This window comes from Asparagus officinalis, chromosome 2 (genome assembly GCF_001876935.1).
Source record: "Asparagus officinalis chromosome 2, Aspof.V1, whole genome shotgun sequence".
Taxonomy (NCBI): Eukaryota; Viridiplantae; Streptophyta; class Magnoliopsida; order Asparagales; family Asparagaceae; genus Asparagus; species Asparagus officinalis.
The window spans coordinates 18172769-18240146 of NC_033795.1; the positions used below are offsets into that span (position 1 = coordinate 18172769).

Genomic DNA, 67378 nt, shown 5'->3' on the forward strand with positions numbered 1-67378 from the left:
ATAAATATCAAATAAAGACATATAAATTATTGTGTCACTCAACCAATATTTCTTGCATAAATATCACTTTTCTATGACTTTATTTTCTTTATAATATAATTACAATCCAAATTTATCCATGTGTAATTGTATCTTGTATCTTGAAAGGTTCCTTCACATGGATTAAGTTGCTAAGTGTATACAAACCCCTTGAGCTTAATCTATAAACATTGAATTAATATAACCTGACTTAAAGAATGTTGCATGGATTAAAAAAACTTGCAAGGAATGGAAAATTGTTTGTAGTTACGTAATTTACTTACAAGTTCTCTCTCACCTACACACCCTGAGACATATCTCCCTTGTTGTGCATGTTGTTCGTGTTCATCGATTAGAGCTGTGGTAATTTATTCTCTATCTTTTGGTAACCCGCCAATACCATATGATTTAATTTGATTCCTACAGAGGAGGATTAGTCTGCTCCACAATACTGAAACGCTGATCAGCCCATCTAGCAATGTAATGATGATGTGCACCTTGAATCATATACTGTTTAGATCTATACATTTTTTAGTTCTAGGCCCTCATTTTTTAGTTTATCTGATGCCCACCTTTGTTGGCCTTTCTCTCTATTCTTTTAACTTATTGTGGAACGTGCTGTGCCAAACCAAACTTTCTAAGCACGCGATCTAACACATGCATCTCCACAATGTCAAAGCATATGAGAAGAACTCTTGCTTTCCATATACTGTTGAGATATATATGAGGTGAATTTAAATTTTGGATATAAGTCGGAATAGAAGCATGCATGTTTGGGCTCTCTGTAAAACCCACGGGACTAGTGGTCCAGTGAGTTTTTTGCTACTGTACAGAAAACCCATAGGACTAGTACTGATACTGCACAGAATTCTCATGGGACTACTAGTCCCCCAAGAATTCTGGGGTGTATTTAACTACTGATTAGCCAACCTTAAACACATGGAGCTATTGGTCTCGTGTATTTTGAAGCCCACATTAAGCAAAATCGACCTCTTTTTTGGCTAACCTTGGTGAGCTAACCAAAAAAGGTCGATTTTGCTAAATATTTAGCAAAAAGATCGTTTTTGCTAAAAAAATTTCAAAATCGGTCTCTTCAAAAAATTCTCCTGAATTGAAGGGTGGTAAGTGCTACATAAAGTATAGCTAAAAGGGGTTATCTGCAAGTTGTCAATTTATTCTTTTCAAGCTGAACAGTGAGTACCTATCTCCTGTGTTTTTATTAATAAACGAAATAACCCAAAAGTATACAAGTACAAACCGTATATAAAAGTAGCAGTAGCTACAACGAGGCAATGTATAAGAAATAAAATAGTAATATAAGTTATTATTCCACTCTTAAATAATAAATGTTATGATAATAACTTGAACCGGGTATGATCTTCATTTAAGTCCTTGTTGTAAGACCGTAGAGAATGAATTGTATTAAATTGGCCTCCTCTTGCTAATTTTCTGTTATTTTACCCAAAATTAACAGGGTGAACTATTTTTTCTGGAATAGCTTTTGTTTGATTGAAATAAGCCTCACAATACTGGCTGTTTAATGTTGTTTTATGAACCCCCAGAGTCATGGAGCATGTTTTGGTGGGACCCCCCCCCCGTCCAAAACATTGAGCATGTTTCAGGAGGACCATCACCGAAACATGGAGCATATTTCGGGGGAGCATGTCTCTAGTTTCTCTATAAATAGAGAGAAGAAGAAAGAGAGATTTAGAAGAAGAAGTATGAGAGATTTGAAGGAGAGAAGAAAGAGAGAGCTTGTGGTTATACAAGTTGGTATTCTCTCATAGTAAAATCCCCTTCCCCTACCGTGATGTAGACAAGTTTGCCGAACCACGTACAATCACGTATCTTTACTGTTAGTGTTGGCTTGCTTGTAGCATTCCCTCGCATTCGATTCCAAAGGAATGCTTGAGAGAAAGTGTAATCTCACTTTATTGAGATATTTCACTTTTGTTCTTGTTTCCTTAGTGAAACGCGAATATAGAGGTTGACTTGAGCTTTCGTGACAACAAAAGCCAGAGCTCTCTCTTAGGTGATATCGCTTCCGCATCGGGGTGGGCATGTCGACCTCTCCCAATAATTGGTATCAGAGCCCTTTTATTCAGATTGGAGGGGGGGAATTTCTGATCTGAGATGGTGCTTGATTATTGTGTGGTGAATACAAGGTATTCGTTAGAATTTCTGAGAAAAACAGATTTATTAATACAAGCGGAGAATGACGTCTACAAGTAAAACAAATAAAGTTGGAAAGTACGAGTTTGAAAAATTCAATGGGACTAATAATTTTTCCTATTGGAGGATGCAGATGAAAAATTTGTTGATTTCGCAAAAATTGCATAAGGCTTTGGTTGGAAAAAAAAGAAGCACAAAGATATGTCAGATGAGGATTGGGAAGAGTTAGAACTTGAAGCACGAGCATCGATTATCCTATGACTTGAGAGAGACGTTGCTTTCTTGGTTGATGGAGAGGAAACGGCTACGGACGTGTGGTCAAAGTTAGAGAGTACCTTCATAACAAAGAGTCTAACAAATCGGATCTACTTAAAATCCAAATTGTATACATACAAGATGGAGGAAGGCTCATCAATCTGGGAGTACATCAACAAGTTTGATAGGATCATATTAGACTTAAAGGATATTGATGTGACAATAGAAGATGAGGATCAAGCGCGTCTACTACTTCTTTCTTTACTGAAGTCCTATAAGAACCTAGTGCAAATACTGATGCTTGTAGTAGCCAATTTGACGATGTATGAGACTAGAATGACAGTTCTAGCAGATGATCTTCAGAAGATTGCAACTAGTGACATGGCTACTGGTCGTAACAAAGAACAGGCACAAGGACTGTCTGCTAGAGGAAGGGGCAATGAGCGAGAAAAGGGCAAGGGAGGAAAGTCTAGATCAAAATCAAGACCTCTTGCGGAACGATCGTGTTTTAAATGCATTGAGCTAGGGCACTTCAAAGTCAACTGTCCAAATAAGAGAGAAAGTGGGAAGAAAAATAACAACAAGACTGAGAGGAGAGAAGGCAAGGAAGAGGCGAGCTACATTTCAGAGCAAGGGAGAAAGAAGGAATGTTATGTCATCACAGGTGGTGATGATATCTTCGGAAAGTGGATTCTTGATTCGGGTTGCTCTTACCATATGTATCCAAATAGAAAGTGGTTTACTACCTACAGAAGTATTGATGTATGTTAGACCCTAGAGAGGGGGTTGAATATGGTCAATGCTAATCTAATTTCGATTTTATACCAATTAAAACAAACTTTCTTGATTAATTAATTCTTGCAAAAGATATATGAATGAGTTATGAGCAAGAATATAAATTACAAGCATAAAATAAATATACACAAAGCAAACTCAAATGCAAGATATGATCACGGAGTTCGATCAACCCTTGACCTACGCCTCCGCTCCTCGCCTTGAGGAGATCTCCACTATATCGACACACTTGGTTTAGAAGCTGAAACTTCTCTACACACTTGGTTTTCTAGTTCACTGAAAACTCTACAAGTCACTCATAATATACATACACAAACTACAATCTCAAATATTGGTCATCACGTATCTCCTCCCTCAAGTGCTCGGCTTTACTACCTCTCACTAGGTTTTACTACCGACGTCACTCCTCTTGGAATCGACTACGTCCTCACCACACACTCCTCTCGGTGTAAATACGTATTACAAAGTGATACTAACAAATGAAGCTCAAATATAATAATTTGTTCTCTAATAATGAATGAGAACACAATGAAGCTCACTCTCACAATATCACTCACCACAACCCACAATATAGTGTATGTAATCCTAGAAGCTCAATAGGGATGTGTGTATGATAAATGAGTATAAATAAAATCTAACTCAAAAAGAACTAGCAATAAAATAAATATGAAATTCAAGAATAAAATGCTAGATAATTGAGTTAGGTAAACTTCTCTATAAACACAAAGAGTAGATGATAAAAGATTAATGATGAATTCCTCAACCAAGGATGTAAGCTCCTCTTTGTGAAAACCAAACACCAAACTTGAAACAAACTTAATCAAACTTTAAAACTCTTTTAAAACTTGTTTACAACCTTTTTAGGTTATTAGAAATAGTTAATGTAAAGGAGTATTTATAGGCTTGAAGAAACCAGCCCAAGAATCAAAGAAAATAACAAAAAACCCAACCAAAAACAGAATCTTGAAATAGCCATTACTGTGCAATGGTCGTATTTATAAGTCGACTTAACAGTGTCATAAGTCGACTTGGTATAAGTCAACTTTACAGTACACATGAGTCGACTTGTAGAAGAAAAACAACAAGCTGAAAAACAAGCCATAAGTCGACTTGCGAAATGACATAAGTCAACTTGCTATTGTAGGCATCGATATTGCCTATAGGTCTCCACGAACGGGTCGGCGCTAAGAAAATACGATGAACGTCACTATCCAATTCACAGAAGCTTGATTGACGTCGACGAACGCCTAAAGTGGATCGACGAACTATGTGGAGTAACGGAATTTCGGAATGATGGAGACACGAACCGATCGGGAGTCTCATGTCGCTTACAAAAGGTGAAACGCCCTTCATGTCTCATCCACTCCATAGATGATTCAATCATGGGATCTTGTAGATCTCCTCGCTAGCTTTCCAACGCACTTTGAATCATTCAAATCCGAGTTCGGAAGAAGAAGTTACGGAAGCAACGGACAAACGTGCGAGCAAAAGAAGCGTCTCAGCTGAGTTGAGACATCACGGGGTGTCTCGGCCTCGCTGAGACACCCAAGGGTGTCTCCAGGCCTAAAAGTGGGCTTTTATGCGGTTTTGTCTCGGCCTCGCTGAGACACCCAAGGGTGTCTCCAGGCCTAAAAGTGGGCTTTTATGCGGTTTTAACCACCCGAACTTCCTCGAGCCTATAAATACAAGCCTCGGGCCCTTATTTTTGGAGATCTGGAATTATCGAGCGTTGGCGAAGCCCTGCCGGATTGAAGATCAAAAGTGCATGAATTTCAGAGAGGAGGAGGAGTAGAGATCTGATCGAGTTCGTCGGCATAAAGAAGAGGAGCTCGTCAGATCTACAGTTTCCCAGGTCCGTTCCTTAAGATTATCCTGTTGCGATAATCTTAAGAAGAGCAATTATCTCGCCGTTGCCGAGATAAGCACTACGGTTTCTTAATTCCTTCGCGAATCAACGAAGCTCTGCCTAATTTTTTAGCAATCAGATCTGATCGGCGGTGGTCCATGGATATCAACATCCCTGTCATAGGCCAAGATCCCACGCAAGCAGCGGGCGATAAACACCCGTTGCATTTGTTTGAAAAGAGTTGTATTTTTTTTATTTTTTTCATTGTGTAAGAAAGTCTTATAAAAAGACTAATTTTACTTTGAATCTGTAATCGATAAACGTGTAATAGATTCAGCAATGAAGAAATCAACTTTCACCGTCAATCCCGCGAAGTGTTGATGATTAGCACAGAAGAGGTCGCTAAAATGGTTGAGGATGCCTTGGCCAAACAAAAAGAGAACTTCAAGTTCGAAATGGAAATGGTCATGATGCGAATGAGGAAAGAGCATGATTAACAAATTCGGGTTCTGTCTAATCAAGTCAGAGTTGAATCCAGCCGTCGCACCCAAAACGCCGCAATTGACAGCGATCCAGAAGTGGACGAAATCATCATGGCCGACGCACCTTCCAAAAATACTGGGTGTAGTTCAAATGCACCCCCTACAGATAACAACGCTGGGGGTGGTTCCACCAAAGATAATAACACTGGAGGTGACCGCATTATTCCTCTCGAAAATTATCCAAAACAGGATATAGATGAGGATGAAAAGATGAAGGATCTCGAGAGCAAAATTGACGCCCTGATGTCTGCTCGAGAGGTGAAGAAGACCGGGATTCCGTGTTCTTACCCAAGAGAATGGGAATCGATCCCGTATCCAGCGAAGTTCAACTTGGTCAACTTCACGTTGTTCGACGGGAAGGGCTCGCCCTCTCAGTACCTGATCTACTTCAAGTTCCATTTGGGTATGATCTCCGGTAATGAAGCCTTGATGGTTCGGTCATTCGTTGGCACCCTTCGCGGGCCTGCTTTCGATTGGTACCATTGTCTTAAGCCCGGAAGCATCAATAGCTGGAAGGACCTGGAGAGCATGTTCCTCGCTCATTTCTTCGATGATGACGCCGAAGTGTCGATCAGGACACTCTTTGATGAGAAACAAAAAGGCGGAGAGTCGGTGGATACCTTCATCAAACGCTTCCACAATCAGGCAATGAACTGCAAGGATCCCGTCACGGAGGAATTTGTCTTGCAGACTTATCATAACAATTTGTCCATTAACATCTTGGACATTATGGGAGTAGAGCCGCTCAATACCTGGAAAGAGTTGAAGGTGCGCGGAGAACAGGCCGAACGCTTCCTCAGAAGGAGGAAGGTCGAAAGAAACCAACCGATGGTTAACCCTCTGAATTCGAGTCTCGTGTCCCATGATGAAGGGATGGTACCTACAAAAGTTGTTGACGTTAATCAGACATCGCAATAGCAGCCCCGAAGACAGCAGAAGACTTCGGATCTGAGGCTCCAAAAAGAGTACTCATTCAAGGACGAAGACGGTCTAACCATCTTCGAGACCCTTCTTGAAAACAACAAGATCAAGCTGTCACCCATCACGAATCAGGAGGAAGCTAACAATACTGCGGACCCGAGGTACTGCGCGTACCACAGGAGAATCCTTCATCCCACCAATGCTTGCTTTACTTTAAATAATAGTATCCAGACCTTGGTCGAAGCCGACGTCATAATGCTAGGATAAGCCAAACGAGAACGGCAACACTCCGAAGAGTATACGAGTATAAACTGCTTCTCAATCCTCCAACCGGTATATGAGGTTAAACTGCTCCCTGATACTCCAATAGGTATATGAGTCTAAACTGTTTCCTACCATTGATGGGAAGTTCCTGGAGAATTTTTATATGTAATATTCTTAAGGATAACCCGATCATGTAACCGAATGCAATGATGAACCCAGTTTCACGAAGAAGCTGGAAGTGGATGATTCATGTAACGGGAAGTTCCCGGAAAAATACTATATGTAATTTTCTTAGGGATAACCTGATTATTACAAACAAAGTGATAAACACTAAACCCTCACTGTGATTTTTGAACACTCTTTTGCTGAGATGAGATTCGATCGCTTCGTTGGATCAATCTTCCCTCACAAAACTCCTATTAGTGTTTGACGACAGATCAACCTTTCCTCACAAAATCCCCCACTGATCAAATCAATAGGCGGTGGGTCCACTAAATTTTCTATCCATCAATTCATGGCAAGTTTCAAAGCTTGACGTGTTAAGTCCTAATCACTTAGCATTGAAGTCCTCCATTGAGTGATAGTACGAGTCGGCATTCTCATTGCTTCTGGTATACCACTCTCTTTGCTTTCAGGTCAAACCTATAAAAGTTAGGGCCAAAGCCAAATTCTTCTCTCGATTCCTTCCATGAACGAGATGTCCACTTTCAACTCGAACAATCAAACCTATAAAAGTTAGGATTGTTCCCAATCTCACTTAGTCAAACCTACAGACAGTTAGGACTAAGACCGAGTCATCCCTTTTGATAAACGAAAGACTGCCTTTGTTCCTTTTTCAACCAAACCTATAAAAGTTAGGGTCGAAATTGGACTTTCCCCTCAATAAATGAGGAAAACCAAACCTATAAAAGTTAGGGTCGAAATTGGACTTTCCCCTCAATAAATGAGGAATTCTTTTTGGATCAAACAACCAATCCTATAAAAGTTAGGGTTTTGGACTTTCCCCTCAATAAATGAGGAATTCTTTTTGGATCAAACAACCAATCCTATAAAAGTTAGGGTTGTTTGAATCTTTCTGATTCTCGGGGTGGAGATCCCACTCCTAGTTTCATCTTTCCGGATTCTGGGGGTGGAGATCCAACCTCGAGTTTCCTTTCCAACTGGAGATAGAATATAAAATTCTTCCCCTTCAGTGTTGGAAGATAGAATATAAAATTCTTCCTCTTCCATTTTCTAGTCCGTCTTTACCCTGGGAAAAGACACAATTCCCAACTCCTAAAATCCGTACCTCATAGGCACAGGGAATTTTATCCCGAATCCTGAGCAGGGATAGGTCAACTCCTAACACGCGTTGCCGGTTTAGTCTTTCACCGATTAAAAAAAGACACCAAAATCCAGTCTGGGTTATTTTATCCCGAAGCCTAAGTAGGGATAAGTCAGCGCTTAACCAGCGTTGCTGGGTGGTTCGTTCCCGTAAAAACGACCGAGTCTACGTATTCAACATTGTAGCAACAAAAATTCATTCCTTTTATACATGGGGAATTTTATCCTGAATCCTAAGTAGGGATAGGTCAACGCCTAACACGTGTTGCCGGTTAGTCTTTGACCGTAAAAAAGACGAAAGACCACATATTCAACATTGTGGCAGGTTGTTATTAATAACACCATAATCCGTGCCTCACACGCATGGGGAATTTTATCCCGAATCCTAAGAAGGGATAAGTCAGTGCCTAACACGCGTTGCCGGTTAGTCCTTAACCGTAAAAAAAAGGGACAAAAGCCCACATATTCGACATTGTGGCAAGTTGTTATTCATAACACCAAAATCCGTGCTTCACACGCACGGGGAATTTTATCCTGAATCCTAAGTAGGGATAAGCCAATGCCTAACACGCGTTGCCGGTTTAGTCTTTTACCGATTGAAGAAGACACCAGAATCCGAGTCTGGGGACTTTTATCCTGAATCCTAAGTAAGGGTAAGTCAGCACCTAACACTCGTTGTCGGGTAGCCTATTCCCGTAACAATGGCGAAGTCTACGTATTCGAAGTCGTAGCATCAAGTCTAAGGAAGTTCATTCCTTTAGCACAACGTCACATTCGGAACGGATTTCAACAATCCGCTTGCTAGCCCGACTCAAACGGTAGTCGGTAAAGGCATATCAAATCCGTTGATGGCTGAGGATTTGCCAAAAATCCTAAGTCTACGTCTGATACACGTCGCTGTTTAGTCTTTTCATAGAAGAAAGGCAAAGTCTACGTATTCAATATCATAGCACTAAAAGGGTTAACTCTTTTAGCTTAATGTTACATGCGGAATGGACTTAAAACAATCTGCATGCTAGCTCGACTCAAACGGTAGTCGGTAAAGGCTAATCAAACCCATTAATGGCTGAGAATTTGCCAAAAATTCTATAAATACGAGTCATTGACGCACCAGCTCCACTAGTTGGTCTCGTGACTTGAGCATCCAACAACTTCAGGATATGATCTATACATGCAGATGAACCAGCTTTAACAGTTGGTCCTGTAACCCGATATTTAGGATCGCCATGCTCCAAGACCTTAAGAGCTTAAACTGTGTAGACTCCAGCAAACGTACGAGTATAAACTGTGTTAACACCAGTCAACGCGTTGCGACCAAAAGTCAACGTTGGGTGATCCAAAACCCTAGGTCAATGCCGGTCAACACGTAACCCTAGGTAACGCCGGTTAACGCGTTGTGACAAAAAATCAGCATATAGCGATCTGAAACCCTAAGTTAGCACCATACTATGGAGGTAGTTAGTTCTAAGTCAACTTAATGACACGAGCCAAACTCAACCCATCAGTTCTAGATTCGAGACTCCGACGATGGCCAGACAATAAACACAGCGCCGAAAGAACTTCAGCTATTCGTCAAAGTATCGAATGGATTGAAAATCGAAGGAGTCAAGAATTAAAGCTAACTACAGGTCCTTTACGCTGACCGAAGCCTGGACCAATCACATCCAAAGTATTCCAGCCTCTTCTATAAAAGAAACGAGTCTGGAATACTTTGGAGGGGGTATCTGTACGCATCGAAAATTACCTATAGGTCTCCACGAACGGCTCGGTGCTAAGAAAAGATGATGAACGTTACTATCCAATTCACAGAAGCTTGATTAACATCGATGAATGCCTAAAGTGGATCAACGAACTATGTGGAGTAACGGAATTTTAGAATGACGGAGACACGAACCGATCGGGAGCCTCATGTCGCTTACAAAAGGAGAAACGCCCTTCGTGTCTCATCCACTCCATAGATGATTCAATCATGGGATCTTGTAGATCTCCTTGCTAGCTTTCTAACGTACTTTGAATCATTCAAATCCGAGTTCGTACGAAGAAGTTACGGAAGCAACGGACAAACATGCGGGCAAAAGAAGCGTCTCAGCTGAGTTGAGACACCACAGGGTGTCTCGGCCCAACCGAGACACCCTAAGGTGTCTCGGCCAAGGTCGAGACACCCAAGGGTGTCTCGGCCTTGCTGAGACACCCAAGGGTGTCTCCAGGCCTAAAAGTGGGCTTTTATGCGAATTTAATCGCCCGAACTTCCTCGAGCCTATAAATACAAGCCTCAGGCCCTCATTTTTGGAGATCTGGAATTATCGAGCGTTGGTGAAGCCCTGTCGGATTGAAGATCAAAAGTGCATGAATTTTAAAGAGGAGGAGGAGCAGAGATCTAATCGAGTTCGTCGGCATAAAGAAGAGGAGCTCGTCAGATCTGCAGTTTTCCGGGTCCGTTCCTTAAGATTATCCCGTTGCGATAATCTTAAGAAGAGCAATTATCTCGCCGTTGCCGAGATAAGCGCTATGGTTTCTTGATTCCTTCGCGAATCAACGAAGCTCTGACTGATTTTTTTAGCAATCAGATCTGATCGGCGGTGGTCCACGGATATCAACGTCCCCGTCACAGGCTAAGATCCCACGCAAGCAGCGGGCGATAAACACCCGTTGTGTTTGTTTGAAGAGAGTTGTATTTTTTTTTCATTGTGTAAGAAAGTCTTATAAAAAAGACTAATTTTACTTTGAATCTGTAATCGATAAACGTGTAATAGATTCAGTAATAAAGAAATCAACTTTCACCGCAAACAGCTATGATATATAAGTTGACTTGGCAGAGGCTAAATGCACTTTCAAGAGTAAATCATAAGTCGACTTATTCAACCTGATAAGTCGACTTATGAACATGCATAGGGACTGTGCATGTCCAAAAATTAACTTTTAAAGTGCATTTAAAAATAGCAAATAAATTCAGAAAAATATAAAACTTTAGGAAATATTTATAAGTATGATAATAAACATATTATAAAAATAATTTTTTAATTTGTACTTCCCATTTGTAAAATCACTCTATTTTGCAAAACCACTAAAACCTAGAAAATAGTAAAGACATGAGATTTACGTGGTTCGGCAAACTTGCCTACGTCCACGGGAGGGGTGAGGGGAGATTCCACTATGAGAAGAACATCGATGACTTGTACAACCCACAAGCTCGTCCCAAAAAAAGAAGATTTGATTTTTTACTTGTTTGTGGAAAAATTTGCAGTAAAAGAAATGAAGGAAAATTGATTTTTATTCCTTTAATCTCAGTTACAATTGAATTTTCTGATTACAAAAGAGAGGAGAATAAATTTGACTCTCCCCTTTGTTTAAAACTGGGTTCTTTACGGTGGCGATGGAGTGCCTCCCTCGAATGCTCGCGTCGAGTTTGCTCTCCGTTAACGATCCGAACGTCTTGATTCACTGGAACGTGGTCTTCTCCTCACGATTTGACATTGTGGAGGACTTGCGTGGCAAGTTTGAAAATAACTCTTAACGAGTTAATAACTCAGAGCGAGTTTAGAAAAACTTTGTGAAAGAGTTGATTTAACCGAGTTGATTTAACCGAAATCGGTTAGTAAGCCAAGGATGAAGAAGATCCTGTTGCTAGTCTCCAAAGCTCCAACAATTCCCCTCAAAAGCTAGCCGAAGATCTCTTCTTTGCTGCCCAAAAAAAAAGGAAGGATCTGAACTCAATTGAGTTTCGAGGTATTTATAGGGGATTAAGGGGGTGTAACCGCCCCCTTAATTTGCTCCTCAATGGGCTGAGTGGGGTGTAACCCCCCCCCCCTAAACAGCTCCCCAAATCGTGGGGAAAACGGTTTTGAAACCGTTCTGTTAGTGCTTTGAATGAGTCAAAACGCTAATCTGGGCGGTCTGGGCCGAACTCTGCGTTTTAGACTAAAAACGCAGAGTTGGGCCTATTTTGGGTAGCTGAAAGCACGGGTCACGATGCGTTGTGAACTCTGAAACGCAGAGTTGGGACGTTATAGGCTGAAAATGCACAGGTCGCGCAGCGTTGTGAACTCTGAAACGCAGAGTTGGGACGCAGAGTTGAGCTCTGCATGAACTGTGCGTTTTTGGACCTGGGACGCAGAGTTGAGCTCTGCGTTTTAAGTCCACAAACTCTGCGTTTCGAGTTTGGAATGCATCCACGACCTCTGCGTTTTGAGTTTGGAACGCAGCCACGACCTCTGCGTTTTGAGTTTAGAACGCGGCGACGACCTCTGTGTTTTGAATCTGGAACGCGGCCATGACCTCTGCGTTTTGAGTTTGGAACGCAGCTACGACCTCTGCGTTTTGAGTTTAGAACGCGGGGATGACCTCTGCGTTTTGAATCTTGGATGCAGAGGTGAGTCTCAGGTGGGCTCGGCGAGCTTCAGGCTAAGTCCAATGTTCAGACGAAGTCCAGTCTTGCAGACGGACTTTAGAACATGACTTGCTGCGAAGAACATGTCATAACTTTCAAACCGTAAGTCAGAATTGGACGAATTATATATGAAAATTGGCTATCTCGACGAGACAGAGCCGACCAAACCAACCTTATAGGGTTTGGTTTGCTCCGTCAGTTTTGCCAAATTCCTTACGGTTTGAGAGATATTTGTGTTTTAATATGAAGAGACCGTCAATTTGTAGTCTCTAGAGCGTTGCAAAGATCGTCACCTTGTAACCTTTGTCTTGGCTCCTTGAAAATATAAGAGTCATCAAATTGTAACTCCAGATGTTGATTGTGAAGGCTATTGAATTAGAGCTTTCATCAGTTGTCATGAAGATCTTCAGATTGTAACCTTTAGCGATCTACGTGAAAGTCCTCAAATTGTAGTCTTATGGATATCGTCAGATTATAACTTCCGTCATCGGTGTTTGATGGGGATCAGCTATCTGTTGTGATTTTTAGACAGCCTACAGAACCCCCTCCAAAGTTTTCGAAAGTTCGCGGTTGACTAGGACGAATTTTCGGAATACTTTGGATCTCAACTCTGATCTTGGAGCTGTAGAGTCTTTGCCGTAAAGGAGTTGTTCTTTGCACTCGCTTCGAAGGCACCTTGGTTGAAAGGATTTGACACGCAGGATCCCTTGCATTTTGAATTTGGAATACGGTTGTGACCTCGGCGTTTTCTTGTTTGCAACGCGGGTCTGACCTTGACGTTTCGACTTGAGATGCGGAGGTGGCTCTCATGCATTTTTGACTAAGTCTTTGAGACTTGTCTTTAGCTCATCTGATTCAAGTCTCAGTTTATATCCATTAAGTTGATGGGCCTGCAAACATGCATAGGATTTTTGGCAAACCCTCAGCCATCAACGGATTTGATAAGCCTTTACCGACTACCGTTTGAGTCGGGCTAGCATGTGGATTGTCTAAGTCCGTTACACATGTAACGTTGTGCTAAAAGAATGAACTCTCTTAGACTTAGCGCTATGATTTTGAATACATAGACTTTGTTATTTTTTACGGGAAAAGACTAACCGGCAACGCGTGTTAGGCGTAGACTTATCTCTGATTAGGGATCGAGATAAAGTCCCCCATGCGTGTAAAGCATGGATTTTGGCGTTATTAATAACAACCTGCTACGATATTGAATACGTAGGGGCTACCCGGCAGCATGTGTTAGATACAGACTTATCTCTAATTAGGGATCGAGATAAAGTCCCCCATACGTGAAAGGTATGGATTTTGGTGCTACGATGTTGAATACGTAGACTTGATCATTTTCACGGGAACGACCCACCCGGCAGCATGTGTTAGATGCAGGCTTATCTCTGTTTAGGGGTCGAGATAGATTCTCCTAGGCATGAATCCTGGTGTCTTTTTCACGGCGAAAGATTAACCGGCAACGCGTATTAGGCGTAGACTTATCTCTAATTAGGGATCGAGATAAAGTCCCCCTTACATAAAGGCATGGATTTTTTGTGCCGTTTCTTCCTGTGTGGCTTGAAACACCGAAAGAAAGTTGGAAGTGCCAGAGGTATAGTATTAACTTGGCATAAATTTTCACCTAAAGTGAAATTCAAAAATTTTCTTTATTATCACTAGGATAATTCCAGAAAATCTTTAATCCGCTGGGGATTTTATAATAAAAACTTGCTATTCTTATTAAAAAAAAGGATTAACAAGTTCATTAGGGGGTTGACTGTTAGAGGTGTTATGTTAACCTAACAGTATTTTATGGACCTATCGCTCTATTGAAGAGAGTCGATAAGTTGATTTGGTCATCAGAGGTGTGGTGTTAACTTGACGGGTTTGTGGATCTATCGCTCTATTGAGGAGAGTTGATAAGTTAATTTTTGTCAGAGGTGTAATATTAACATGACAAGAAGAATTTGCGATCGGGGCAATTTTGAGGACTTATCGCTCTATTGACGAGAGTCGATAAGTTGATTTTGTCAGAGGTGTAGTGTTAACGTGACAGGATTTGTGTTGCGATTGGAGCAACTTTGGAGACTTATCATCCTATTGACGAGGATTAATAAGTGGGTTGACGAGGATTGATAAGTGGGTTGTCAGAGGTGTATTGTTAACGTGACAAGAAAAATATTGCTATGGAAGCAATTTTGAGGACTTATCGCTCTATTGGAGAGAGTCGATAAGTTGGTTTTGTCAGAGGTGTAGTGTTAACTTGACAGGATTTGTGTTGCGATTGGAGCAACTTTGGGGACTTATCATCCTATTGACGAGGATTGATAAGTGGGTTTTGTCAGAGGTGTATTGTTAACGTGACAAGATTTGTGTTTCGATTGGAGCAACTTTGGGGACTTATCATCCTATTGACGAGGATTGATAAGTGGGTTTTGTCAGAGGTGTATTGTTAACGTGACAAGATTTTGGAGTGTACTTGTGACTTGTACAAGATTTTAGGGATTAGCGTCTCGCTGGGGAGACTTGCTAGGTGAGTTTATCATCAGAAGCGATAGTATTTTGAAGACTTAGTGTCTTGCTGGGGAAGATTGCGATTTGAACAATTTTGAGGACTTATCATCCTATTGTCAAGGATTGATAAGTTGATTGTCAGAGGTGTATTGTTAACGTGACAAATTAGGAGTGATGCAAACTGAATGCATACTCTGTGGGGATTATGATCGTCAGAAGTGTAATGTTAACTCGACGATGTGAAAGATTCGTTACTCTTAATCCAGTGGATTCCAAGTAATCAACCCCCAGTCTTGATTAAGACTTAGCAGGGGAAGAAAAAGAGGTAGACAAATCACATCACCTAGTGAGGCACTATCCATGAAGTCGGAATAGAGTCACATCACCAGGTAGGTCATTATCTGATGAGTTTGACTATCGAAGGTAACTGTTAACGTGATAGTTTTTTAGATATGCCATCCTATTGAAGAAGATTGGCAAGTTGATGGACTATCAGAGGTAACTGTTGACATGATAGTTTTGTGGACCTGACATCCTAGTGAAGAGGATTAGCAAGTTGAGGGACTATCAGAGATAACTGTTAACATGATAGTTTTGTGGTAGATTTTGTAGTTGACAGAGGTATTTTATTGAACATGACCACTCAGAAAATTTATTATTCATAATCCAATGGACTACAAATAAACCAACTCCTAGTCTTGAATAAGTGCATGGGGAAAAAAGAGTAGACATAGCACATAGCCTAGTGAGCCATTATCTAACGAGTTTGACTATCAGAGGTAACTGTTAACGTGATAGTTGTTGGACCCGCCATCCTACTGAAGAGGATTGACTTTAGTGGTTGTAGTATCTTTCTCTTCTGACTGGGAAGAGTGAGCCTGGTCCGGTTGCTCAGGAGAAGATTGAACTTGGTCTGATTGCTCGGGCTGATCCTGCCTACTTTGTTCTTCAGCTTTGATCCTGACAATGATTTTTTTTGCTCGGGCTGATCCTGCCTACTTTGTTCTTCAGCTTTGATCCTGACAATGATTTTTTGAGCCTGCTCACCTTGAGAGATTAGTTATCTCCAAGAACGGCATTCTGCAACTCCTATTCGGGCGAGGAGGTCGGTTTGCAAGTTGTGTCGACAGGTCTCTACTAAGGTAGACTGTGTCATACCTGACGAACACCGGAGAGCCATGGTTCGGAACCTTTTGACGAAGGCTTTGACGGACTCCCTCTTCTTCTGCTTAGTGGCGAGAAGGGTATGAATGGAGACTTCTGTATCCTCTTCAAAGAATCTTGATAGGACGGAGTTGGACGAATTATATATGAAAATCGGCTTAGTGGCGAAGAACAGGTCATAACTTTCAAACCGTAAGTCGGAATTGGACGAATTATATATGAAAATTGGCTATCTCGACGAGACGGAGCCGACCAAACCCACCCCATAGGGTTCAGTTTGCTCCGTCAGTTTTGTCAAATTCCTTACGGTTTGAGAGATATTTGTGTTTTAATATGAAGAGACCGTCAATTTGTAGTCTCAAGAGCGTTGCAAAGATCGTCACCTTGTAACCTTTGTCTTAGCTCCTTGAAAATATAAGAGTCATCAAATTGTAACTCCAGATGTTGATTGTGAAGGCTGTTGAATTAGAGCTTTCATCAGTTGTCGTGAAGGTCGTCAGATTGTAACCTTTAGCGATCTACATGAAAGTCCTCAAATTGTAGCCTTATGGATATCATCAGATTATAACTTCCGTCATCGGTGTTTGATGGGGATCAGCTATCTGTTGTGATTTTTAGACAGCCTACATTGCTTAAAATAAATTGACCTCTCTCTTGTAAAATCTCTCCAAAAACTCCCTCCTCTAGATCTCTCTTTTTCTGCAGTCGAAAAAACCCTCTGTCCTTTTTTCTTCACCTCTACATTTTTTCCCCTTCTAATGCATTTTTTTTCCTTTTCAGCCCACTAAAAAAACCCTCAGCCAACTAAAACCCTCACAACACGTTCCTATTTATAGGGAACTCAGTCCAAAATCGGGTCTGGAAAAATTCCAGCCCGCTGGAACTTCGTGGGTGGGTGTGGCCCCCACCCCACATCTTGTTTATAATTCGCCACCTCGTATATCATTTGATAAACCTCAAATTTTGGACGAACACCAGAAGAACACCGCGAACATCATCAGAGAGATCTGAAACACCAAACCAGGCTAAAACCAAGTCAAACCAGCTGTGCCACTATACTACGGCTGTCTACGTGTACCCTCCACCGGGATCAAGCTTACCGTAGTTCAGGTTTTATTCTCCATATAGTCTCCACCTCACTCCATCACCGCCCCAAAGGGTCATGCCCTCTTGGGCAGATCAACACGGGCTGATATGAAGCAAGTCCAAGCAATGCTTAAACTTGCTACTTGTGACCATATTGGTTAACATGTCTGTGGGATTCTCATTCGTATGCAACTTCATGAGAGAAATATCGCCTTCCTCTATGACATCCCTCACGAAATGATACCTGACATCGATATGCTTGGTACGAGCATGATGAACTTGATTCTTCGCCAAGTGAATCGCACTCTGACTATCGCACCACAAGTTCACATTCTCCTGCTCAATCCCCAAATCGTCTAGAAGACCCCCACAACCACAATGCTTCCTTCACTCCCTCCGTTATGGCCGTGCACTCAGCCTCTGTAGTAGAAAGTGTTGGCCTTCTTGTTTTGATGATGTTTAACAAATAAGTCATTACTAATGTTGTCTGTCTAGTGTTTGTACTTATTCTAGGCAAACAACGTGTTGGAGGTTGGATGGATTGCGCCATAACGATCATATCAAGAGGAGGTTGGCGGAATTATGGAGTGAAGCAACGTACAATTCAAGTTAAAGATCAAGTTCAAGCTTCATCCGCACGTGTACCAAGTTGAGCTCATTGAAGATCACGATCAAGCTTGGGTAACTTAGTTTAGGATTTATATTATGTGTGTTAAGTACGTTAAGCTCAATATCTATACACACACATTATGTTGGTTTTCATACCATATTATATTTATATAAGTATAATTATCATATATATATATATATATATATATCTATATATTAATCATATATAATTATATATATAATATATATACATTATGTTTGGTTTTAAGTTTTCGCGGGACGTATATATGAACCAAATGCATAGAATGGAAAATACTATTTTGTTTATGTCATATATGTATTGTATATATATATGATTCATCTTTAACGAGCTTAATTTAATGAATCAATATCTTAGGTTTGAATATATTGCCATAGAATATGCATATTTTTGATAAATATTGATATTCTTGTTTGTAGCGTTTGAATATCAGTTTATACTTTTTACTAATCTATAAAACATGTTCACATAAGTTTCAAAAGTGTGAAGTTTATGTCAAACATCAAAATTCAATCAGTATCTCATATTTTCATTTTATTGGAGTAGTTGTAAAATGATGATATTTTTCTTTGGGAAGTCTTTTTTCGAAACAGTCATTGTAGCATGTTTATTTCATGTTACAAATCAATTCCCAAATTTATATTTTTTGGAATTTATTTGATATTTTTTAACATGTGTTTTAAAATTGATATACAGTTTTTGATAATGTCAGATTTTCTCGCTCGACCGAACCGGTCCGACCGACACCTGAGCTCATGAGTTACTGGCGACAGATAGTAACGTCGGTCGAACCTGTCACGTCGACCGAGGCTTTTAATCGCGTTCGAACCGGACGGCCTCGACACGCCTGTCCAGTACAGTTCCAACGGCTCTTTTTATGACCGTTGCCTTGGGGCTGTTTTGTCTTTTGCTCAGGTTTTTGGCCGAGTTCTTGGGAGGTTATATATACCCCCATTGTACTCTTTTCTAATAGACAAGAGAATGGTTTAAAAAATTTTAACAAGGGTTTAAACTTGTTTAGTGTTTGTTTAAAAAGCTTTTAAGCATTTACAAGAGTTTGATTTGTGGAGCAAATTTCACAAGAGCAAGTGGAGATCATCCTTGGTGTTTGAGCATTCATTCTTCTCACTCTCTCTTGTCATCTATAGAGAAGTTTCCTTAAACTCAATTCTAACATTTTATAAGTTTGTTCTTAATTTCATAAGCTAGATTTCATATTGAGTTTATATTGTTTTATCTCTTTGTTCACACACAACCTATTGAGCTTATTGTATTTACATTCATAGTATAATTTAGGTTTGTGGGTTTGTGACATTGAGAGTGAGCTTAATTGAGTTTTTATCTTGTTTAGAGAACAATTAATTGATTTATATTGTGCCTAATTGTGAGGATTCACTTGTAATACACTTGTACACCGAGAGAAGTGTGTGGTGAGAGACGGGGTCGAATCCAAGAGGAGTGGCGTCGGTTGACGTGCCTAGGGAGAGGTTGTAACCGAGCACTTGAGGAGGAGGACACGGGCTAGGACCAACACTTAGTGTGTGAGGTGTGATTGCATAGTGATTGTATTGTGAGGTGTAAACGTTGTTCGGGTGAACGTAGAAAACCCGGTTGTGATAGTGGAGATCTCCTCGAGGTGAGGAGCGGAGACGTAGGTCGTGGGGACCGAACTCCGTAATCATATTGTTTTTTTGTGATTGTATTGGCGCACTTACTTTTATGTTCTTATCTTATATCGCCTTTGTATATTGCTTGTTGATTATATTGCACACTATCTAGTTTAGATTGTTTACCCTTAAGATTATATATCATTGCATATATTTCACTATATACCTCTTTGCTAGGATATATCATATTGTATTTTGCTTATCCTAGTTCATATATATTGTTGCATTTCATACTTGCTAGGATAACTTGTTAATTAATTTTTAATTGGCATATAATCGGATTAGATTAGCATAAGACCCTAATCACCCCCCCTCTAGGGTCTAACAGAAAGTACCATTGTAGCCTGTAACATCGATCACCAACTAACTGGAGCCCCATGTATCCTGAATACATAACCAGTAGTAGATCGTCATCTATCTAGATCGCTCGCATAATCAGAGTCAACAAACCCATCAATCTGACATGTATCTACACCAAAACACAGACTCGTATTAACGGTACCCTTTAAGTACCTCAACACCCACTTCACTGCTTCCCAATGCGCGTTTCTCGGATTCGCCATGAATCTACTAACCACACTGACCGTCTGTGAAATATCTGGGCGTGTACACATCATTGCATACATTAAGCTGCCAATTGTACTAGCATAGGAAACACGCTCCATGTGCGCCTTCTCTTTCACTATAGTGGGAGATTGTTTTCCTGAAAGTCTGAAGTGTGGAGATAATGGAGTCGCCACTGACTTTGCACTTTGCATCCCAAACCTTGCGATAACCCGCTCTATTTAGCCCTTCTGACTCAAGAACAATCGTTGATTTGTCTGCTCTCTTCTAATATCCATACCCAATATTTTCTTTGTAGCGTCCATGTCCTTCATCTCGAACTCTTTACCAAGTTGAGATTTCAGCCTATCTATCTCCACCCTGCGCTTAGAAGAAATAAGCATGTCATTCACATACAAAAGAAGATAGATATAATCACCTCCACGAAGCTTCTGAATGTAAACACAATAATCATAATCGCTTCGGGAAAACACATGCTTCAGCATGAAGGAGTTAAATCGCTTGTACCACTGCCGAGGAAATTGCTTTAATCCAGAGAGTTTGAAAACACATGCTATTTCTTGTCCAAACTCTTGTTGTTCGATCCATTGTGAGTTTGAAAGGAGGGTGTTAGATAATATCATGAGCTCTAGCCCTAGCCGCCCTAGTGTGTAGCCGCCTCAACCGCCTCCTAGTGTGGGATACCGTTTGTGTATAGTGTGAGCTACTATTTGTGTACATATACCTTGTAAATCTGATCATGACACTGCAAGTTCTCTTCAATACCAACTTAACACATTTTGTGATATTTTTTGCACCATTTAAGTTTGTACTTGTTAGATATGATGCTTCTGTGTACTTTTCGATATATGTTCGTACGCATTAGTGATATTTGAGCCACTGCTTGTAGGATGTTCGGAGCAATTGTCCTAGCTGGTGCTCATTAATCGAATAGACAGAGAACTTTCTATTTCTGGCTTACTGTTTCTTAGTGTATTCAACGTTGCTATGGTTGCTGGATTCTGATAAAACGTTGTTCAAGCTACATTATCTGTCAATGAACCAAACACCAATTCTCTCTTCGCTACGAGGAGAGTATATTAATGCATAATAGCTTTGATTATAAGTTCATATAAGATTGAGCAATATTAAGAGGCAAAACACTAAAGTGCCTCTGATGAAAAACCGAATGCCACTTATGCTACAACTAGCGGGAACATGTTAGAATTAATATAAAATTATAACTCTCAACCATCACCATAACTTCAGAGTTTTGGTGTAATAGTTAGGAGGACTTCAACAAAATCCAATACAGAATAATACAGTATCTCAATCAACCATCATTATACCCAAATGGCATTTATCTAAATCAAACATCATCTCGTGAAAGAAACACACGTAGCAAATCAACACTCATTGTAAAATAAAAGCTTAAAAATCATGTCATCAGACATTAGAAGCAAACGCAAGACCTTCATTCTTAAGTTGTTCTAAATCCTCAACTGCCGGTTGGAGCCTAGCAATCTTAGCAATTGCCTTGTTTTCCTCTGGAGTACCAGCCTCTAGAAATACCCCAACCAACCTCCCGTCTTTAATCCAGTATGAACCAAATTTAGGCTTAGCTGACGCAGGATCATTGTCACCAAACAGGACAGTGTCTCCTACATTGTCTCCGTAGAATTGCCAAGAAAGATCGAAGGCACGAGAATAAAAATAAGGGAGATAGTCATATTCCTCAATTTGTTTCCCTTCTTCCTCGCTTGCCTTAATTGCCTGAGAGTAACAAAGAGGTGAAATATTATTGTGTTAAAGCATTTCATCAACTCTGGAAAAAAAAAATGCTGGATTAAGAGAAAATACCTTCACGGCTTGCTCAGCTGATTTTCTGGCGTGATCAACATGCTCAACTCTTCTCAGTTCATTGTATAATTTCAAAGGGAAGGTAGCAACATCACCAACGGCATAAACACCAGACACGCTAGTCTTGAAGAAACCGTCAGTCTGGCAAAATAAATAAATAAATAAGGAGACTCATGTTATTAACCAACAAAAGCATTGCAGTAGGTGTATAGAAATTATACATAATTAGTTGTAAAACGACCAAGCTGGCTGATATTTACAAATAGCTGTAATCTAGTTGAGTCTCATTTTACTTGTAAAGCTTAACATACAGACTTAAACAAAATTAAGCATATGCTGTAATAAAGTGGTTTACAGCATGACAGTTTTTAGTCTAAAGTGCAATCACTAGTAAAATAATTTTTGTCTGAAGTTCATCTCTAAATTGGTTCAGAGATGGCGCTATTCTGAGAGAAAAGTTCATGAAAGAAATAACGACATGAGTAACTTCGGTAACAGAATTCGACCTAACCTTAATTCCACCTTTCTCTTCTTCCACTTGCCCTTTAAAAAGAGTAGTAAGTGGTCTTCCACCAACTCCAACTACAACAATATCGGCATCAAGAACTCTTCCATCCTTCAGTTTTACTGCTGTAACCTGATAAACGAGAAAACATTAACCATGAAATGCTCGAAACTATACTTCCTACTTTCTGTAATGCTAAACAAAAACATGCTCTTTGTACGTGCTCAAGAACTTACATCACCATTAGCATCAGAATCAAATCCAACAGCAACAGTTCCCTTGACTATCTTTATTCCCTTATTTGCATAATAACCCTCATAGAAAGAAGCAATTCCTGAAGTAAAAAGCCGGGGCACTGCAATAAACAAGCCCAAATTAATATTATGTTTATTCTAAATTCTAGTTCACTTTCAGTTGTTTGAGGACATTTCAACATACTGCACCAAGGTTCAGGGTACACCATAGTGACATCAAGGTCATTAATTTTAAGTGCTGCACCAAGCTCTAAACCGATGTATCCGCCTCCAACAATCACAGCTTTGCCATTCTTCTTTTGTTGAATTGCTGCTACAAGTTTATCTGCATCATCAATCTCCCTCAGATAAAATATATTGTTGGCATTTGCTCCTTGGACACCGAAATCAGTGAGCTTAATGACCTGCATAAAACACAAAATGTTCGTACAAGAGATTAAAAATTGCATCTTTCTGCAGAATTTTGTTTCTATAAGGAATTTGATAAGCGCTGATGTATATCTGGTAAAATAAATTGTATATAGTGTAAATAAATAAAAAAATTGTATTGTGTACATACTGTGGATCCAGTAGCAATGATAAGATTATCAAATGTGAAGACTGAACCAGCTGCACTTGTAAGGGTCTTAGAAGCAAGGTCTGCTTTCACAATCTCTGTGCTGAGTATGAGTTCTATGCCTGCAATAAGCAACATTATTGTCACAGTTCTAACAACACCATACTTGGATTTGATATAGTGGATGAAGAAGAAGCCTGAAAAAATTTATTTAAAGTAGAAATTCTCCAAAACAAATTCCAGTAGATTGTTCATGAAAGATAAATGAAAATGAAAAAAAAACAAAGGAGGCAAAACAATTTACCTTTCTCTGCATACCATTCAGGGAGCAATCTCTCTCCTCCACTTCCGACACACGTGTGAAAACCAGGGAGTCTTGCAGCACCTACAACCCAAAACCAATAAAACATCTCCTAAGGTGAATTTTGCTTTACTTCGAGAGGAAATAAATTTTCCATTTCCTTAAGATATACACTTCATTAGTACAAAAAGCAATAACTTAGCCTGTTATTAGGTTTCATGTACAAGCACTACTTTAAAGTGTGAAATGAATTAGCCTACTGACAAGCACAGCCTAGAGTATGATCAAATAGATCTGACATTGATTTTCATAACTCACCCTGGGGGGAAAGGTAAGCTTTGCTTAGTGCTGGTCGTTCATAGGGAGCTACCTGAAACGAAAGGAAATAGAAATGTTTAAGAAAGAGCTCAGCTTGAAATAAGTTAGAAGCTGCGACCATCAAGTATATCAAACGCAGAATAACTACAAACAACTGAAGTGCAGAATAAGCTCTCAAGTGTAGTAAGAAATTCCAGGTGAAATGTTCAAGTAAGAGTATAAGAAATAGCTAACCTTAATGTGAGAAATTATGCCATAAGCAAACTATACGCAAGCACATGGACAAAAAAGAGTGTCCTTACTAAGACTTCGAGCAAACAAAGCCACTCTGACAGTAGATACACATGACAGGGAGAAAATTTCCATTGGTGATTGATTTTGATGAAGTGAAATTAAACTCCTATACAAACTGATGCATATAACCAAACACTGGTGACTAACATATCTCACTTTGATAGGATGCATTACAGAAATTTCAAGATAGTAGTTGTTACCAATTTCATGAACACTAAGATAGTCCATTGACAGTTTTTTTTTCAGGATCATTCACATCAATCCTTTCTTTCCATCCAACTATCTTAACTATTAGCTACTCAATAACCAAAGATTCTCACCTTCTAATACCTTGTGATAAAACCCTATCGCCCTGAGGAAAATTTATCAGATTCTGCACAAGCCGTCCAACACGAGAGTCCCCGAGAGTTTACTTCTCACCACATTTTAGTAGTTCAAAAGGTTAGTTTCAACCATGTCGTAACATTAACTTCAGCGATGTATAATAAAGATTTTGAAAGTAATTATTTGACCATATTATTCACCCTCGGAAATTCACACACACTACAAAATTAAAAAAGTTCTTTTACTTCACTCTACGTAAAATTCATGCTCCAAATAGCTGTAAACAACATATATTACTCTCTCAAAATGAAGATTTTCTTTAACCTTCTCGCTTTAGATGGGTTAATCAACTCTATTGAAGCCCATAATGATTTTAGTGAGAGGTGACTGACAGAATATAATATTTCCTACCATCATTGTTTATCTTGTTACCATGTATAGTTATTACCTTGTAATCTACTTACCATGTATAGTTGTTACCTAATAGGTCTCTACCTGTGAGATCTATAAATATTCTTGTATTCTCCTTATATCAATTCAATTTGAAAATTATAATCTTCCTTTTTATCTCTTCATTCATGGTATCAGAGATCAAAGATCTGAGACCTAACCCTATCTCCTTCCCCTGTTCTCCCGATCGGCCAGCCGCCAACCCCCCTTTCTCTTTCTCCAAGTCGACCAACAACGAAACTTCTTCCACCATCGCTGCTCTGTCCGGCATGGTACCCAACCCACATGAGACCGCCAAGCCACTTCTTGTGGTCAATCTCAATCACTGCCTTAAACTCACTGCCACAAACTGTCAGCAGCCTCAGCCGCCCACGTTCCTTTGACAGCAGTCGTTTTTTACTTTGGATAAAGGAGCGGGCCCCACATTATTATTATAATATAAATGCATAGTAATTTATTATTATTTTAATAAAGGAGCGGGCCCCACATTATTATTATAATATAAATGCATAGTAATTTATTATTATTTTATTATGCATAGTGTTTTTCAGTAATTTATTATTATTTTATTATGCATAGTGTTTTTCAAAATCCTATAAATAGGCTCTAAATCCTTAAGGAATTCTCATCCCAGAAACAACTTCTTATATAAAAGAGTGAGAGAGAAAAAATAGAGAGAGTTTCTCCTTGTAAAGAGAGAGAGTTTGTACCTTCAGAGTTTTTCTCCTCATAGTGGATTCTTCTATCCTTGCTCGTGGACGTAGGCAATCAAGTACCGAACAACGTAAATCTGTGTGTCTAACTTTTTATCTCTACTTTTGCTCTACTATTGCTGCGACCCTACTCTATTGGGCCCCGGGTTTATCCCAACAAGTGATATCAGAGCCAACTTAGGGTGCTTGTATATATCTACTTATCGTATGCTTTGTGGCTACCACCAAAGGTGGATCCTCCACATCAGAAAATAAGTTGGGTTATCATTTATCCTTTGAAGGTGACGGATACTATTCACGAGTACGGTACTGTTCACAAATACGATACTATTCACAACTATGGTACTATTCACAAATACGGTTACTGTTCATAAATACAGTTACTATTTACGTGAAATAGTAAGAAGTTATTGTTCGTGGTAGAAGCAATGGCGACAAAGTTCAAGATCGATAAATTCGACGGGAGTAATTTCTTACTGTGAAAGTTAAAGATAAAGGCTATCTTGAGAAAAGATAATTGCCTGGCGACCATCAGTGTAAGGCCGGACGACATCAAAGATGATAAGAAGTGGAACGAGATGGATGAAAATGCTATTGCAAATCTCCATCTGGCATTAGCAGACGGGGTGCTGTCAAGCATAGAGGAGAAGAAGATAGCAAAGGAGATCTGGGATACTCTAACAAAGCTATATGAGGCGAAATCCATGCATAATAAAATCTTCTTAAAAATGAGACTTTACACTCTTAGGATGACGGAATCTACATCGATGACCGACACATCAACACCCAAAACACATTGTTCTCCCAACTCACAACGTTGGGGTATACAGTTGGTGCGAATGAACGTGTAGAAATTCTACTTCAGAGTCTACCTGACTCGTATGATCAACTCATCATCAACTTGACAAACAACGTCCTCACGGACTATCTAGTTTTTGACGATGTTGCAGTCGCTGTTCTGGAGGAAGAAAATCGGCGCAAGAATAAGGAAGACAGGCAGTCAAGTTCGTAGCAAGCGGAGGCCTTGTCGGTGACGAGAGGAAGATCAACAGAACGTGGCTCCAGTGGGAGTCATGCCCATGGTAGATCGAAATCACGAAGTAAGAAGAATATCAAATACTACAATTGTGGCAAAAGAGGGCACGTCAAATCGGAGTGTTGGCACAACAAGAAGAGTGGAGATAAAAAGACTTCATATCCATTAACATCTCAAGGATGCGTTGTCAACACGTCAGATGATGAAGAAATTCTATTCAGTGGAGCAACCACTATTGATAAAAGCAGAAAAAAGTTTACTGATGTCTGGCTTCTAGATTCAGTAGCCTTTTGGCACATGACCTCTCGGAGAGAATGGTTTCACAAATATGAACCTATCTCAGGAGGATCTTTATTCATGGGGAATGATCATGCCTTGGAGATTTCTGGTATTGGCACTATTAAAATCAAAATGTTTGATGGTACAATGCGCACCATTTAAGATGTGCGACATGTGAAGGGCTTGAAGAAGAATCTATTGTCTTTGGAACAATTAGATGAGCTCGGGTGCAAGACTCATATCGAAAATAAGATCATAAAGATTATTAGAGGGGCGCTTGTGGTGATAAAAGAAAAAAAAGATAGTTGCAAATCTGTACATGCTCAAGGAAGAAACCATGCAGGAAGCTGATTCATGTGTGACATCAACCAACCGTGGAGAAGAACAAACCATGATGTGACATCACAAACTAGGCCACATGTCAGAACGAGGCTTGGAGATTCTCTCCGATCAGAAACTGCTTCCTGGACTTAATTCGGTAGCTCTTCCAATCTGCGAGCATTGTGTTACTAGTAAGCAGCATCGACTAAAGTTCAACACATCGAGTTCTAGAAGCAAGGTTATTCTGGAACTGGTTCATTCTGATGTATGGCAAGCACCAGTTACATCCTTAGGAGGAGCAAAGTACTTTGTGTCCTTTATTGATGATTACTCTAGGAGATGTTAGGTGTATCCTATCAAGAAGAAGACGGATGTGTTCTCAGTCTTTAAAGCCTACAAAGCGCGGGTCGAGCCTGAATCTGAGAAAAAGATCAAGTGCTTGAGGTCAGATAATGGAGGAGAATACACAGACGGTGAATTCCTAGTATCCTGTAAGCATGAAGGCATCAAAAGATAATTCAGCACTGCTTATACTCAACAAAATGGAGTGGCAGAGCGAATGAACAGAACTCTGTTGGAAAGAACAAGAGCTATATTGACAACTGCAAATCTAGAAAAAGTCTTTTGGGCGGAAGCAATAAAAACCGCATATTATGTGGTGAATTGATCTCCATCAACTGCAATACAATTAAAAACGTCGATGGAGACACTACAACAAATTGCACTTTTCCCGACGCTTATTCCCGACGCATGGTTAAATACGTCGCCAAAAATTATGTTTTTCCCGACGCATGATTAAATACGTCGCCAAAAATTGTGTTTTTCCCGACGCTTTTAATTAGCGTCGGCAAAAAATATATTTTTCCCGACGTTTATAATTAGCGTCGCTAAAAGTGTATATTATTAGCGACGTTTTAACTTAGCGTCGGTAAAAGTTATGGATTTCCCGACGTTTTTTTATTTTCGTCGGTAAAAATATATATATTTAGCGACGTTTCAGGATTGACGTCGCTAATAGTTTGTATTTATCGCGACGCATTATGTTAACGTCGCTAAAAGTCATCTTTTCCCAACGTACTACTATGGCGTCGCTAAAAGTTATAATTTTTACGACGCTACTTTATTCTTCCGCGTCGCCAAACCCCCTTCCTCGCCGAAATTTTTACCCATTCATTTTCACGAAAGCCAGAAACCAAATAAAGGGAGGGAAAATTCCCCCCTTTATTTTCACGAAGAGCCAAACCCCTCCGTTCTCTCTCTCATAAAAAAATCGGCCGCCTCCGTGCTTCTTCTCTGAAGTTCGCCGCCTCCGTCGAAGCTCACCGCCGCCAAACCCCCCCGTTCTCTCTCTCTCTCTCTCATTCGAAAATCGGCCCCAAACCCGCCCGTGCCTCTTCTCTGAAGTTCGCCGCCTCCGTCGAAGATCACCGCCGCCATCGTCGGAGTTCGCCGCCTCCGTCGGATCTCGCCTCCTCTCCTCCTCCTCCTCCTGCTCAACGAGGAGGATCGTAAGATCGGTAATCAAACCCGCCCGTGCCCTAATTTTTTTTTGGGTATTGAATTTGCCCTAATTTTTTTTGGGTATCTTAGTATTTGTGATTTCTCCGTAAGTATTTGTGAACATCTACATGAATTCTCCGTAAGTTTTTTTTGGGTATCTTAGTATTTGTGATTTCTCCGTAAGTATTTGTGAACATCTACATGAATTCTCCGTAAGTTTTTACTGGGAAATTTGAACTGATTCAAGGAGATGATGAACCTGTTTCATTGATCTCTTCACTATTTGGGTCCTGCTCCTACTACTCAAAGTTTAAGGTGACTTATGTTTTATAGGATTGATATTCTGGATGAAGCACAACTCAAGCCTGGTTGTATTAACAGAAAAATTGAGTTCCCTAACCCCTATGAAGATGTATGAATTTATGCGTAACTATCTAATCTAACCACATCATAGTTTTTATTAAATGTTACTGCTGCTCCATGACCTCCTGTAACAGTGATGACCAATTCCTATCCTGTTCAGTCTCATTTGGTATTTTGAAGATCCACTTAAGGAAGATAAACTTGATACGAGAGAATGATCTAAAAGAAGATCGCAGAAAAATGAATGGTGCCTCTGCTGCAGAATTTAAGGTACATTTCCCCCCTTCATGAACACAAATTATGCATACAGACTGATCTTTTCTATAAATTATTTATTTATTGAAAAATTCACAACTTACAGAGAAAAGGTGTGATACTCAGTTTAGATAAGAATTCATTTAACTAGTTAATTAATTATTTAAAATTAGTTCATTATTTCTCTCATGAAACAAACCGCTAATAATACTTAGTATTATGTTGCTAGAACACTAATTGTGAAGGCATATATATGTTTAGATGCATGCAACGGCGATAAACTGTCGTCTCACATTGGAGATTGATCATATCTTATATATCACTTTTCATCCTTCATGTTTCATGTTGTTCGCTTTTTGATTCGCATTCTGCTGATCAAAATTTTGTGATTTATTTGTTTACATATATTGCTCTTGCTGCTATAATTGTTGTTGTTAGTACTTGGTGAATAATACTGTGTGTTTTGTTAGAGATGATCCTTTTGTAAATCAACATATTCTTTAAATTCCCTTTAAGGGTTATTTTAATATGTTTGGTTAGGTATACCTGAAGTAGTTAGCTGTGTTCTGGAGTTTATGAAGCAAAGAATCATGGAACTGCAAATGTAGCTTATGCTTTTGGTTAAACTGGAATGTTTGATCAGGCTAATCTCAAAACTTGGTGTCATGGATCCTATTTTCCCCTTGACTTGATTTCCTTATGCATAAGGTTCCTTCAAGAATTTTTTAGCTCCACCTCATGTTTAACGTTTTTACTCTTTTATTGTGTAAGCTCTTCAGATGAAGAATCTTGTTTTCGTAAAAAAACATAACATTGTTCTCTAACTCAAATTCTGTTTTAGGCTTTTACGGCTATACTTTCTATGAAAATTATGGTAGAACATATATGAAATTATGAATAAAAATTATTATAAAGTAGAGATGAATGTAAAATATGGGGTTTGATGATTTGTTTACTTTCAAAATTTTCACGTTGACTAAAGGATAAGTACAAAGTGTCAGCCTCTCATCATGTTTGAAAGGATGATCATTAGCCATATTTACTTGTTATTTTGTGTTGCTTGAGTAATTCACTTTTTCTTTCTGTACCTTATTGTTGGTCGTGCGCACAAAAGGACGAATGTTCGCTCTCATGGATAAGGAAACATAGAAGAACATGTCCCTTAAAGTTATGGAAGTAATTCTGCTTATTAAATTGTTCTTTTCTACTATATATTTTCCTTCATGTATATATCTACGTGTATTTCTTCAATTTTGTGTAACTATATAGAGCAGGCACATGCAACGCAAGTCCCGTCCTGACTAATGTTATTTAAAAAAGAAAAGAAGTTTATAAAATTATAGCTTTTCCCATTCTTTATAGAAGCAAAGACTTATGTTTTAACTCCCTAAGCCAACACCCCTAGACGCTAACAAGTTGAACAGTAAACCAAGTTGGTAGACAAAATTTTGGAATTAAAGATTTGTTTGTGAAATTGTGTTTTTTTCCATCTGAAATGTTCACAAATATTATATATCACCTTTTGTACTAAAGCAGTTACATAAATGGTCATGTGAGAGGTGACGAGATCCACATTAAATTATATTCAATCCAAAGGAAATTAGTTATTATATGGAATGATCTAAAATTTTGTATTATTTTGACCAAAGTATAATAAGTCATGTATATTTCATGATAAACTTTCAAGCTATACTTTTGCCGACGCAAATCATGCGTCGCCAAAGATTAGATTTTTAGCGACGCTCATTTCCGCGTCGCTAAAAGTGTATTTTTGCCGACGCATTACCCTTTGCCGACGTTATGTACGTCGCCAAAAGTGCAAGATTTCCCGACGCCGTTTCACATATGGAAAAAATCAGCATGTTTTTGCCGACGCAAAATAATATGCGTCGCTAAAAGATGTACTTTTCCCAACGCATGTCGCGTCGCCAAAAGTATACTTTTGGCGACGCAGTGTATTTGCATCACCAAATACTTTCCTTGACGCACTTTTAGCGACGCGTTAGCGACGCTGTATTTTGCGTCGGGAAATATTTTTCCCGACGTTTTTTAAACATTTGCCGACGTTTTTGTTTCGTCGGCAATGTTGTATTTTGTTGTAGTGAGATATGGACTGGCAAGCCAGCTGATTATTCCAACCTTCATATATTTGGAAGTCCAGTGTACGTAATGTACAATGCCTAAGAAATTACAAAGCTGGATTCAAAATTCAGAAAATACATATTCTTGGGGTATGCTGATGGAGTAAAAGGGTATCGCCTGTGGGATCCCACTACCCATAAGGTTATCATCAGCAGAGATGTTATCTTTGTAGAAAATCAACTACAAAGTGGTAAAAAAGAAAGCAGTTCAAGGAAGGACTCAGAGACTATAGCTGTTCAGGTAGAAGATGATCCGAATTCTTCTGAAACAATACCGGAGCATGATGTACAAGAACCAGTCCAGTCCGAGGCTCCAGAAACTCGAAGGTCAACTCGTGAGAGAAGGCCACCGACTTGACACTCGGAGTATATTACGGAGAGTAATGTTGCATACTGTCTTCTAACAGAAGATGGAGAGCCATCAATTTTTCATGAAGCTATAAATGACACAGATGCATTTTTATGGATGGCAGCAATGCAGGAAGAAATTGAAGCTCTCCATAAGAACAAGACATGGGAACTTGTGTCACTGCTACAAGGAAGAAAGATCATTGGAAACAAATGGGTCTACAAGATCAAGCAAAATGACGATGATCAAGTGCAGCGATATCGTGCTAGATTTGTGGTAAAAAGATATGCTCAGAAAGAATGTATTGATTTTAATGAAATATTTTCTCCAGTAATTCGACTTACAACAGTCCGAATAGTCCTAGCTATGAACGCTAGATTTGACTTACATCTAGAGCAGCTAGATGTGAAAACAGTATTTCTTCATGAAGATGTTGAAGAAGAAATTTACATTCTCCAACCAGAAGGTTTTGAAAAAAAAAAAGAACTTGGTTTGCAGATTGAACAAATCTCTGTACGGTCTAAAGCAGGCGTCGAGGTGTTGGTATAAGAGATTTGATTCATTCATCATGAGTCTTGGATACAACAAACTTAATTCAAACCCTTGTGCATGTTTCAAGAGGTTTGATGAAAATAACTTTGTTATCTTATTCTTGTATGTTGACGACATGTTGGTTGCAGGCCCCAACAAAGATCGTATCAAAGAATTAAAGGCTCAGTTGACTAGAGAATTTGAAATGAAGGATTTAGGATCTGCGAACAAGATTCTAGGGATGCAAATTTACCGAGACAGAATTAATAGGAAGATTTGGCTTTCTCAGAAGAATTACTTGAACAAAATCTTGCGACGCTTTAACATGCAAGATTGTAAGTCAATTTCTACCCCACTTCCTATTAATTTTAAGTTATCCTCCAGCATGAGTCCTAGCAGTGAAGAAGAGAGGATAGAGATGTCTCGAGTATCGTATGCATCAGCAGTAGGAAGCTTAATGTTCGCGATGATTTGTACAAGACCAGACATTGCACAAGCAGTGGAAGCTTAATGTTCGCGATGATTTGTACAAGACCAGACATTGCACAAGCAGTGGGAGTGGTTAGTTGATACATGGCGAATACAAGCAGTGGGAGTGGTTAGTTGATACATGGCGAATCCTGGTAAAGAGCATTGGAATGCTGTAAAGAGGGTCCTAAGATACATTAAGGGAACCTCAAATGTTGTATTATGTTATGAGGGATCTGATTTTATTGTCAGTGGATACGTTGATTCTGATTATGCAAGTGATCGTGATAATAGCAAATCCATCACAGGCTATGTGTTTGCACTTGTTGGCGGAGCTGTAAGCTAGGTTTTAAAACTACAGTCAGTTATGGCTACTTCAACAACAGAAGCAGAGTATGTAGCAGCTACACAAGCTAGTAAAGAGGCGATGTGGTTGAAGATGGTGCTGGAGGAACTCGGTCATGAACAAAAGAAGATTTTTCTATTTTGTGACAGTCAGAGTGCTTTGCATTTGGTAAGAAATCCAGCCTTTCATTCAAAGACCAAACACATTCAAGTTCAGTATCACTTCGTTCGTGAGAAAGTGAAAGAAGGAACAGTGGATATGCAGAAAATTCACACCAAAGACAACCAAGCTGATTTTTTAACAAAAACAGTTAATACTGACAAATTTATTTGGTGTCGATCCTCCTGTGGTCTGTCGGAGACGTAAGCAACATGAAGATGACAAGATAGAAAGAATGGTGTAAAGATATGATTGATACTCAATCAAATCTTCAAGTGGGAGATTGTCAGTAGCCTCAGCCGCCCACGTTCCTTTGACAGCAGCCGTTTTTGACTTTGGATAAAGGAGCAGGCCCCACATTATTATTATAATATAAATGCATAGTAATTTATTATTATTTTATTATGCATAGTGTTTTTCAAAATCCTATAAATAGGCTCTAAATCCTTAAAGAAATCTCATCCCAGAAATAACTTCTTATATAGAAGAGTGAGAGAGAAAAAATAGAGAGTTTCTCCTTGTAAAGAGAGAGAGAGTTTGTAACTCCAGAGTTTTTTTCCTCATAGTGGATTCTTCTATCCTTACCTGTGGATGTAGGCAATCAAGTGTCGAACCACGTAAATCTGTGTGTCTAACTTTTTATCTCTATTTTTGCTCTACTATTGCTGCGACCCTGCTCTATTGGGCCCCGGGTTTGTCCCAACACAAACTTCCTGTCGTGGCAACTTCAGTTTGTCGCCACCCTGGAAGGATATACCCTTGAAGGTTTCATCAACAGCTCTCATCCGTGTCCACCACCGACAATCACCATCAACAATGTGGTCTTTGCCAACTCTGCCTTCCAGACATAGAAACGTCAAGATCGTCTCCTCTTCAGTGCCCTCATCGGGACTCTCACGCCCACCGTTGTTCCTATGGTCAGCCGCACCCATACTGTTCAAGAAGCATATGAAACCCTCGTTGCCACCTATGCTACCCCTACTAGGTGTCACATCAAGCAAATCAAAACTTAACTCAAGAATCTCACCAAAGGCACCAAATCCATCTCTGAGTATCTTCATCAAGCCAAAAACCGCTATGATGACCTTGCCATACTTGGTAAACCCATGGATCACGAAGACTTCATTGACGCCATTTGCGACGGTCTTGATGAAGGATACAAAGGTAACAACTATACATGGTAATAAGATAAACAATGATGGAAGGATATAACCTGTGATTTATTGTGACAATGTTGGTGCTACTCAGCTCTGTGCCAACCTAGTATTCCACTCTCAAATGAAACATGTCGCTATTGACTATCATTTCATCAGGCAACATGTTCAACGTGGTATTCTCCGCGTCTCTCATGTCCACTCCGAAGATCAACTCGTCGATATGCTTACAAAGCATCTTCCATCCACGCAGTTTACAAACCTATGCACCAAGATTGGACTATCTTCCAGATACTCCATTTTGCGGGGGCATGAGAGAATACAATATTCTCTACCATCATTTTTTATCTTATTACCATGGATAGTTGTTTATATTATTACCATGTATAGTTGTTACCTTGTAATCTACTTACCATGTATAGTTGTTACCTAATAGGTTTCTACCTATGAGATCTATAAATACTCTTGTATTCTCCTTGTATCAATTCAATTCGAAAATTATATTCTTCCTTTTTATCTCTTCAGTGACAATGTAATTAAAATCATAAGTTAACCTAGAATCATGTCACTTGCTTAGACAAGTCAGATAGGATCAAAAATCCACCAAGAAAGGAATCTATCGAAATTCCACGGAGGAATTTTCGACATTAAACAACTCCAAAGTATTCAATATAACATTTCGACAAGTAATTCCAAAAAAAAAACAAGAATTTTGAGAAAAAAGAACATAATGCAGAAAAAGCAGAGCAATAAAAATCATACAGCTTCTTTGGATATGATTGCAAGTTCGCCAGCTTCAAGGCCGAGTTTAACAAACTCCCTTGCTGCATATCCCTGCACCAATCCAACCAAAAGACTCAGTTGTTTCGCTCAAAATATAGCACAAAAGCTACAAGAAAATAGATTCTAAATCAAAGAGAAAAATAACAGAGGAATCAGAGAACTTACAGCAGCAACTCCTCCTCCAAGAATCACATGCTTGAAGTGCTTAGAAGCCATAGATGAATCTAAGATCAACCGAAATATCCAAATCAAACGAAGTTATTTTCGTTTTTTTTTTCTTTTTTTAATAAGAAAAATAGATGAGACCAAGTGAGAACCTAGCCATCACTTGGTAAACTTTTTATAAACGGAGAGCCGCCTTCCATGCGCTGACGAATGAGCTGACGGTTTTAAAAGCGAGATTTGGTGAGATCTGACTCCACGTGGCAAATCCTGAACCGTTGGTCTCCGCTAATGGTGCGGGACTTTGATCCGATTTTGGTGTGAACGCAGCGCGAATCGTTTGATGCCATGCTAAAGCATTGAATTGTTATTTGAGTACAGACGCGAAACCTATCCGGTACGTTATTTGTTTCCCACTTGTTTTGTTAAATAAATATAGGGGTTTTTGCTTTTAGACCCATTTGTTTACTCCCATTTATTTTTAAACCCAAGCACTATTATTTGTATCTTTAAGCCCAATTCACTTTTGTATTTATCTTTAAACCCAATCTCTAAAATACTATACTTTCACCACATGTATTTATACATAATCCCCAAAATACCCCTTGGCCCCATATAAACCAGCATATCTGATCCTAATCTTACTCTTTCAGCCCTAAATTAAAAAACGACAGTCCCTTGCCATCGTCGTCGTCTCCAGCCGTCGTCGCTCATCTCCAGCCGTCGTCGCTCGTCTCCAGCCGCGTCTCCAGCCGCCGTCGTTCGTCTCCAGCTACGGAGAGATCCGATCAAGATCGCGACTGAGGAGCACAAGACAGCGGCGGCGACCGGAGAGTCAATCATGTCTCTGACGTTTGATCGGAGAACTTGCTGAAGGAGAAGATATTGACCTAGGTCGTTGACAAAGGATTGGGGGTTGGTTGACAAAGGATTTGGTTATATGTAAAGCCTAGTTGAAACATTGTAACTATGTATCAAAATTTCAATTAATGAAGAAAATAGTTTGGGTTATTTTGATAATGATGATTATCGATGAGAGTGGCGTTGATTTATTGTATTTCTATTACTTATTCTTAGTTTCTTGATTATGAGTGTTATCATTTTTGAGAGTTGCTGGAAGTACTACCCCAATAAAAAAGGAAAAAGAAAAAGAAAAAAAGCTAGGCAAATGGAAATACACGCATGTAAGGTGTTTGATAATTTGTCTCAACGAGACAATATACCTAATGCATTTCTAATTAAACTCAAGTTGGCAAAAGCATGATGTCATGAAGTGTTCCACAAATTGCCACAACAACGCCTGCAAATAACTTGTACATCATTTTCTCGACGCAATGTAAACTACATCTCAAATTGCTAATCATACAATTAAATGCAATCGTAATTGATCTCTACTTGGTAAAAGCATGTTGAACGTGAAGTGTCTCACAAAATGCCTCAACTGAACATAGATAACATCCCAAATCGCTTACAAGCATCAACCGTATAAACATAGGTTAACGTGCTATACTTACTCCATAACGTGCTATACTTACTTCATAACGTGCTATACTTACTGGGTAATGTGCTATACTTACAGATTAACGTGCTATACTTACAGGCTAACGTGCTATACTTACAGGCTAACGTGTTATACTTACATGTTAACGTGCTATACTTACAGGTTAACGTGCTATACTTACAGGGTAACGTGCTATACTTTCGATATAACGTGCTATACTTTCGATATAACATGCTATACTTTCGATATAACGTGCTATACTTTCAGGTTAACGTGTTATACTTACAATATAACATGTTATACTTACAATATAATGTGTTATACTTACAATATAACGTGTTATACTTACAGGCTAACGTGCTATACTTACAGGTTAACGTGCTATACTTACTGGGTAACGTGCTATACTTACTGGGTAATGTGCTATACTTACAGGTTAACGTGCTATACTTACAGGTTAACGTGCTATACTTACTGAGTAACGTGCTATACTTACAGGTTAATGTGCTATACTTACTGAGTAACGTGCTATACTTACAGGTTAATGTGCTATACTTACAGACTAACGTGCTATACTTTTAGGTTAATGTGCTATACTTACAATATAACGTGCTATACTTACAATATAACGTGCCATAACCCAGTTTTCAGCTCATGAGTCGACCCATAACTCATCATGAGTCGACTCATCAGGTTAAGTCGACCCATGACTGTCATGAGTCGACTCATTATATCAACTCCTGCTGTCAAAAGTCTCTGCTGAGTCGACTCATCACCTTATGAGTCGACCCATGAGTCACGAGTCGACTCACGACTGAACATGAGTCGACTCATCGAGGGTTTTCTGGTTTTTTTTCTAAGTATAGCATGTTATATTATAAGTATAGCATGCTATATTGTAAGTATAGCACGTTAACCTAAAAGTATAGCACATTATGAAGTAAGTATAGCATGTTATGGAGTAAGTATAGCACGTTATATTATAAGTATAGCACGTTAGTCTGTAAGTATAGCACATTAACCTGTAAGTATAGCACGTTAACCTGTAAGTATAGCACGTTACTCAGTAAGTATAGCACGTTAACCTGTAAGTATAGCACGTTAGCCTGTAAGTATAGCACGTTATATTGTAAGTATAGCACGTTAGCATGTATGTATAGCACGTTATATTGTAAGTATAGCACATTAACCTAAAAGTATAGCACGTTATGAAGTAAGTATAGCACGTTATGGAGTAAGTATAGCACATTAACCTAAAAGTATAGCACGTTATGAAGTAAGTATAGCATGTTATGGAGTAAGTATAGCACGTTAACATATGTTTATACGGTTGATGCTTGTAAGCGATTTGGGATGTTATCTATGTTCAGTTGAGGCATTTTGTGAGACGCTTCACGTTCAACATGCTTTTACCAAGTAGAGATCAATTACGATTGCATTTAATTATATGATTAGCAATTTGAGATGTAGTTTACATTGCGTCGAGAAAATGATGTACAAGTTATTTGCAGGCGTTGTTGTGGCAATTTGTGGAACACTTCATGGCATCATGCTTTTGCCAACTTGAGTTTAATTAGAAATGCATTAGGTATATTGTCTCGTTGAGACAAATTATCAAACACCTTACATGCGTGTATTTCCATTTGCCTAGCTTTCTCCAGGAAGCAGGGTCAATTCGGGAACAGCTCAGCTTCAGCTAGAAGCCGACAGATATAACAACGACCATGGAGTCCATGAAGGAGTCCATTCCGATGATGAATTCTTGGATTCCCATTCCGCGCTCGCCTCTGACGACACAACGTCTAGCATAGGGCAAGCTCGAGAGGTGTGCATGGCCAACACCGAACAGATAGCCAAAATCATTGAAGAGGCCCTGGCTAAGCAGAAGGAGGATCAAACGTCAGAGACATGATTGACTCTCCGGTCGCCGCCGCTGTCTTGTGCTCCTCAGTCGCGATCTTGATCGGATCTCTCCGTAGCTGGAGACGAACGACGGCGGCTGGAGACGCGGCTGGAGACGAGCGACGACGGCTGGAGATGAGCGACGACGGCTGGAGACGACGACGATGGCAAGGGACTGTCGTTTTTTAATTTAGGGCTGAAAGAGTAAGATTAGGATCAGAGATGCTGGTTTATATGGGGCCAAGGGGTATTTTGGGGATTATGTATAAATACATGTGGTGAAAGTATAGTATTTTAGAGATTGGGTTTAAAGATAAATACAAAAGTGAATTGGGCTTAAAGATACAAATAATAGTGCTTGGGTTTAAAAATAAATGGGAGTAAACAAATGGGTCTAAAAGCAAAAACCCCATAAATATATAATTGATGATTTCTTTACTAAGTTGACCACTAATTCTATTGACTAACTTTTTGTTTGTTTTAAGAATAAAACTCGATTTCTATATATGTAGTTCATATCTAGTCACTATTAGGCTAAAATACCAAATTGGTATTTTTATACGAACATGTTTGCCAGTTTGGTATATTTAAAAACTCCGGCGACAAGAAGACATTTATTCTCAGCCTTTTATTCAATAAGACAATTTTCAAAATTCCTGCAAAAAAATTGTATTAACCCCCTTACCACCCAAAATTATTAAATCTGCGCCCAAAACTATCAAAAAAAAATTCATCCCTTCCCTCTCCCCCTCCTCCTCATCATCGTCGTCGACGTCCTCGTCCTCCTCTCCCTTCCCCTCTCATCCCCTCCTAAAACTGAGTATGTCCTAAAACTGAAGTTCTCATTCCTGTTTTATTTTATTACTTATTTTCACGAGTATACACGGGTATGGCATATCTTCATAATGAGCCGAATGTTATAATTCATCGTGATCTAAAGCCAAGGTAACTTGAACTGTTAACTTTCATTTCATTTTGGTATGAATAAACTTCAATTGCTAGTTTTTATTTGATGTTTATGTGAAAAGTTCATTTGGTAAAAATTTCTTCTAGGAACGTTCTTTTGGTGAACTCCAATGTTGATCATTTAAAAGTTGGAAACTTTGGGTTAAGCAAACTTATTAAAGTGCAAAACTCCCATGATGTATATAAAATGACTGGAGAGACTAGAAGTTGAGTATAAAATATATTTCCTTCAAAAGAAGAATGAGTGTTACACTTTAAACTAATTGTTATTTCATTCTGAGAACGAAAGACCGATACATTGCACCAGAAGTATTCAGACACAGGAAATATGACAAGAAAATTGTTGTCTTCTCATTTTCCATGATATTGTATGAGGTAGTTTGATTTTTCTAATAGCATTCCAGTTTATGAGCATGTAGGTTACCATGCTTTTTGACTCATTCGTTATATTAATTTTAGATGCTTGAAGGAGACCCTCCATTAGCAAACTATGAACCTTATGAAGCTCCTAAATATGTTTCAGAGGGCACCGGCCAACATTTCGTGCAAAAGGATTTATTACTGAATTGAGGGAGTGAGTAAAAGTTAGCTAATGGAGGAGGAGGGGATGGTGGGGAGAGGGATGGAGTTGGAGGGGGGTGAAGTTGGAGGGATGGAGTTGTAGCGTTCTCAAGCTTCATAGAGTGACTCTCCTTCCTTCTGTACAAATCTTGTGATATGGTTCCTCATATGTGCTATTTTACTTGGGGAAAATACTTTGCAAGAAACGCACTGGATAACTGATCCCAAGTGGTGATGGACCCAGTGGGCAATGAGTGCAACCAAGCCCTAGCCTTGTTCTTTAAAGAGAACGGAAAAAGTCTAAATCGAATAGCATCATTAGTCACTCTATTAAGCTTCAAAGTGTCGCAATACTCCAAGAAAATCGACAGGTGGAGGCCCGGGTCTTCAGTTGCACCTCCTCCAAACTGATTTTGCTGAACCATTGAGAGCAGTGATGGTTTTAGTTCAAAATTATTATCTTCAACAGTGGGCCTTGTAATGCTTGAATGTGTGCCTTGAGCATTTGGGGCAGCGAAATCCTTAAGAAGCTGATTCTGATCACCCATCGTAGCTTATTATGTGTTCCTTTGCTCCCTTATATACCTTCTTATCTCTGCAAGAGTTACCGATAGTTCAGGATTGTTTTCGTTGTGTACTTCTGTTTAATGCCCTTGCATAAAAGAAAGTGAGTAGCGAAGAGAATATAAAAAAATCTAGTCTAGCTTAATAACGTAAGTACTGAATATTAACATCGTAGTCCCCGGCAACAGCGCTAAAAACTTGATAGGGAAAATCTGTAAGTGCACAGACTCGTTGTAGCTATCAAGGTCGATCCCACAAGGATTAGGGGTTAGTTACCAAATTTTACGTTATTCGACTAGCTAAACTAATGAGTAAATTAGAAGAGATTAAAATTAAAATAAAATAAAATAAATAGCTAATCAGGTGGAATTCAATATAATGAAGGGTCGGGATTGGGTTTTCACCACAACTACGATGCTCAATGATGAATTATTTCAGCTCTTGGTGTTGGTTTATAAACTAGAAAGGGTGAATTAGCCTAAATTAATCTAAAGCCTCTTTCAAGGTCTAATGATCGTGTCTAATTAATCTCAATTAACCTACTTTCGTGGAATCAAGATTAAATTAAACTCATTAAGCTTTATGCTAATCCTAATCAAATCCCTAAGGAATCTTGCATACTTTCGTGGTTCGAGTTCCCTACTTAATTTCTAGAGGTTAGGTACTAATCTTCACCTTTCAGTCCGTCAATTAATTACCTATGATTGCTAATACAGTGATCAAGGGAATCAAAAAAATTAAAACATAAGAAATTAAGTTTAAAGATTTAAACTTTCACCAAGAACCTATATTAATTCATCATCAATCACCAAAAATAAAGATTTAAACTTTCACCAAGAACCTATATTAATTCATCATCAATCACCAAAAAGTTAGGTTCTTTCTCAATCCTAGACAAAGAATCTACTCACACATGATTGGGATAAGAGAATATATCAAATAAATAAGTAAATCAATCATAAGAAGAAATTAATAAAAGAGAGAAAAGAATTAACTCATCTTTCAATTGAAATCTTTAAAACATAGACTTGCAATCCAATCTTGTACAAGAAATTTGTGTCTTCCTTAATACTTGAACTCTAAAATAGATGCTAATTGATGGCTAAGAGAATAAGAACAAAAGATATCTAAATCCTAAGCCAAAATATCTATTTATATATCCCCAAAAATCTGTAAAAAGATAAGGCTCGTGCCACGGGTGTGGTACGCACCACACCAGGGTGTGGTGAAATCTGTCTTGCTCATTTTGTGCTTGTTTGTATAGTCTTTGATATTTTAGCTATACTTTTTTCCTCCAACCTCAGAATAAGGTGATTCAAGTTGCATTGGAAAGATGTTGAAGAGATATACAACTTTTGTCTTTTAAGCTTTTCTGGATTCAAATTGCATCATGATTGAAATTCTAGTTCTTCATGATCGTGCATCCATTTCTTCTCAAACCATGCATCCTAAGTCCGGTTGTTACTTTAAACTCTTGTTTAACTTCCAACAATCATTGAATCTTTTAATATCAAGCCAATATCTGCATATAAGAATACAAATCACAGTAGTATCCTCGATCTAAACACGAAATATGCATCAAACATCCATAAATCATGCTTAAAACACACTAAGATAATGCATATTTTACGTGTTTATCAAGTGGATATTGGATTCAGATACTATATACCATATTTGCCCTAGGAGGGATTGGTTCTCCAGTTTTTAGGAGTTGGAAAGAGGGAATGTCGTGCGCATGGATAATGATCATGTATGCCTTATCGACGGTATTAGAACAATTCAGATCAGGATGTGTGATGGGGTGACTAGGGAGCTGAAGGAAGTGAGATTCGTTCCGCAGTTGACGAAAAACATCATTTCACTTAGAACTTTGGAGGCAGCAGGCTATAGGATGATCTTAGAGAATGTAATTCTGAAGGTCACAAAGGGATCCATGATTATGATGAAGGGCGTCAGGAAGAATAACTTTTACTACTTGACTGGAAGTACAGTGACAGGTGGAGCGCTGGCGACTTCTATTGATTTGACTAAACTATAGCGTTTGAGGCTGGGACATTCTAGTGTTAGTTCCTTGCAAGCTTCGGATATGCAAGGATTGGTGAGAGGTGCTTTGACCTGCAATTTGAAGTCTTGTGAGCATAATGATGTGAGCAAGAAGACCGAGGTGAAGTTTGGCATCTTTATTCATCGAGCTATGGGCCTTCTAGATGATGTTCACATGGGTGTTTGGGGGCCTTTCAAGGAGGCATCATTAGGAGGTAATAGGTATTTAGTTTCCTTTGTTGATGACTGTTCTAGGCATGTTTGGGTTGCAACCAAGTCTCGTTTGAGTGAAGTCCTACTAGTAAACAACCGATGGAAGAAGTGTATAGAGACCAAAAATAGACAGAAAGGATAGAGTACTACGTTTTGATTTTGGTGGGAAGTACAAGAGGGATCCATTTCTGCATTTGTGTCGAGCTCAAAGCAGTTTGAGACGTTTCATTGGAAAGGAAATATTGGGGTAACGGGATGAGGTGGTAAATTTGATGAGTTGTTCCTTACTAGACAAGGATCAGTATTTGGTATCAAGCAGTAGTTTGAAGAATAGTTTTGATACTGATACTTTGTGTCACGACCCCAATTTCCGAATCTAAAAGGAATATTAGAGCCGGACTAAACCTGTGAAAAGTCCTCCAAAATATACATTCATTAAAAGACCACTAAAACAAATCTTTTCATTGAACTAAAACCAACAACAAATATTCTCTATAATCCCAAAAGTCAAACTAAGCCAATTAACTTGATAAAAATAAATATTCCTCAACTCCAAATAAATCTCAACCTAAAGAAAAAAATCTCATTATTACAAAACTCTCAATTCATCAACTAAACATTAAAGACTTTATTTAACCTTGGCCTAGAAGACAATAACAATCTCGAATTATATTCGTTGCTTCGTTCTAAGAATTTGGTAAATCCTCAATTCCACCTAATCTCGTGTCTCTGAAAAAAAGGAAAACAACACAATGAGTTCACAACTCAATAAGTGGATAAATTTATACATTAAACATTGGTTTTACAAAACTAAAATAAATTGACTTGATAAGCGAAATACTAAAATAGTAAAATCTATAATGCAACACCTTTAAAATATATGCATGCAATGGAAATAAGTAGGTCACGTCTCAATGCGGTCAACACTTTGATACTCCGGTTGACTTAGCAAACCCCACTATTATAAAGCCCGTGGTAGGGACGATGAGACCCAAACTTGGGCTCTTAGCGCTAAAATGACGATGAGACCCAAACTTGGGCTCTTAGCGCTAAAATAGAAACCTCATAGAGGCACATTGAGCCCTGTGTTAATAACTTGCTCGCTAAAATAGAAACCTCATAGAGGCACATTGAGCCCTGTGTTAATAACTTGCTTATATCCGACATATACTGGTATATTGACTTGAGATGCATTTGCTTTAACAATAAACAAAGTTCGTAAAGCTAATCACATTATACAAAAATGCTAAAGGCCAACCAATAGTGAAATAAATCAAACACATATGCATCTCAACCTACCACTATATGAAAAGATATAACAATTGATAAAGAAAATAAGCATAGGCTTATACCAAAATATCCATGAGCATCACAAAATCAAACCAATCAACAAATGATATACCGGTAATCATATGAAGGATATAATCCGTCAGGAACAAATCCAAGTATACTTGATATAATTATATATAAAAAATACACAGCGCACAATGCATAAATTCACCACTTACCTTAACTTGATAGACAATCCAATCCAATTCCCGACGATTCAAGTGCCTCTAGAATTTCCTAAAGATTAAATTCAAACAACCTTCAATACGATCCTCCTATTAAAATACATTAAACATACTAAGCCTATTCAAAAGATCATACTATATTACTAAAATTTAGCAAACTATTTTCTGTTTTTGCTTGCTACAAAAAGACAAAAGAAAAGAACCAGTAGCTTCCATCTAAAATCCAAACAATTAATATTCTATATTCTATAAGTTACCTGCATACAACCATCAATGCTAAATAATTTATCATTTAAGATGATATAAATTCTATAGGTGTTAAAAGAAACAAGTGCTGCACTATTACCTATAGAAGCCTAAGACATAGTCATGATCTTAGGAGAAGTGCGCTCGACAACGCCGATGGAAAACAAGTAATCAGTTCTCTCGTTCTTTCTTCTCTCGCTGATTAACCTTTCTTTCTTTCTTTTTCTTTTTTTTTTGGTGCGGCGGAACAGGGACAGGAAAAAGAAGAGGAGGCTGACGGAAATCAAAGGAATAGGGTTTTGGATATTTATAAAGGCTCTTTTTACTAATAGAACCCTCAAACAAAATTTGCATAAAAGTCCTCTTACACACTTATATTTATAAATTAATATTATTAACTCCATTGTTTGGATATCTATTTAAACAAATAATAACTTAGACTTATCATCACTTAGAAAAATTAGGGATATTACACTTTGACATATTCGAGCCATCTTATTCATAAGTTATCGTCTGCTGTGATTGGAGTATTTGGGTCTATTAGAGTTGCTTCAGATTTTGGTTTGCTTCGGATATTTGGGTTCTTAGCATATTATCACATCGATGATGTGAAAATTGATTCGAGTGCATATTTGGAATTCATATGCATGATTGGCTACATGTTATGGGACTCTGTTTTCAAGAAGATTGTTCTGAGCAGTAATGTCATGTTTGACTCTCGGTAGGTGGAGAGTATTAGTCAGATCAGAGATGTATCGTAGTAGGTGGAGAGTGATGCTACTTCACGTTGGGTGGAGATTACTCCACGTTCTCTAGATCATTATGTATCATTTAAAATTTTAGCTGAGGTGACATAGATTGGGGATCATGTTGGTGTGGATACAGATGATGAGTTTAAAGATCAAGATTTGAGTGCAGCAGGTGGACACGGTTCAGATTTGGCTATGGTCGTTGGCTCCCCTCAGGTGGAGGTGTTTGGTAATTGTGTTTTTTTCTACATATAGGATTGAGGGCTTAAGCTCCAAGACAGATTTGATGTGGAGAGATGTAAGTTTGGAAGAGAGTTTGTCTTTTCACTTTGAGACCAACAGGGGTGTTATTAGCTGCAGGTTTGTTAGTGTTGACGGTCAGGAAGTTGGTGAAGGATTGAAAAGTCTTCTAGTTGATTGTGGTCATTTACGATCATTTAGATAAACTACGTGAGGCTTGATTCCTTGGACAAGAGGATATGTAGGCAGTCATTTTGATGCAGCCAGTTTGATGAGTTGATACCAACATTTTGGAGTTTGTTCGCATTCTCGTTTGGGTTCTCGACTTGTTGTGGATTGAGTCCGTTATCGTAAATTTTTTCCACTTCATAGTTGATGCAACAAGTGGGATGTTTGGTTAGTATTGGTATCGGCTCAGTTTTGGGAAAACTTCGTCGAGGTGAAGAATTATAGAAACAGCGAAAACGGGGTTGAAGTTCAGAAAATTTGATGAAGGAAACAGTTTGGAGGTTTCCCGGTCGACCGGGACCAAGGGTGCAGTCGACCGGAAACGTGCATGCTACAGAGTAGTTTCTGGATCTATGGCCGGTTGACCGTGAGGCTAGGTCCGGTCAACCGCGGACCTTGTAATAGATTTTTGGTTTCTATCATTCTGTCCGGTCGACCGCGATGGTTTCAGCGGTCAACCGCCAGTCAGGTTTGGACCTGATTCTGGTTTCCTATTCTGATTGGGTTTGTGTTTTGATATATATTGAAACACGTTTTTTTAGTGTTTGAGTAAGGTTGAAAAAGGGTTATTTGTTGCACAGAAAAAGAGTTTTCTGAGCAATTTATTTGGGGTTTGTGTGAGAGATTTGAGAGCTTTGTTTGAGAGATTTTGAGTGATTATGTAATCTCTATTTGTACTCTCTTCTCTATTAGTGAAAACCCATCACCTTCTTGCCCCGTGGACGTAGGCAATTAACATTCATAGCGCAGTTTAATAACTAATTCGATGTTTATAGTAATCTATGGGAGCTAGCTAAGGAATTGTAACACTCAAGCAAGTTAATCCTCATCACGGTTTCGAATTGTTGGTTTGACGTAGGAGATCTTAAGAGAACACACGTTTAAAGTAGACTTTAAAAACAATATATTAGCATAAGTTTGGCTCTTTTTTTTAGGTTGGATTCTCGCATCCTTAATTCTAGTATATACCCGTTTTTTCTATATATATATATATTTCGATAGGACGAAAAGCTGTATTTTACTTCAAAAAAAACATCCTTAATTCTTAATCTTAGATAATCTACTAAATAATGAAAATACGGATTCTCTATAATCAATGATATTTCTTTTAGTGCTTTCTAACATTGAACAAAGGGTCCCCTCAAAAAGATATATAAAAAAATTTAAAAAAATTAAAAAACAAAAAAGAGGACAATGGGAAATACGCTTGCATCACTCATTTTCTCTTAAAAATATGAAATTAAGAATCGTTACATGAACCAATCTGTGTTTCAATATATAAAAAAGATGTTTAGGTATGCAGCAATTGTTGGATTTAATCTAATAAATCTATTTGTGGGCACATATAATTAATCAATGTGTATTGCTATCTTTCAGAATAACCCACTAAAGTGATCAATTAATTTGGGTTAATGGGTATTTAAATAAGTCATGGGGTTATATGTGCAAATATCAGGTTGTAATTGTAATTTGATGAGGGGCCAAATTGTAAATGTACAACATCTATAAATAAGGGGTTATGGTCCCTAATATAGGGTTATATTCTCTAATTCTCTTCACCCCCATCTAGAGAGAAATTTGGCTAGAGAAACCCTAAAGTTAGAAGATCCAAAACTCATCTCAAGTTTAATCTATGGATTCAGGTATAAGCTTCCGCTCTTTTCTTTTGATTCTTATAAATCTCTTTGAATTAATCATGACTTTATGGTTTAGACCTTAAGTTTTTATTAGATCTAACAAGTGGTATCAGAGCCAGGTTGATTTGTTCTAAGAGATTAAGATTAAAATTAGGGTTTTTGATCTTAATTGTTTTTAGATTCAGTTTTTAATCATGTGAACAGTAACGGCTGTTGAATTTTTTTTGATGAACAGTAAAAAATTTTAATTTTTTGGATTTTTCTTCGATTTTTCTTGGATCTGGATCAAGAAACTCATTTTTTTCGATTCTGGATCTGTTTTTGAAATAAAATCGAGAAATTCTTTTGGATCTATTGTGTTTTGGTCGTTGATCCTGTGCTCTCGCGCGGCGAAGTGTCGCTGGCGGCCTCGGCCCTCGAACTCCGACCGGCGACGGCGGCGTTAGGAAACCCCTAGGGTTTCGACTTTGTGGTTGCAGGAGCAGAAACGACGGCGGCGGTTTCAGATTTAACCCTCTAAGGGTTCGTGCGTGAAAACGTGCAGGAATTAAGGAGGTGGTTACCTCAAATTTTGGCGAAGCTGAAAGCTTCAAACGAACTTCGCGTTCGTTCTCAAGTGAGCATCGCGCTCAAATTTAACCGAACTTCGCGTTCGTTCTCAAGTGAGCATCGCGCTCAAATTTAACCGAACTTCGCGTTCGTTCTCAAGTGAGCATCGCGCTCAAATTTAACAGAACTTCGCGTTCGTTCTCAAGTGAGCATCGCGCTCAAATTTAACCGAACTTCGCGTTCGTTCTCAAGTGAGCATCGCGCTCAAATCAAACGAACTTCACGTTCGTTCTAAGGTGAACCTCGCGCTCAGTTCTAAGGTGAGCCTCGCGCTCAGTTCTCAGGTGAGCCTCGCGCTCAATTTAAGTCGAACCTCGCGTTCGTTCTTAGGCGAGCCTCACACTCAATTCAAATGAACCTCGTGTTCGTTCTCAAGTTGAACCCTGCGTTCATTTTCAGTCGAACCTCGTGTTTACTTTTCAAACGAACCTCGCGTTCGTTCTCAAGTTGAACCCTGCGTTCATTTTCAGTCGAACCTCGCGTTCATTTTTCAAACGAACCTCGCGTTCGTTCTCAAGTTGAACATCACGTTCATTTTCAGACGAACCTCGCGTTCGTGCTTAAGTGAGTCTCGTACTCAATACAGACAAACCTCGCGTTCGAAGTCAAGCGAACTTCGTGTTCACTATGGGTCCACTTTGGTATACTTAATTTATTCAATTAAGTTATGGGCCCTATTTAAGCTATGGAAATTTAAATTAATTTGGTTTTTAATCAATTATTTAATTCAATTATTATGACACTAAGGTATTAAGGTTGTCTCTCACTCCAATTGATTAATTAAAACAAAAGGTTGCCAAAGTAACCTTTCTTGTGTAGATTGTTCATGAGGAATGTGAGATGTTTTTGTGTATGCTTTCGTGTAAATATTTAATCGGCCCAAAGGAAGATTAATATTTATTTAGACTGTATACACATCTGCGATGATAAGCGTGTGACAATTATAAGGTTTACATGTGAATAATGAATCGATCCAAAGATAGTTTCATTATTTGACATGGGTTATTGTCAATGTTTGATCATTGCAACAAGGTATCACTTACAAGTTAATATTACTGTCCAAAGACTTGATATTAATGTTGTGCCCGATATCTTGGATGGGGACTGTCATTATTTGAATGATATTGATTATGGTTATTGATGTGAGCTTCTTTTGTTTTATTTCAGCTAATGCATCTGCTGCAACAATTTCTGCTAACATCAACTCAATTCCCATGCTAAATGGGACAAACTTCAAGGTTTGGAAAGAGAACATATTAATTGTTCTTGGCTGCATGGATCTTGACTATGCATTAAGAACTGAACAACCCCAACCTCTCAATGCGGATAGCACTCCTGATGCAAAGAAGGAGTATGAGAAATGGGAGCGTTCAAATCGCATGAGTCTTATGATCATTAAGCGCGGCGTTCCGGAAGCCTTCAGGAGCATAGAATCCGAAGGGATTACTAAGGCTAAAGATTTCCTTGCCGAAATTGAGAAGCGTTTTGCGAAAAACGATAAGGTAGAAACAAGCACGCTCTTAGCTCGCTTGATTTTAATAAAGTATAAGGACAAAGGAAATATCAGGGAGTACATTATGGAAATGTCTCATGTTGCTTCAAAGCTTAAGGCACTTAAACTCGATTTTTGTGATGAGTTATTGGTGCATCTGGTTTTGTTGTCTCTTCCTGCATAGTTCAGCCAGTTCAAGGTCAGTTATAACTGCCAAAAGGAGAAATAGACTCTAAATGAGCTCATTTCATACTGTGTGCAAGAAGAAGACAGGTTGAAGCAAGATAAGACAGAAATTGCTCATTTGGCTTATGCCTCTAAGGATAAGAGCAAGAAAAGAAAGAATGATAATGAAGCTGCTAAGAATCCAGTTCAGAAGAAACAACATAAGGATAATCAGGGTTGTTTCTTCTGTAACAAGTTTGGACACGTAAAGAAGGATTATACCAAATATCACGCCTGACGTGCTAATAAGGGTATGTTCCTTACTTTGGTCTGTTCTGAGGTTAATTTAGCTTCAGTACCTAGAAACACTTGGTGGTTAGACTCTGGTGCTACTACTCACATAAGTGTTTCTATGCAGGGTTGCCTGAGCTACCGAAAGCCAAGTGATGTTGAAAGACACATCTTTGTGGGCGATGGACAATCTGTAGATGTGGAAGCAATTGGGCACTTTAGGTTATTGTTAGGAACTGGTTATTATTTGGATTTGAAAGATACTTTTGTAGTACCGTCTTTTAGATGGAATTTAATTTTTGTTTCTGTATTGGACAAATCAGGTTATTCTTGTTCATTTGGAAACAGTCAATTCAGTTTATCTTTTAATTCAAATGTTGTGGGAACTGGTTACTTGAGTACTTTTGACAACCTATATTTGCTTGATACAATTGCTTCTTATAATGAATCCTTGCATGTGGAATCACGTGGTACTAAGCGTAAATTAAATAAGAAAAATTCGGCGACATTATGGCATAAGCGCTTGGGTCATATCTTAAAAGGTAGAGTTGAGCGTCTTGTGTCTGATAGCATTTTGGATTCCCTTGATTTTTCGGACTTCGACGTATGTGTTGAATGTATCAAGGGAAAACAGACCAAAGTTAAAAGATTAGGTGCCAACAGATCTTCGGATGTCTTAGAATTGATACATACGGATATTTGTGGGCCATTCCCTACGGAATCCTGGAATGGTCAACAATATTTTATATCATTCATAGACGATTACTCACGTTATGGGCACCTATATCTTATTCATGAAAAATCTGAGTCACTGGACATGTTCAAAGCCTATAAAGCTGAAGTTGAGAATCAACTCAACAGAAGAATTAAAACCGTTAGATCTGATCATGGTGGTGAGTACTACGGTAGATATGATGGTTTAGGTGAACAACGTCCAGGACCATTTACTAGATACCTAGAGGAATACGGTATCGTCCTATAGTACACCATGTCGGGTTCACCTAGCATGAATGGTGTAGCTGAAAGACGAAACAGGACTCTTAAGGATATGGTAAGAAGTATGATTGCTCATTCTTCTTTACCAGAGTCTCTCTGGGGAGAAGCACTAAAGACAGTAGCTTACATTCTGAATAGAGTACCAAGTAAAGCAGTTGCTAAAACACCTTATGAGCTTTGGACTGGTCGAAAGCACAGTTTAAAGCATTTACATATTTGGGGATGTCCAGCTGAGGCAAGGCCTTATAGGCCAAATGAAAAGAAATTGGACTCCAAAACAGTTAGCAGCTACTTTATTGGATACTCTGAACGCTCTAGGGGCTATAAGTTTTATGATCCCACTATAAAGAATATTTTTGAGACGGGAACAGCAACATTCTTTGAGGATGTTGAGTTTGGGGGGAGAAATAAGGTTAGAGACATTAGTTTTGAGGAGGAATTGGCTTTAGATCCAATCCATACAGTTACTTTTGACAATATTCAGGCTCCTATACATGTTGTTGCTAAAGAAGTAAATTCGGAACTTCAAGATGACAATGTTGAACAACTCCCTGTTCCAGAAGAACAAACTCAACAACCTCAAGAACCAGTGTCATTAAGGAGATCCACGAGAGAAAGGAGAAATGCTATTTTGTATGATTATATTGTATTTCTTCAAGAACATGAGGAAAGTAGTGGAATGTTGGAAGATGATCCAATCAACTTCTCTCAGGCCATAAAAAGTTCTAACTCTCAGCAGTGGATTGATGCCATGAATGAAGAGTACAAGTCTATGCAAGACAATAAGGTTTGGGAACTTGTCCCATTACCAGAAGGTGCAAAACCAATTGGTTGTAAATGGATTTTTAAAACCAAGCGGGATGCAAATGGTAATGTGGAGAGGTATAAGGCACGTCTTGTGGCTAAAGGCTATACTCAAAAGGAAGGCATTGATTATACAGAGACTTTCTCTCCGGTTTCATCGAAAGACTCTTTCAGAACAATCATGGCACTTATTGCTCATTATGATCTTGAGTTACATCAAATGAATGTTAAGACTGCATTTCTCAATGGAGACATTGATGAGATGATTTATATGGTGCAACCAGAAAACTTTGTGTCAGGAGACCCAAAAAATATGATCTGCAAATTAAGGAAATCCATCTATGGACTTAAGCAAGCTCCTCGTCAATGGTATCATAAGTTTCAACAAATAATTATCTCGTTTAGTTTTGAGATGAACATTGTTGATGACTGTGTATATATCACAAGTTTAATAGGAGTAAGTATATCTTTCTGGTTCTGTATGTCGATGACATATTGTTTGTCACTAATGATATAGACATGCTGCATGAAACCAAGAGATTTCTATCAAAGAATTTTGAGATGAAAGATCTTGGGGACGCCTCTTTTATATTAGGAATCCAGATACATCGAGATCGCTCTTGGGGTATTCTTGGATTATCATAAAAGAGCTATATTGATAATGTACTTAAAAGGTTTGGCATGCAAGACTGCAGACCAGGAGACACACTTGTGGCTAAAGGAGACAAATTTAGTCTCAATCAGTGCCCTAAAGGTAACCTTGAAATTCAAGAAATGCAGAAGATTCCTTATGCTTCGGCTGTAGGATGTCTAATGTATGCTCAGGTATGTACGCGTACGGATATTGTGTATATTGTTAGGATGTTAGGCAGATACTTAAGAAACCCTGGTATGGATCATTGGATAGCAGTCAAAAGGGTTATGAGGTATCTTCAGAAAACAAAAGATTACATGCTCACATACAGAAAATCAGAACAGCTGGTGGTCATTAGGTACTCTGATTCTGATTTTGCTGGATACCAAGATAGCAGAAAGTCTACATCATGCTACATTTATATGTTAGCAGGAGGAGCTATATTATGGAAAAGTGTCAAAAAAACACTTGTAGCTTCCTCCACTATGGCAGCGGAATTTGTAGCTTGCTATGAGGCATCCAATCAGGGAATATGGCTGCAAAATTTTGTCACGGGACTGCGCATTTTGGAAAATATGAAAAGACCACTAAGGTTATATTATGACAATAAATCTGCAGTAATGTATTCCAATAACAACAGGAGCTCAACTAAGTCAAAACATATTGACATTAAGTTCCTGGTTGTGAAAGAAAGGGTACAGAGTGGACAGATATCCATAGAGCACATTGGGACAAACTCCATGATAGCTGATCCTCTTACTAAGGGATTACCACCTAAGGTCTTTCATGAGCATACTGCTCATATGGGTGTGGTATTATTTGAGGATATTATGTTTTAGTGGGAGTTTGTATTTGTGGTGCTTTATGTTTGGTTGTATTGTCTGATCAGAATAAAGTATTCAGTTGAGATTGTTGGATTTAATCTAATAAATCTAGTTGTGGGCACATATAATTAATCAATGTGTATTGCTATCCTTCAGGATAACCCACTAAAGTGATCAATTAATTTGGGTTAATGGGTATTTAAATAAGTCATGGGGTTATATGTGCAGATACCAGGTTGTAATTATGATTTGATGATGGGCCAAATTATAAATGTACAACATCTATAAATAATGGGTTATGGTCCCTAATCTAGGGTTACATTCTCTAATTCTCTTCACCCCCATCTAGAGAGAAATTTGGCTAGAGAAACCCTAAGGTTTGAAGATCCAAAACTCATCTCAAGTTTAATCTATGGATTCAGGTATAAGCTTCCGCTCTTTTCTTTTGATTCTTGTAAATCTCTTTGAATTAATCATGGCTTTATGGTTTAGATCTCAAGTTTTTATTAGATATAAAAAATTATAGCTCCTAATCCTATGTCATCACCGAAAGTTTCAGAGTACTAGAACTAAGTTTAAAGAAATTTTGTTAAACATCCATTTTTTTAAAGTAAAAAACAGAGCAAGAAGCCATGTTCATGTATATATAACCGAAATACGAGAAAATATTTATAACCATTACAAAAATACGGATAGCGCAGAACCAAAAGAAGATTTAGTCGGTTGGGAGCGGACTTTGTCGTCACCAACCAAACTAAATATGCCTTGTTTCCACCCATCCATATGAAAGAAAACCTGAAAACCAAAAAGTAAAAAAAGAAAAGAAGAAAAAACAGGGGCTAGCCACACAGAAGAGGGGGCTAGCCAGATAGAAGAGCCATTATAAGTTTGTTACAATATCAATCCCAAAAGAGCAAAAGAGAAGCTGCATACTATCCGAGACCAGGTCAAACAGAGAGATTGTCCCCACTTCATCAACAGTTCCAAGTTTAACAACCTCTTAAAACCTAGCTCAATGGCATCTTTGTGCATAGAGGAAACCCTTCTGCTACTGGCTGAGGTAAAAAACAGAGCAAGAAGCCTTCTTAAACATCCATTTGTACTACTATATAAGTGCTTTAGGAGAATAAATCGAATAACAACGAAACAATGTCCTTGTCCTAAATTTTAGAATCACTATATGAATCATATTGTTCCACTCTATACTATAATAATCATCTTCTATGTAAAGTTAATTATTAACATATAAACTACCAAAAAAATATTTTTGTATAAACTACCAAAAAAATATTATCATATTAGTCTTAATTGTTTTCTACATATTAATTGCTACCATTCATATCAATTTAGAAATATGAAAATTTGGGATCTAATATAGAATTGATAAAGATTTGGGTGTGTAATTTTACAAAAATCCTAAAGCAATGTTTTCCCCCTAGGGGCACTAAATATTCAAACAAGTCATTCAGTGAAATGACTTCGCAGTAGATAAGAGCGCCGGGGACTCATCTACTCTAATCTAAGTAGCAAAATGGGTTTGATCGATACTTTTTTTAATCTATTGATAAATTATTAACACAAGAACTCGTCATGTCCTGCTTTTTCCATTTTTTGATGTAATTTGTTTTGTTGCGCATACAAGCAGTTACGCAAAAGCTGCAAATGTTTGTTTTTACATAGAAATTTGCGGAGCGTTGGTAAATGAAAACTAGATATCAGTAAGGGGTTGTTTGGTTCGTTTCCTAGATATAGGGAAATGCAATTTCATGTAAAGAAACACAAGTTTTGAGTTTTCCAAACTTTTCCAAGAAATAGATTGTTTTGGTTTGGTTCGCACATAAAAATGGTGGAAAACCAATGTATTTACTTTTCTTGTGTTTGGTTTGCATGGAAAAAAAAAAGAGAAAACTTTTGTTAATTTGACATTTTCCACTTTTCTTGTGTTTGATTGGTTTTGAAGTTTGTAGGAAAAAGTGTTTATGGTCACCATGGTAATACAAATTTATTTATGCTCATTATATGAGGTAATCTTAGTCATAGAAAAGTTCGAATGTAACATGAACAAATAATAATATCCCGGATGAATTATAAATTTTTGTTTATATTAATGAAATCATACGAAACCTGAAATAACAAGAATCAATTGCTATGAACTGCATACCTGATTTGACTTGAAAGATACATGTTTGAGAACCAACATGTGCACACAAAAACCTAGCACAAAATACCCAGCAAAACAACATATAGAACCAACATGTGCACACAAAAATCGAGCACAAAATACCCAGCAACCAACGTATAGAACCAACATGTAGAACCAACTGTAGACACTAAAAAGTGCCAAGAAACGAAGGAGAGTCGAACCTCACTACAAGCACGACGAGGGTCGTCACAACGACGGACTTCAGCCTCAATTCATGAAGTTTGTCTCAATTCAATAGGACAAACAACACTTTACCCATCAAAAGACGAAGTTCGCCTAGAAATGAAGTTCGTCGAAGACGAAGCCACAGTTAAGCTCGCCAAACATATAGCAAAGTGAACGAACATCATCAGGCGGACGAACCTCGTCAGGCGGACAAACCTCATCTGGCAGACGAACCTCGTCTGGCAAACGAACCTCGTCAGGCGGACAAACCTCGTCTGGCAAACGAACCTCGTCTGGCAGACGAACCTCATCAGGCAGACAAACCTCGTCTGGCAAATAAACCTCGTCAAGCGGACAAACCTCGTCTGGAAAACGAACCTCGTCAGACACCGTTTCAAAGGGCTTTATTAAATGAGGGTTAATGACCAATAACTCACCCCTTTAAGGAGAGTTAATGACTACTAACTCACCTATTTAAGGAGAGTTAATGACCTCATTTAACTGGGAGTTAATGAGCACTAACTCCTTCATTATAAATGGAGTTAAAGCCCATTAACTCACTCCATAATGGCCCTAAGCCTATAAATAGGCATGATCAACATGAAAAGAAGGGGGGGGATTGAGAGGCTAATAAAAAAAGTCTATCTCTCCTCCACTCTCATGGATCTTCATAGATCATTGGCTAATCATTTGGCCTTAGAACGTGGAAGCTCATAACGAGCATGACGAGGATCATTACAATGATGAACCTCGTCTCAAACAACAAAACTTGTTGTTAGAAACATGATGTGAAGCTCGTCATTGGAAATGAGGTTCGAATCTCATCATTGGAAATGAGACTTGACATCAAAGACGAAGCTCGTCATTGGAAATGAGGTTCGAAGCTCGTCATTGGATACGAGGTTCGGAGTTCATCATCGGATGTGAAGTTCGTTAATGAAAACAAAGATTGTCATCAGATTTAAAGCTCGTCAGTGAAGATGAAGCTCATTATTAAAGAAGCTCACGAGGCTCGCCACGCAGCGAGGCTCGACATCAAAGATGAGGCTCACCATGCAGCGAGGCTCGACATCAAGGACGAGGTTCTCCAACGCAGTGAAGTTCGTCACCCACATTAAATCAGGCTGTAGCGGCCACGAAGTTCCAGTCAGCCACGTGGGCTAAATTCAAGGAGTCAGTTACACCACGACTCCACAAGTTCAGCACATCAGTTATGCCCACGACTCCACGATTATAGCACGTCGGTTACGTCCTCGAACTCCTATAAATAGCCATCGATGGCTACAGAGAAAAGGGGTTGGTTGGTTGATTATCAATTAATCGGAGATTTTTAAGCTTGGACTTAGAGAAGTATCAGAGATTGAAGTTTCTGCACGTTGATCCGGAGTACGAACCTTAATTCTAGCCGGTTAACAAAGGTTAGAAGCTCTAGCGATCTTGGTCTGATCGTCAACGAGAGGCAAGCTCGACTCAAGCATCGGGGGAAGCATCCTTTCGCCACCTAATCTTGGTCTGATCGTCAACGAGAGGCAAGCTCGACTCAAGCATCGGGGGAAGCATCCTTTCGCCACCTAGAACCCACCTTAAACAAAAGAGAAGCTGAATTAATATTCTCTTCCTCTGTAATCGAGAGAGTGTGTGAGTGATTGTAAAGGTTTCATACTAAGTGATCGAACTCATTTCTTAAAACAAGAAAATCAATCCCAACATCAATTTTTCGACCCTACACCAACAAATGCCCACAAATGTTGTATGATAATATAGAGCACAAATAGCAACATAGAGCTAAATCCAACAACATAGAGCTAAACAAGCTCGAATCAACCTATTAACAAAAAAAACACGGGAGCTCAACGACGAGCACAAATTGCAATCAAAACCCAACAAAATAGAGCTAAACAAGCTCGAATCAGCCTATTAACAAAAAAACATCCACGGGAGTTCAACGACGAGTACAAATTGCAATAAAAAACCCAACAACATAGAGCACATATTATTCAATATTCATCCAAGGTTCTGACATGTTGTATTATTCAATATTATTCAATAAATCCAAGGTTCGACGACGAACACATATTATTCAATATACATTCAAGGTTATATAATTACTTTCCAGACGAGAAGACAAATGATTGAAATAAATCCTTGTGCATATTAGAGATGCTTTAAACACATAACTCATATTAAATCATCTGAAAATTTGTAAGCATAAATAGTCTAGGGATGCATCCAGTGAAACTGATGCCCTGATGCCTGCCTTGAAGATCATGGGAAATCATTTTGCACCAATTCATGATGAAACGGAACTTGTAAGAAATACGACATGCAAACTATTATGAGATGCATCTTCCTTTTTAAGATGAAACTTTTTTGCTTTTTCAGTTAATTGAGCTATTGATTAGAAATTAGATAACAAATATTGGATGAATCTAGACGAATTTAGTGAAGTTTACCTAAATTCATGACCATCTCAAACTAATCCTTATGTTGAAACCATTATCCACTTAGACTGTGTAATAAAAACACCTCCAGGGATAACACATTGACAGCCTCACAAAAGGTATAAAACATTTACCCAGTTCAAAGAAAGTTTGAAAAATTTTCACAATCAGTTGAAGTATAGAAATTCCCAGTCTAAACTCTTGAAACCTGATCATTCCTTCTTTACTTATGTCAGTAATATGTTCAAACTGTCTCAGCATTAACATTTATAAATTTTAATTCATCTAAATCTCTACAAACCCACTAACATGATCCGTGAATCAACAGATTCATAGAATATGGCATCAGGAATGACATATCTAGTCTAGAACTAAGTCATACAACCATTTTCAATTATGCCAAGTGATCGACCCAAGAGATCCTATCCTTGCATGTGTAATTCACAAGAAAATTTCTTCCGCAATAATTATGTAAAAAAATCCGAAGTAAGCCCCTTGAATATCTCTAGCAAAATTTATTCCAAAAAGAGATATCATCGACATTCATGATGATACTTATAGTTTCAAAATTATTCTTCTCGTCAACCATCTTATGATAAAGTTATATCCAAGTTCACAAATTCCCCTGCAGCTTCAAATTGAGAACCCACATACATATGCTAACACCTGGCATGTTCATTTTCTCCCAAATGAAAACTGACGTGCACAAAAATTTGAGCTCTATAGAAGGAAAGTCAAGTAATTGAGAGGCCATATGAAAAGCGGTTCTCTTAAATGTTTTGTCGGGTTTGTAACCCTTTCTTACCAAGTCGGTAAGAAATAGAATGAGCTCATCATCATAACGAGAATCCCAGAACAAATGTTTGGTCCCTTGAGAACCACCAGCTTCAACAGTTAATTTTTTGGATGTAGTTTTCTTCTTATTCTTTTTTTGGATCTGACGATGTTTTTACCCCTTCTTCTACGAGGTCATGTTTGGAACCTAATTTGGGAGTAGATCCATTATCACTAGTGTGAGAAAGCTACACGCCACTCAAATTAGGACTGTGAAATTGTGGAGGCAAAGTTGGAGAATTCAGCATGTTTGTATATGACCACAGATTATGGTGCATTGGATAGTAGCTGTTATTATGGAATGGCATGTTCGGGTATGTTTGAGGTGGTTGTACAAAGTACGACTGCTAAAATGGAAAATACCCACCATCGTCGTGATGCACAGACTGAGAGGGTTGAGGTTGTGGGGAAGGTGATGGAACTACCCCCTTGCCTTTTTTATTATCTCTCCCACTCAATGATGTATTATAAGCCATTACTAATTAAATAGAGAAAGTTAGATAATTGAAAGAAGTTGAACATGAATACATGAATTAAAAAAAGAACGACATTAATGTAAATAGAGTTATTGAGTACATGTGAATGAGCATAAATAGAAGAAAAATAAAAATCAAGTCTCTATGGTTACACCATGATTATACTTATCATAGTAGTCCACCCACATCGCCCAAGCAATATCATCTCTAAAAGTCTTCCACTCATTTCTTGATTCAGTTTGTTCTCTTTGGGTTTGATTTTGAGTAAAATCAACTAAATTAGTGTCATTCTCGAATGCCTCCTCACCATCAATATCTTCATTAAATTCATCATCGTTGAGTAGTTCATCACTGAGATCTACAGTTGTAATGAAATTATGGAGTACCGTGCATGCCAATACGATATCTACTTATATAGGAAAAGGATAATGCGGCTTAGCACACAAAATCTTGAAACGATTCTTTAATGTGCCAAATGCAGATTCAATCTTAGACCTCAATGAAGAATATCTTAGATTGAATAATTCCCTTCTATTCTTAGGTGTTTTATCCGAATGTTCTTTCAAATGATATCGAACACCTCGGTGTGGAGAGATGAAACCTAGCATGGTTGGGTACCTAGCATCACACAGATAGTATTTGCCTATAATTTTATTAAGCAAAGGGTTAAGTCAAGTTTGAATATTAAATTTAATAAATTTTAAGTTAAGACTTTATTTAATTACCATCATAGACTCTCAATCCATATGGTTGTGGTCTAGACAATGCATCCTTAAGAATCCTATAATCATTTGCAGACACCTCCCAACCTACTAGAACATATGTAAACAACTTGTTTGGGGGTACAAGCTACAAGCACATTCTGTGTAACACCTTTACGCTCTCGAAAGCGTGCAACAAGATTAATCAGAAGCATTGCATCAACATGAGTCTCATCTATCATTCCAATGCAACCCTATAATACGTGTATCACGCCTAAATTAAAATTAAACTTCCATTGATTATACATTTAAATGTGCTTAAAGTGTAGATATACCTTGAAATAAGGGTAGTATAGCGGGTTGTTAACGATCTCTTAGGGAATATCATTGGGGGCTTGTCTTATGTACCGTCAACGCAGGTAAATAATTGCTTGTAATACCTTGTTGAAATATCTACTAACTGTCTTCCCTGATCTTATAAAATAAGATCCGACAATCCTATTTTTAGATTTATGACCCAGAATGTTCAGTATCATGATAAGTTGTTCTTCAACTGTTACATTCCTTGAGTCTTTTAGCAGGCTATTGTTTCTCATTATAGTCACTAGTTTAACAAAAGCACCACTCCGTATTCTAATATAATTCACGCAACTATCACTAAAACTATTATAAATTCGATCTATGTGCTCAATTCTAGCTCTCTTTTATCTTTTTTTCCTTACTTGGACCACTACGAATTGATTTACATCTTGTTTGTATCCTCCTTATAACAGTTATAATTATAATTAAAACGGATAGGGCAGCATCTTGAACCACATTAACAATACTTTGTTCATCGAAAAAATCACCATCATTATCCATCTACGATGAAAAAAATTATTATTTTTGTTAGAAACTAAGTCAAATTCTTACAAGATCTGAACAAATTACAAATTACTAATTACTAACATGGTTTTTGTTAGAAACTAAGTCAAATTCTTACAAGATCTGAACAAATTACAAATTACTAATTACTAACATGGATTACCCCATATCTAAGCAACAAATGCTGAACAAATTACAAATTACTAATTACTAACATGGATTACCCCATATCTAAGCAACAAATGTTACAGTGGCATAACAAATACTGCATATCTAAGCAACAAATATTACAGTAATAAAAAAATGCTAATCCATTACAAATACTAATCAGTATGACTTTCTTTAAATCATTAAGGACTACAAAAACAAAAGGTGAATTTCAAAAAAAAAATAATAGCTACAAACAATTCTCACGAAATTGTCAATTAGCAGAAAATATTTTTCCTCAAAATATGCTAATATAACTCTTTATTGCAAGAATAATTTCACAAAAAATAGGCAATTAAATTGCATGCAGAATACTTCGAGAAGTCATATAGGAACAATCTCTATTGCACAGAACATAATGAAACTTAATGTGATAAGAAAAATTTCAGATCTGCTAAAAGAATTTGGTAAACACACACATATCCTCTATTATTAACAAAATGCCTCATACAAAAAATTCGATTGACGTCCTTAAACACACAGAAATAATTTCAAATCAACTTTGTAATAATTTTAACAAAATAATTTACGATCTTACAGAAAAAGCAAATTCGAAAAAGCATGCTCTACATTTAATGATGCCACAATTGAATACTTGATAGACAAAATGACCTTAAATTCATGTAATACATGGGTATAATGAAATTTAAAGAAATCATATTAAACAAGCATGAACAGTTAAACTTTCTTAACTCTAGATGTCAAGCACACAGTGAAAACATAGACAGAGAGATTAAACAAAAAGACCAGCTTCTATGACAAATAAAGAGAATTCCAGTTCAAAAAATAATCATATCTATAACGTGTTTTCATAGTTCTTTGTGAAAGAAACGTTGTGCTGCTTACACAAGAGCATACTATTTATATCAATCAAAATAAATAAATTGATATAGCATCTGAAGTGGCCATGTAACTTAGTAACATATACACGCATAATAATTTTATAGAATTTCTCTTCGATCCTTCTAACAAAGAGGAATACTTAAAACCCAATAAGCTGGACCAATTTGATGCTGTTGATTTGAAATAACCTAAATGTATAACCAATGTAAAAGGGTTAGAATAAAGGAAAACCACCATGTATCACATGTTTTTTTTCACTTCTATTGCTTTCAAAATTGTCCGAACTACCAATAAACATGTTGTTAAGGGCCCCATGATTCCAGGGAACGTCTTGTGAAAGAAACTTCATGCGTGCATCCTAACCTCACACGTGCACCATTTCTTCTAAGTGTTCGTGGGGAAAATCATTTTCATTGACGTCATTGTTTTCTTAAGCAACAGTTTATCGGTTACAAAAGATCCGGTCTTTTTATAAGATCCGGTTACAACAAATCAAAGAAAAAAAGAAAATTACAACTTTCCTTTTCTCGAACAAATCGCAAGATCCTATTTTGCAGTCTCTTGCTTGTGTGGGTTCTTTGCCTGCGCCGGGGTTAATCCGTAGACCACCGCGCGATCTTGATCCGGTCGGATCTACACGGTATGACGGGTGTTATTTCACGAAGGAAATAACAACCGGGGGTATTATTTCACCAAGGAAATAATAGCCCTAAGTAATCGAAATCGACCAAGCGAAATCGTGACTTTTCTCACCGTGTGGATCTCAGATCTGATCTCTCTCGAACTCCTGCCTTATTTGGCGTGGATGATCGCCAAGAACCAGATCTGAAAAGTCCGAGTCTTCACTCAATCCGGCAGAGTTTCACCTCAAAAGTTCCAAGTTCTTTCAAAAATCAGCCCTCCTTCTCTATTTATAGGCATTTCAATCCAGATCTGGGCTCAGATCTGAGCCCAGATCTGGGTGGCTCGGCCACCTAGGTGGCTCGGCCACCGAGCCACCAAAAGGTGGCTCGGCTTTGGTCGAGCCACCTAGAGGTGGCTCGGTTTTGGCCGAGCCCTCCCGGTGTTTGGTTTTGTGCCGTTTTCCGGTTTCGCGGTTTATCTGAACTTCATTGTTGATCTGGACTCTGATTTGGCAGTCCGGATCCTGATTTGGCAGTAAATCCGCTTTGGTGTTGTGGTTTAACGATCATGCTTGGATATATCGCCCGATGGTTCGTTGGTTTGTCGAATCACCGTGCCGAGCTGTGTTAATGGACCTATAAGCCGTTTTATACGCCTACACTAAGGTCATTAAAATAAACAAATTTAAGAGGTGCAATTTAAAATTTTGAAGATGAAGTTTCCATTGTCTTTAATAATTTCTTACGTCTGAATATATACAGTTAGAGATGAAGATAGGTGTGGATCTACTGGGGCAAGTACCTGTCCTTAAACGACAGATATGAACTCAGATCTACAAGAAGAGGAGATGGGAACAAACCAGTTGATAATTTGAATTCCATCATTTGAATTTACCAACAGACACTAATTGATAGGTTGGCTTGTCTTGTCATAATCTAGTGGGATTCAATGCAACCTATAAACATTCAGAAACCCAAAAATAAAAATTCATTTAAACTAGTAAATCACAGGGGGGATATCCCAAAATTCAATTGAAACCACACCAACTCCTTGTATACGGGCAGACAGAAATATTCCAAGATATAAATCCAACTATTCAGATAGCATGCACATAAATCTAAAATCTCCAAAAAATAATCAAATACAACGTGGAAATTTGAACAGGCTCCCAAATATCAAATACCCCTCCTACAATTTCTCACAAAATTGATCTAAATTAATCTAAAAATCCAAAAATTTTAAAAAAAGGATTTTTACCTTGATTTTGGAAACAACAGTGTCGGAAAGATCATATCTGAATAGCGTCGGCACAAGATCAGACCCTCCCTCCCCCAATTTCTTCGAATACAGAGGCAAAGATAGCGGCGGAAGTTTCTGACGGGAGGAGAGCAAAGGGGGTAACTATAGCTCAACAAAAAAATCAACGACGAAACCAAAAATCCGACGTGGCGCTGGTTTTCGTCGATTTTACTCCGATGGGGAAGGAAATGGGGGAGAGGAAAAAAATCGATGTGGCGGCGATTTCCTCTCTCGTTTCTCTATTTAGCCCTAGCGAAACAAAGCAGGGAAATGAAAATTTTGGAAACTTGTCACCCGATATGGAGAGCTAAATAAATAACGTGCATGGGTTTTCTGAGTTTTTCACCCTTTATAATGGCGAACAAACAGCCCCTAAATGTAATAGTTGTTTGCCAGTAGCTTCACTACTTCGGTTCCTTATAACTTCCAATTACAAAGACAATTCAAAAAAGATACTTCCTGACGGTGGGCCATATGAGCAATTTCTTACCGTCCAAATTATTGAAAGTAATTGTTACTGTCTTAACAGAAAGCATCACGATTGCGACCTTAGACTCAATTAAGATATTTTGTTGAGGCCCAAAGACCTACAAAATATGGCCTGAAGAAGATTCAGACCATTCAATGTGCAATCCAGTATACGGGTCCTGATGAAGATTATGCAATCAAATGGCCCAATGCCCAATGCCCAATGCCCAATGCCAAGTAGTAAAAACCCGTCGACTCGTCGTTTTCGCTCTACGTAACTTAACACACCTAATGCTACGTTTGGGAGTTTATCTATAGAGGCTGTTTGGTTGTTTTCCGAAAAAATTCGGAAATAAAAAACTCACATTTCAACTCATTTCAAGAGATTTCAAGATATTTTCTGGATTTTTTTCGCAATGAAATCACTGTCACGTCACCGTCACGTCACATAAGAAACAACTCCAACCGCAATAGTAACAGTGTTTCGATTTCCATTTATTGTGTTTGTTTGAACATAAATAAAAAGAAATGGAAATCAGCCGTAATAGTAACAGTGTTTTCAGCAAATAAATAATTTGTTTTATTCACGGTCACTGTTTGATCAACAGTACTTTTAGTAATTAAAATTTTATTAAAGTGACGTTTTCAATTGTTTTCAGAGGTTTTTTGTGTGAAAACTCTTTTCTCAAAAATCTGATGTGACATGCTACGTGATACCCTCATTTCTTTAAATCACAAAACGAAACAAACATGTGATTTGAAAATCGGTTGAAACCAAAATCCTACGTGGCAAGGGGGTATTTCTTGAAATCTGACGTGGCCGGGGGGTTTTCTCATTTTTTTTTAGCAAACAAACAGCCCCATAGAGGAAAAGGGAAAGAAGAGAAGGGGGACTAAGACAAAAGAAAGAAAAGAAAGGGGTAGTAGAAATATAACAATCATATTTGGTAGTTTAGTAAAGAGAATGAAGATGAATCATTTCTGTAGCCATTGGATTTGTATTACAATGGTCCAAAATCGTTTACTTCTTCTGCACCCAATACAGATGGAATCAAATCATATAGAATGGAGGTTAACGAATATAAACTTTGTAACCAAAAATCCGACGTGGCGCTGGTTTTCGTCGATTTTACTCCGATGGGGAAGGAAATGGGGGAGAGGAAAAAAATCGATGTGGCGGCGATTTCCTCTCTCGTTTCTCTATTTAGCCCTAGCGAAACAAAGCAGGGAAATGAAAATTTTGGAAACTTGTCACCCGATATGGAGAGCTAAATAAATAACGTGCATGGGTTTTCTGAGTTTTTCACCCTTTATAATGGCGAACAAACAGCCCCTAAATGTAATAGTTGTTTGCCAGTAGCTTCACTACTTCGGTTCCTTATAACTTCCAATTACAAAGACAATTCAAAAAAGATACTTCCTGACGGTGGGCCATATGAGCAATTTCTTACCGTCCAAATTATTGAAAGTAATTGTTACTGTCTTAACAGAAAGCATCACGATTGCGACCTTAGACTCAATTAAGATATTTTGTTGAGGCCCAAAGACCTACAAAATATGGCCTGAAGAAGATTCAGACCATTCAATGTGCAATCCAGTATACGGGTCCTGATGAAGATTATGCAATCAAATGGCCCAATGCCCAATGCCCAATGCCCAATGCCAAGTAGTAAAAACCCGTCGACTCGTCGTTTTCGCTCTACGTAACTTAACACACCTAATGCTACGTTTGGGAGTTTATCTATAGAGGCTGTTTGGTTGTTTTCCGAAAAAATTCGGAAATAAAAAACTCACATTTCAACTCATTTCAAGAGATTTCAAGATATTTTCTGGATTTTTTTCGCAATGAAATCACTGTCACGTCACCGTCACGTCACATAAGAAACAACTCCAACCGCAATAGTAACAGTGTTTCGATTTCCATTTATTGTGTTTGTTTGAACATAAATAAAAAGAAATGGAAATCAGCCGTAATAGTAACAGTGTTTTCAGCAAATAAATAATTTGTTTTATTCACGGTCACTGTTTGATCAACAGTACTTTTAGTAATTAAAATTTTATTAAAGTGACGTTTTCAATTGTTTTCAGAGGTTTTTTGTGTGAAAACTCTTTTCTCAAAAATCTGATGTGACATGCTACGTGATACCCTCATTTCTTTAAATCACAAAACGAAACAAACATGTGATTTGAAAATCGGTTGAAACCAAAATCCTACGTGGCAAGGGGGTATTTCTTGAAATCTGACGTGGCCGGGGGGTTTTCTCATTTTTTTTTAGCAAACAAACAGCCCCATAGAGGAAAAGGGAAAGAAGAGAAGGGGGACTAAGACAAAAGAAAGAAAAGAAAGGGGTAGTAGAAATATAACAATCATATTTGGTAGTTTAGTAAAGAGAATGAAGATGAATCATTTCTGTAGCCATTGGATTTGTATTACAATGGTCCAAAATCGTTTACTTCTTCTGCACCCAATACAGATGGAATCAAATCATATAGAATGGAGGTTAACGAATATAAACTTTGT

The 67378-nt window shown here is 38.2% G+C and overlaps 1 protein-coding gene, 1 long non-coding RNA gene and 1 pseudogene across 2 annotated transcripts; 2 read left to right on the forward strand and 1 right to left on the reverse strand.

Annotated features, from left to right (window-relative positions):
- Positions 21351 to 45321, reverse strand: LOC109830430 (monodehydroascorbate reductase-like). The gene is made up of 12 exons (XM_020397682.1): positions 45164 to 45321; positions 44812 to 44869; positions 35557 to 35615; positions 35371 to 35442; positions 23926 to 23977; positions 23611 to 23691; positions 23310 to 23428; positions 22935 to 23154; positions 22733 to 22851; positions 22503 to 22628; positions 21992 to 22132; positions 21351 to 21904 (listed from the first exon to the last, which is right to left on the reverse strand). Exons 3-12 carry the CDS (start codon positions 35605 to 35607, stop codon positions 21578 to 21580), a joined length of 1308 nt encoding a protein of 435 aa, XP_020253271.1. The 5' UTR covers positions 35608 to 35615; positions 44812 to 44869; positions 45164 to 45321; the 3' UTR covers positions 21351 to 21577.
- Positions 28479 to 29476, forward strand: LOC109830433. Its single transcript, XR_002244297.1, has 2 exons — positions 28479 to 28859; positions 29176 to 29476. It is a non-coding gene; the product is annotated as an uncharacterized LOC109830433 (long non-coding RNA).
- On the forward strand, positions 39846 to 40500 carry LOC109830431 (annotated as a pseudogene).

Coding starts and splice junctions, on each gene's coding strand:
- LOC109830430 (XM_020397682.1), bottom strand. CDS start 35,607: ATGGCTTCTAAGCACTTCAAGCATGTGATTCTTGGAGGAGGAGTTGCT. Junction 23,978..35,370: donor CAATCATATCCAAAGAAGCT/GTATGATTTTTA, acceptor CTTTCGTTTCAG/GTAGCTCCCTATGAACGACC. Junction 22,852..22,934: donor GTACCCTGAACCTTGGTGCA/GTATGTTGAAAT, acceptor TGTTTATTGCAG/TGCCCCGGCTTTTTACTTCA.